We start from the raw sequence: 71,553 nt of genomic DNA, 5'->3' as shown, positions 1-71,553 counted from the left end.
GCGCACGAAGGGACAGCTGGTGTTCTCTGGCGCATCACAAAGGGTTCCGTTCCAACCCCAGAGTACCGGTGCGGGAACTGGTTCTACCTCGAAACATCGGGTAGGTATAACAGGCCTACCCTGGCGGGTCAGGTAGGAAGGGTGGGCGTAAAGCGGCGCGCCCGTAGGGTCAGCAGGTGTACCCCGGCGCACCAGTAAGGGTTCCGGTATAATCCAGGAGTACCGGTGGGTATAGCAAAACTACCGCGGAGTACCGGTGGGTGTACCGGTACTACCCCAGATTGTCGGGTAGGGGGCCAGGCCTACCGCAGAGCATCAGGTAGGGATACCGGGCCTAGCCTGGAGGGTCAGGTAGGAATGTCTGGTCTACACAGCACGCCCGTAAGGTCAGCAGGTGTACCCCAGCGAACCAGTAAGGGTTCAGGTACTACCCTGGAGTACCGGTGGGTGTACCAATACTACCGCAGAGTACCGGTGGGGGTACCTGTACTACCCCAGCATGTCGGGTAGGGGTGCCAGGCCAACAACGGAGCATCAGGTAGGGGTACCGGGCCTAAAACGGAGGGTCAGGTAGGAATGTCTGGTCTACACCGCGCGCCAGTAACGTCAGCAGGTGTACCCCAGTGAACCAGTAAGGGTTCACGTACTACCCCGGAGTACCGGTGGGTGTACCGATACTACCGCAGAGTAACGGTGGGGGTACCGCTACTACCCCAGAACATCGGGTATGGGTGCCAAGCCTAATGCGGAGCATCAGGTACGGATAGCGGGTCTAACCTGTGGGTTCCATTAGGGAGGCCGGGTCTAGTCCAGCGCGCACGAAGGGACAGCTGGTGTTCTCTGGCGCATCACAAAGGGTTCCGTTCCAACCCCAGAGTACCGGTGCGGGAACTGGTTCTACCTCGAAACATCGGGTAGGTATAACAGGCCTACCCTGGCGGGTCAGGTAGGAAGGGTGGGCGTAAAGCGGCGCGCCCGTAGGGTCAGCAGGTGTAGCCCGGCGCACCAGTAAGGGTTCCAGTACAATCCAGGAGTACCGGTGGGTATAGCAAAAGTACCGCGGAGTACCGGCGGGTGTACCGGTACTACCCCAGATTGTCGGGTAGGGGGCCAGGCCTACCGCAGAGCATCAGGTAGGGATACCGGGCCTAGCCTGGAGGGTCAGGTAGGAATGTCTGGTCTACACAGCACGCCCGTAAGGTCAGCAGGTGTACCCCAGCGAACCAGTAAGGGTTCAGGTACTACCCTGGAGTACCGGTGGGTGTACCAATACTACCGCAGAGTACCGGTGGGGGTACCTGTACTACCCCAGCATGTCGGGTAGGGGTGCCAGGCCAACAACGGAGCATCAGGTAGGGGTACCGGGCCTAAAACGGAGGGTCAGGTAGGAATGTCTGGTCTACACCGCGCGCCAGTAACGTCAGCAGGTGTACCCCAGTGAACCAGTAAGGGTTCACGTACTACCCCGGAGTACCGGTGGGTGTACCGATACTACCGCAGAGTAACGGTGGGGGTACCGCTACTACCCCAGAACATCGGGTATGGGTGCCAAGCCTAATGCGGAGAATCAGGTAGGGATAGCGGGTCTAACCTGTGGGGTCCGGTAGGGAGGCCATGTCTAGTCCATCGCGCACGATGGGACAGCTGGTGTTCTCTGGCGCATCACAAAGGGTTCCGTTCCAACCCCAGAGTACCGGTGGGGCAACCGGTTCTACCTTGAAACATCGGGTAGGTATAGCAGGCCTACCCGGAGGGTCAGTTAGGAAGGGTGGGCGTAAATTGGCGCGCCCGTAGGGTCAGCAGGTGTACCCCGGCGCACCAGTAAGGGTTCCGGTACAATCCAGGAGTACCGGTGGGTATAGCAAATGTACCGCGGAGTACCGGTGGGTGTACCGGTACTACCCCAGATTGTCGGGTAGGGGGCCAGGCGTAGCGCAGAGCATCAGGTAGGGATACCGGGCCTAGCCTGGAGGGTCAGGTAGGAATGTCTGGTCTACACAGCACGCCCGTAAGGTCAGCAGGTGTACCCCAGCGAACCTGTAAGGGTTCAGGTACTGCCCTGGAGTACCGGTGGGTGTACCAATACTACCGCAGAGTACCGGTGGGGGTAGCGGTACTACCCCAGCATATCGGGTAGGGTTGCCAGGCCAACAACGGAGCATCAGGTAGGGATACCAGGCCTAAAATGGAGGGTCAGGTAGGAATGTCTGGTCTACGCCGCGCGCCAGTAACGTCAGCAGGTGTACCCCAGTGAACCAGTAAGGGTTCACGTACTACCCCGGAGTACCGGTGGGTGTACCGATACTACCGCAGAGTAACGGTGGGGGTACCGCTACTACCCCAGAACATCGGGTATGGGTGCCAAGCCTAATGCGGAGCATCAGGTACGGATAGCGGGTCTAACCTGTGGGTTCCATTAGGGAGGCCGGGTCTAGTCCAGCGCGCACGAAGGGACAGCTGGTGTTCTCTGGCGCATCACAAAGGGTTCCGTTCCAACCCCAGAGTACCGGTGCGGGAACCGGTTCTACCTCGAAACATCGGGTAGGTATACCAGGCCTACCCCGGCGGGTCAGGTAGGAAGGGTGGGTCCAAAGCAGTGTGCCCGTAGGGTCAGCAGGTGTACCCCGGCGCACCAGTAAGGGTTCCGGTACAATCCAGGAGTACCGGTGGGTATAGCAAAAGTACCGCGGTAGTACCGGTACTACCCCAGATTGTCGGGTAGGGGGCCAGGCCTACCGCAGAGCATCAGGTAGGGATACCGGGCCTAGCCTGGAGGGTCAGGTAGGAATGTCTGGTCTACAGAGCACGCCCGTAATGGCAGCAGGTGTACCCCAGCGAACCAGTAAGTGTTCAGGTACTGCCCTGGAGTACCGGTGGGTGTACCAATACTACCGCAGAGTACCGGTGGGGGTACCGGTACTACCCCAGCATATCGGGTAGGGGTGCCAGGCCAACAACGGAGCATCAGGTAGGGATACCGGGCCTAAAACGGAGGGTCAGGTAGGAATGTCTGGTCTACACCGCGCGCCAGTAACGTCAGCAGGTGTACCCCAGTAAACCAGTAAGGGTTCACGTACTACCCCGGAGTACCGGTGGGTGTACCGATACTACCGCAGAGTAACGGTGGGGGTACCGCTACTACCCCAGAACATCGGGTATGGGTGCCAAGCCTAATGCGGAGCATCAGGTAGGGATAGCGGGTCTAACCTGTGGGGTCCGGTAGGGAGGTCAGGTCTAGTCCAGCGCGCACGAAGGGACAGCTGGTGTTCTCTGGCGCATCACAAAGGGTTCCGTTCCAACCCCAGAGTACCGGTGGGGGAACCGGTTCTACCTCGAAACATCGGGTAGGTATACCAGGCCTACCCTGGCGGGTCAGGTAGGAAGGGTGGGCGTAAAGCGGTGCGCCCGTAGTGTCAGCTGGTGTACCCCGGCGCACCAGTAAGGGTTCCGGTACAATCCAGGAGTACCGGTGGGTATAGCAAAAGTACCGCGGAGTACCGGTGGGTTTACCGGTACTACCCCAGATTGTCGGGTAGGGGGCCAGGCCTACCGCAGAGCATCAGGTAGGGATACCGGGCCTAGCCTGGAGGGTCAGGTAGGAATTTCTGGTCTACACAGCACGCCCGTAAGGTCAGCAGGTGTACCCCAGCGAACCAGTAAGGGTTCAGGTACTACCCTGGAGTACCAGTGGGTGTACCAATACTACCGCAGAGTACCGGTGGGGGTACCGGTACTACCCCAGCATATCGGGTAGGGGTGCCAGGCCAACAACGGAGCATCAGGTAGGGATACCAGGCCTAACACGGAGGGTCAGGTAGGAATGTCTGGTCTACACCGCGCGCCAGTAACGTCATCAGGTGTACCCCAGTGAACCAGTAAGGGTTCACGTACTACCCCGGAGTACCGGTGGGTGTACCGATACTACCGCAGAGTAACGGTGGGGGTACCGCTACTACCCCAGAACATCGGGTATGGGTGCCAAGCCTAATGCGGAGCATCAGGTAGGGATAGCGGGTCTAACCTGTGGGGTCCGGAAGGGAGGCCGGGTCTAGTCCAGCGCGCACGAAGGGACAGCTGGTGTTCTCTGGCGCATCACAAAGGGTTCCGTTCCAACCCCAGAGTACCGGTGGGGGAACCGGTTCTACCTCGAAACATCGGGTAGGTATACCAGGCCTACCCCGGCGGGTCAGGTAGGAAGGGTGGGCGTAAATCGGCGCGCCCGTAGTGTCAGCTGGTGTACCCCGGCGCACCAGTAAGGGTTCCGGTACAATCCAGGAGTACCGGTGGGTATAGCAAAAGTACCGCGGAGTACCGGTGGGTTTACCGGTACTACCCCAGATTGTCAGGTAGGGGGCCAGGCCTACCGCAGAGCATCAGGTAGGGATACCGGGCCTAGCCTGGAGGGTCAGGTAGGAATGTCTGGTCTACACAGCACGCCCGTAAGGTCAGCAGGTGTACCCCAGCGAACCAGTAAGTGTTCAGGTACTACCCTGGAGTACCGGTGGGTGTACCAATACTACCGCAGAGTACCGGTGGGGGTACCGGTACTACCCCAGCATATCGGGTAGGGGTGCCAGGCCAACAACGGAGCATCAGGTAGGGATACCGGGCCTAGCCTGGCGGGTCAGGTAGGAATGTCTGGTCTACACAGCACGCCCGTAAGGTCAGCAGGTGTACCCCAGCGAACCAGTAAGGGTTCAGGGACTACCCTGGAGTACCTGTGGGTGTACCAATACTACCGCAGAGTACCGGTGGGGGTACCGGTACTACCCCAGCATATCGGGTAGGGGTGCCAGGCCAACAACGGAGCATCAGGTAGGGATACCGGGCCTAGCCTGGAGGGTCAGGTAGGAATGTCTGGTCTACACAGCATGCCCGTAAGGTCAGCAGGTGTACCCCAGCGAACCAGTAAGGGTTCAGGTACTAACCTGGAGTACCGGTGGGTGTACCAATACTACCGCAGAGTACCGGTGGGGGTACCGGTACTACCCCAGCATATCGGGTAGGGGTGCCAGGCCAACAACGGAGCATCAGGTAGGGATACCGGGACTAACACGGAGGGTCAGGTAGGAATGTCTGGTCTACACCGCGCGCCAGTAACATCAGCAGGTGTACCCCAGTGAACCTGTAAGGGTTCACGTACTACCTTGGAGTACCGGTGGGTGTACCGATACTACCGCAGAGTAACGGTGGGGGTACCGCTACTACCCCAGAACATCGGGTATGGGTGCCAAGCCTAATGCGGAGCATCAGGTAGGGATAGCGGGTCTAACCTGTGGTGTCCGGAAGGGAGGCCGGGTCTAGTCCAGCGCGCATGAAGGGACAGCTGGTGTTCTCTGACGCATCACAAAGGTTTCCGTTCCAACCCCAGAGTACCGGTGGGGGAACCGGTTCTACCTTGAAACATCGGGTAGGTATACCAGGCCTACCCCGGAGGGTCAGGTAGGAAGGGTGCGCGTAAAGCGGCGAGCCCATAGGGTCAGCAGGTGTACCCCGGCGCACCAGTAAGGGTTCCGGTACAATCCAGGAGTACCGGTGGGTATAGCAAAAGTACCGCGGAGTACCGGTGGGTGTACCGGTCCTACCCCAGATTGTCGGATAGGGGGCCAGGCCTACCGTAGATCATCAGGTAGGGATACCGGGCCTAGCCTGGAGGGTCAGGTAGGAATGTCTGGTCTACACAGCACGCCCGTAATGTCAGCAGGTGTACCCCAGCGAACCAGTAAGTGTTCAGGTACTGCCCTGGAGTACCGGTGGGTGTACCAATACTACCGCAGAGTACCGGTGGGGGTACCGGTACTACCCCAGCATATCGGGTAGGGGTGCCAGGCCAACAACGGAGCATCAGGTAGGGATACCGAGCCTAAAACGGAGGGTCAGGTAGGAATGTCTGGTATAAACCGCGCGCCAGTAACGTCAGCAGGTGTACCCCAGTGAACCAGTAAGCGTTCACGTACTACCCCGGAGTACTCGTGGGTGTACCGATACTACCGCAGAGTAACGGGTGGGGGTACCGCTACTACCCCAGAACATCGGGTATGGGTGCCAAGCCTAATGCGGAGCATCAGGTACGGATAGCGGGTCTAACCTGTGGGTTCCATTAGGGAGGCCGGGTCTAGTCCAGCGCGCACGAAGGGACAGCTGGTGTTCTCTGGCGCATCACAAAGGGTTCCGTTCCAACCCCAGAGTACCGGTGCGGGAACCGGTTCTACCTCGAAACATCTGGTAGGTATACCAGGCCTACCCCGGCGGGTCAGGTAGGAAGGGTGGGTCCAAAGCAGTGTGCCCGTAGGGTCAGCAGGTGTACCCCGGCGCACCAGTAAGGGTTCCGGTACAATCCAGGAGTACCGGTGGGTATAGCAAAAGTACCGCGGTAGTACCGGTACTACCCCAGATTGTCGGGTAGGGGGCCAGGCCTACCGCAGAGCATCAGGTAGGGATACCGGGCCTAGCCTGGAGGGTCAGGTAGGAATGTCTGGTCTACAGAGCACGCCCGTAATGGCAGCAGGTGTACCCCAGCGAACCAGTAAGTGTTCAGGTACTGCCCTGGAGTACCGGTGGGTGTACCAATACTACCGCAGAGTACCGGTGGGGGTACCGGTACTACCCCAGCATATCGGGTAGGGGTGCCAGGCCAACAACGGAGCATCAGGTAGGGATACCGGGCCTAAAACGGAGGGTCAGGTAGGAATGTCTGGTCTACAGAGCACGCCCGTAAGGTCAGCAGGTGTACCCCAGCGAACCAGTAAGGGTTCAGGGACTACCCCGGAGTACCGGTGGGTGTACCGATACTACCGCAGAGTACCGGTGGGGGTACCGGTACTACCCCAGCATATCGGGTAGGGGTGCCAGGCCAAAAACGGAGCATCAGGTAGGGATACCGGGCCTAGCCTGGAGGGTCAGGTAGGAATGTCTGGTCTACACAGCATGCCCGTAAGGTCAGCAGGTGTACCCCAGCGAACCAGTAAGGGTTCAGGTACTAACCTGGAGTACCGGTGGGTGTACCAATACTACCGCAGAGTACCGGTGGGGGTACCGGTACTACCCCAGCATATCGGGTAGGGGTGCCAGGCCAACAACGGAGCATCAGGTAGGGATACCGGGACTAACACGGAGGGTCAGGTAGGAATGTCTGGTCTACACCGCGCGCCAGTAACATCAGCAGGTGTACCCCAGTGAACCTGTAAGGGTTCACGTACTACCCCGGATTACCGGTGGTTGTAACGATACTACCGCAGAGTAACGGTGGGGGTACCGCTACTACCCCAGAACATCGGGTATGGGTGCCAAGCCTAATGCGGAGCATCAGGTAGGGATAGCGGGTCTAACCTGTGGTGTCCGGAAGGGAGGCCGGGTCTAGTCCAGCGCGCATGAAGGGACAGCTGGTGTTCTCTGACGCATCACAAAGGTTTCCGTTCCAACCCCAGAGTACCGGTGGGGGAACCGGTTCTACCTTGAAACATCGGGTAGGTATACCAGGCCTACCCCGGAGGGTCAGGTAGGAAGGGTGCGCGTAAAGCGGCGAGCCCATAGGGTCAGCAGGTGTACCCCGGCGCACCAGTAAGGGTTCCGGTACAATCCAGGAGTACCGGTGGGTATAGCAAAAGTACCGCGGAGTACCGGTGGGTGTACCGGTCCTACCCCAGATTGTCGGATAGGGGGCCAGGCCTACCGTTGATCATCAGGTAGGGATACCGGGCCTAGCCTGGAGGGTCAGGTAGGAATGTCTGGTCTACACAGCACGCCCGTAATGTCAGCAGGTGTAACCCAGCGAACCAGTAAGTGTTCAGGTACTGCCCTGGAGTACCGGTGGGTGTACCAATACTACCGCAGAGTACCGGTGGGGGTACCGGTACTACCCCAGCATATCGGGTAGGGGTGCCAGGCCAACAACGGAGCATCAGGTAGGGATACCGAGCCTAAAACGGAGGGTCAGGTAGGAATGTCTGGTATAAACCGCGCGCCAGTAACGTCAGCAGGTGTACCCCAGTGAACCAGTAAGCGTTCACGTACTACCCCGGAGTACTCGTGGGTGTACCGATACTACCGCAGAGTAACGGGTGGGGGTACCGCTACTACCCCAGAACATCGGGTATGGGTGCCAAGCCTAATGCGGAGCATCAGGTAGGGATACCGGGTCTAACCTGTGGGGTCCGGTAGGGAGGCCGGGTCTAGTCCAGCACGCACGAAGGAACAGCTGGTGTTCTCTGGCGCATCAGAAAGGGTTCCGTTCCAACCCCAGAGTACCGGTGGGGGAACCGGTTCTACCTCGAAACATCGGGTAGGTATACCAGGCCTACCCCGGCGGGTAAGGTAGGAAGGGTGTGCGTAAAGCGGTGCGCCCGTAGTGTCAGCAGGTGTACCCCGGCGCACCAGTAAGGGTTCCGGTACAATCCAGGAGTACCGGTGGGTATAGCAAAACTACCGCGGAGTACCGGTGGGTGTACCGGTACTACCCCAGATTGTCGGGTAGGGGGCCAGGCCTACCGCAGAGCATCATGTAGGGATACCGGGCCTAGCCTGGAGGGTCAGGTAGGAATGTCTGGTCTACACAGCACGCCCGTAAGGTCAGCAGGTGTACCCCAGCGAACCAGTAAGGGTTCAGGTACTACCCTGGAGTACCGGTGGGTGTACCAATACTACCGCAGAGTACCGGTGGGGGAACCGGTACTACCCCAGAATATCGGGTAGGGGTGCCAGGCCAACAACGGAGCATCAGGTAGGGATACCGGGCCTAGCCTGGAGGGTCAGGTAGGAATGTCTGGTCTACACAGCACGCACGTAAGGTCAGCAGGTGTACCCCAGCAAACCAGTAAGGGTTCAGGTACTACCCTGGAGTACCGGTGGGTGTACCAATACTACCGCAGAATACCGGTGGGGGTACCGGTACTACCCCAGCATATCGGGTAGGGGTGCCAGGCCAACAACGGAGCATCAGGTAGGGATACCGGGTTAGCCTGGAGGGTCAGGTAGGAATGTCTGGTCTACACCGCGCGCCAGTAACATCAGCAGGTGTACCCCAGTGAACCAGTAAGGGTTCACGTACTACCTCGGAGTACCGGTGGGTGTACCGATACTACCGCAGAGTAACGGTGGGGGTACCGCTACTACCCCAGAACATCGGGTATGGGTGCCAAGCCTAATGCGGAGCATCAGGTAGGGATAGCGGGTCTAACCTGTGGTGTCCGGAAGGGAGGCCGGGTCTAGTCCAGCGCGCACGAAGGGACAGCTGGTGTTCTCTGGCGCATCACAAAGGGTTCCGTTCCAACCCCAGAGTACCGGTTGGGGAACCGGTTCTACCTCGAAACATCGGGTAGTTATACCAGGCCTACCCCGGAGGGTCAGGTAGGAAGGGTGGGTCCAAAGCAGTGTGCCCGTAAGGTCAGCAGGTGTACCCCGGCGCACCAGTAAGGGTTCCGGTACAATCCAGGAGTACCGGTGGGTATAGAAAAACTACCGCGGAGTACTGGTAGGTGTACCGGTACTACCCCAGATTGTCGGGTAGGGGGCCAGGCCTACCGCAGAGCATCAGGTAGGGATACCGGGCCTAGCCTGGAGGGTCAGGTAGGAATGTCTGGTCTACACAGCACGCCCGTAAGGTCAGCAGGTGTACCCCAGCGAACCGGTAAGGGTACAGGTACTACCCTGGAGTACAGGTGGGTGTACCAATACTACCGCAGAGTACCGGTGGGGGTACCGGTACTACCCCAGCATATCGGGTAGGGGTGACAAGCCAACAACGTAGCATCAGGTAGGGATACCGGGTCTAACACGGTTCGTCAGGTAGGAATGTCTGGTCTATACCGCGTGCCCGTAACTTCATCAGGTGATCCCCAGTGAATCTGTAAGTGTTCACGTACTACCCCGGAGTACCGGTGGGTGTACCGATACAACCGCAGAGTAACGGTGGGGATACCGCTAGTACCCCAGAACATCGGGTATGGGTGCCAAGCCTAATGCGAAGCATCAGGTAGGGATACCGGGTGTAACATGTGGGGATCGGTAGGGAGGCCGGGTCTAGTCCAGCGCGCATGAAGGAACAGCTGGTGTTCTCTGGCGCATCACAAAGGGTTCCGTTCCAACCCCAGAGTACCGGTGGGGGAACCGGTTCTACCTCGAAACATCGGGTAGGTATACCAGGCCTACCCCGGCGGGTCAGGTAGGATGGCTGGGTCCAAAGTAGTGTGCCCGTAGGGTCAGCAGGTGTACCCCGGCGCACCAGTAAGGGTTCCGGTACAATCCAGGAGCACCGGTGGGTATAGCAAAAGTACCGCGGAGTCCCTGTGGGTGTACCGGTACTACCCCAGATTGTCGGGTAGGGGGCCAGGCCTACCGCAGAGCATCAGGTAGGGATACCGGGCCTAGCCTGGAGGGTCAGGTAGGAATGTCTGGTCTACACAGCACGCCCGTAAGGTCAGCAGGTGTACCCCAGCGAACCAGTAAGGGTTCAGGTACTACCCTGGAGTACCGGTGGGTGTACCAATACTACCGCAGAGTACCCGTGGGGGTACCGGTACTACCCCAGCATATCAGGTAGGGGTGCCAGGCCAACAACGGAGCATCAGGTAGGGATACCGGGACTAAAACGGAGGGTCAGGGCGAATGTCTGGTCTACACCGCGTGCCCGAAACGTCATCAGGTGTACCCCAGTGAACCAGTAAGGGTTCACGTACTACCCCGGAGTACCGGTGGGTGTACCGATACTACCGCAGAGTAACGGTGGGGGTACCGCTACTACCCCAGAACATCGGGTATGGGTGCCAAGCCTAAAGCGGAGCATCAGGTAGGGATACCGGGCCTAAAACGGAGGGTCAGGTAGGAATGTCTGGTCTACACCGCGTGCCCGAAACATCATCAGGTGTAGCCCAGTGAACAAGTAAGGGTTCACGTACTACCCCGGAGTACCGGTGGGTGTACCGATACTACCGCAGAGTAACGGTGGGGGTACCGCTACTACCCCAGAACATCGGGTATGGGTGCCAAGCCTAATGTGGAGCATCAGGTAGGGATAGCGGGTCTAACCTGTGGGGTCCGGTAGGGAGGCCGGGTCTAGTCCAGCGCGCACGAAGGGACAGCTGGTGTTCTCTGGCGCATCACAAAGGGTTCCGTTCCAACCCCAGAGTACCGGTGGGGGAACCGGTTCTACCTTGAAACATCGGGTAGGTAAACCAGGCCTACCCCGGCGGGTCAGGTAGGAAGGGTGGGCGTAAAGCGGCGAGCCCATAGGGTCAGCAGGTGTACCCCGGCGCACCAGTAAGGGTTCCGGTACAATCCAGGAGTACCGGTGGGTATAGCAAAAGTACCGCGGAGTCCCTGTGGGTGTACCGGTACTACCCCAGATTGTCGGGTAGGGGGCCAGGCCTACCGTAGATCATCAGGTAGGGATACCGGGCCTAGCCTGGAGGGTCAGGTAGGAATGTCTGGTCTACAGAGCACGCCCGTAATGGCAGCAGGTGTACCCCAGCAAACCAGTAAGTGTTCAGGTACTGCCCTGGAGTACCGGTGGGTGTACCAATACTACCGCAGAGTACCGGTGGGGGTACCAGTACTACCCCAGCATATCGGGTAGGGGTGCCAGGCCAACAACGGAGCATCAGGTAGGGATACCAGGCCTAACACGGAGGGTCAGGTAGGAATGTCTGGTCTACACCGCGCGCCAGTAACGTCATCAGGTGTACCCCAGTGAACCAGTAAGGGTTCACGTACTACCCCGGAGTACCGGTGGGTGTACCGATACTACCGCAGAGTAACGGTGGGGGTACCGCTAGTACCCCAGAACATCGGGTATGGGTGCCAAGCCTAATGCGGAGCATCAGGTAGGGATAGCGGGTCTAACCTGTGGGGTCCGGTAGGGAGGCCGGGTCTAGTCCAGCGCGCACGAAGGGACAGCTGGTGTTCTCTGGCGCATCACAAAGGGTTCCGTTCCAACCCCAGAGTACCGGTGGGGGAACCGGTTCTACCTCGAAACATCGGGTAGGTATACCAGGCCTACCCCGGCGGGTCAGGTAGGAAGGGTGGGCGTAAAGCGGCGCGCCCGTAGTGTCAGCTGGTGTACCCCGGCGCACCAGTAAGGGTTCCGGTACAATCCAGGAGTACCGGTGGGTATAGCAAAAGTACCGCGGAGTACCGGTGGGTTTACCGGTACTACCCCAGATTGTCGGGTAGGGGGCCAGGCCTACCGCAGATCATCAGGTAGGGATACCGGGCCTAGCCTGGAGGGTCAGGTAGGAATGTCTGGTCTACAGAGCACGCCCGTAAGGTCAGCAGGTGTACCCCAGCGAACCAGTAAGTGTTCAGGTACTGCCCTGGAGTACCGGTGGGTGTACCAATACTACCGCAGAGTACCGGTGGGGGTACCGGTACTACCCCAGCATATCGGGTAGGGGTGCCAGGCCAACAACGGAGCATCAGGTAGGGATACCGGGTCTAACACGGAGGGTCAGGTAGGAATGTCTGGTCTATACCGCGTGCCCGTAACGTCATCAGGTGTACCCCAGTGAACCAGTAAGGGTTCAAGTACTACCCCGGAGTACCGGTGGGTGTATCGATACTACCACAGAGTAACGGTGGGGGTACCGCTACTACCGAGAACATCGGGTATGGGTGCCAAGCCTAATGCGGAGCATCAGGTAGGGATAGCGGGTCTAACCTGTGGGGTCCGGTAGGGAGGCCAGGTCTAGTCCAGCGCGCACGAAGGGACAGCTGGTGTTCTGTGGCGCATCACAAAGGGTTCCGTTCCAACCCCAGAGTACCGGTGGGGGAACCGGTTCTACCTCGAAACATCGGGTAGGTATACCAGGCCTACCCCGGCGGGTCAGCTAGAAAGAGTGGGCGTAAAGCGGTGCGCTCGTAATGTCAGCTGGTGTACCCCGGCGCACCAGTAAGGGTTCCGGTACAATCCAGGAGTACCGGTGGGTATAGCAAATGTACCGCGGAGTACCGGTGGGTGTACCGGTACTACCCCAGATTGTCGGGTAGGGGGCCAGGCCTACCGCAGAGCATCAGGTAGGGATACCGGGCCTAGCCTGGAGGGTCAGGTAGGAATGTCTGGTCTACACAGCACGCCCGTAAGGTCAGCAGGTGTACCCCAGCGAACCTGTAAGGGTTCAGGTACTACCATGGAGTACCGGTGGGTGTACCAATACTACCGCAGAATACCGGTGGGGGTACCGGTACTACCCCAGCATATCGGGTAGGGGTGCCAGGCCAACAACGGAGCATCAGGTAGGGATACCGGGTTAGCCTGGAGGGTCAGGTAGGAATGTCTGGTCTACACCGCGCGCCAGTAACATCAGCAGGTGTACCCCAGTGAACCAGTAAGGGTTCACGTACTACCTCGGAGTACCGGTGGGTGTACCGATACTACCGCAGAGTAACGGGTGGGGGTACCGCTACTACCCCAGAACATCGGGTATGGGTGACAAGCCTAATGCGGAGCATCAGGTAGGGATAGCGGGTGTAACCTGTGGGGTCCGGTAGGGAGGCCAGTTCTAGTCCAGCGCGCAGGAAGGGACAGCTGGTGTTCTCTGGCGCATCACAAAGGTTTCCGTTCCAAGCTCAGAGTACCGGTGGGGGTACCGGTTCTACCTCGAAACATCGGGTAGGTATACCAGGCCTACCCCGGCGGGTCAGGTAGGAAGGGTGGGTCCAAAGCAGTGTGCCCGTAGGGTCAGCAGGTGTACCCCGGCGCACCAGTAAGGGTTCCGGTACAATCCAGGAGTACCGGTGGGTATAGCAAAAGTACCGCGGAGTCCCTGTGGGTGTACCGGTACTACCCCAGATTGTTGGGTAGGGGGCCAGGCCTACCGCAGAGCATCAGGTAGGGATACCGGGCCTAGCCTGGAGGGTCAGGTAGGAATGTCTGGTCTACACCACGCGCCAGTAACGTCAGCAGGTGTACCCCAGTGAACCAGTAAGGGTTCACGTACTACCTTGGAGTACCGGTGGGTGTACCGATACTACCGCAGAGTAACGGTGGGGGTACCGCTACTACCCCAGAACATCGGGTATGGGTGCCAAGCCTAATGCGGAGCATCAGGTAGGGAAACCGAGTCTAACCTGCGGGGTCCGGTAGGGAGGCCGGGTCTAGTCCAGCGCGCACGAAGGGACAGCTGGTGTTCTCTGGCGCATCACAAAGGGTTCCATTCCAACCCCAGAGTACCGGTGGGGGAACCGGTTCTACCTCGAAACATCGGGTAGGTATACCAGGCCTACCCCGGTGGATAAGGTAGTAAGGGTGGGCGTAAAGCGGTGCGCCCGTAGTGTCAGCAGGTGTAACCCGGCGCACAAGTAAGTGTTCCGGTACAATCCAGGAGTACCGGTGGGTATAGCAAAACTACCGCGGAGTACCGGTGGGTGTACCGGTACTACCCCAGCATATCGGGTAGGGGTGCCAGGCCAACAACGGAGCATCAGGTAGGGATACCGGGCCTAGCCTGGCGGGTCAGGTAGGAATGTCTGGTCTACAGAGCACGCCCGTAAGGTCAGCAGGTGTACCCCAGCGAACCAGTAAGGGTTCAGGGACTACCCTGGAGTACCTGTGGGTGTACCAATACTACCGCAGAGTACCGGTGGGGGTACCGGTACTACCCCAGCATATCGGGTAGGGGTGCCAGGCCAACAACGGAGCATCAGGTAGGGATACCGGGCCTAGCCTGGAGGGTCAGGTAGGAATGTCTGGTCTACACAGCACGCCCGTAATGTCAGCAGGTGTACCCCAGCGAACCAGTAAGTGTTCAGGTACTAACCTGGAGTACCGGTGGGTGTACCAATACTACCGCAGAGTACCGGTGGGGGTACCGGTACTACCCCAGCATATCGGGTAGGGGTGCCAGGCCAACAACGGAGCATCAGGTAGGGATACCGGGCCTAAAACGGAGGGTCAGGTAGGAATGTCTGGTATAAACCGCGCGCCAGTAACGTCAGCAGGTGTACCCCAGTGAACCAGTAAGCGTTCACGTACTACCCCGGAGTACTCGTGGGTGTACCGATACTACCGCAGAGTAACGGGTGGGGGTACCGCTACTACCCCAGAACATCGGGTATGGGTGCCAAGCCTAATGCGGAGCATCAGGTAGGGATACCGGGTCTAACCTGTGGGGTCCGGTAGGGAGGCCGGGTCTAGTCCAGCGCGCACGAAGGGACAGCTGGTGTTCTCTGGCGCATCAGAAAGGGTTCCGTTCCAACCCCAGAGTACCGGTGGGGGAACCGGTTCTACCTCGAAACATCGGGTAGGTATACCAGGCCTACCCCGGCGGGTAAGGTAGGAAGGGTGTGCGTAAAGCGGTGCGCCCGTAGTGTCAGCAGGTGTACCCCGGCGCACCAGTAAGGCTTCCGGTACAATCCAGGAGTACCGGTGGGTATAGCAAAACTACCGCGGAGTACCGGTGGGTGTACCGGTACTACCCCAGATTGTCGGGTAGGGGGCCAGGCCTATCGCAGAGCATCATGTAGGGATACCGGGCCTAGCCTGGAGGGTCAGGTAGGAATGTCTGGTCTACACAGCACGCCCGTAAGGTCAGCAGGTGTACCCCAGCGAACCAGTAAGGGTTCAGGTACTACCCTGGAGTACCGGTGGGTGTACCAATACTACCGCAGAGTACCGGTGGGGGAACCGGTACTACCCCAGAATATCGGGTAGGGGTGCCAGGCCAACAACGGAGCATCAGGTAGGGATACCGGGCCTAAAACGGAGGGTCAGGTAGGAATGTCTGGTCTACACCGCGCGCCAGTAACGTCAGCAGGTGTACCCCAGCAAACCAGTAAGGGTTCAGGTACTACCCTGGAGTACCGGTGGGTGTACCAATACTACCGCAGAATACCGGTGGGGGTACCGGTACTACCCCAGCATATCGGGTAGGGGTGCCAGGCCAACAACGGAGCATCAGGTAGGGATACCGGGACTAACACGGTTGGTCAGGTAGGAATGTCTGGTCTATACCGCGTGCCCGTAACGTCATCAGGTGTACCCCAGTGAACCTGTAAGTGTTCACGTACTACCCCGGAGTACCGGTGGGTGTACCGATACTACCGCAGAGTAACGGTGGGGGTACCGCTAGTACCCCAGAACATCGGGTATGGGGGCCAAGCCTAATGCGGAGCATCAGGTAGGGATACCGGTTTTAACATGTGGGGTCCGGTAGGGAGGCCGGGTCTAGTCCAGCGCGCACGAAGTGACAGGTGGTGTTCTCTGGCGCATCACAAAGGGTTCCGTTCCAAACCCAGAGTATTGGTGGGGCAACTGGTTCTACCTCAAAATATCGGGTAGGTATACCAGGCCTACTACGGCGGGTCAGGTAGGATGGCTGGGTCCAAAGCAGTGTGCCCGTAGGGTCAGCAGGTGTACCCCGGCGCACCAATAAGGGTTCCGGTACAATCCAGGAGTACCGGTGGGTATAGCAAAAGTACCGCGGAGTACCTGTGGGTGTATCGGTACTACCCCACATTGTCGGGTAGGGGGCCAGGCCTACCGCAGAGCATCAGGTAGGGATACCGGACCTAGCCTGGAGGGTCAGGTAGGAATGTCTGGTCTACACAGCACGCCCGTAATGGCAGCAGGTGTACCCCAGCGAACCAGTAAGTGTTCAGGTACTAGCCTGGAGTACCGGTGGGTGTACCAATACTACCGCAGAGTACCGGTGGGGGTACCGGTACTACCCCAGCATATCAGGTAGGGGTGCCAGGCCAACAACGGAGCATCAGGTAGGGATACCGGGACTAAAACGGAGGGTCAGGGCGAATGTCTGGTCTACACCGCGCGCCAGTAACGTCATCAGGTGTACCCCAGTGAACCAGTAAGGGTTCACGTACTACCCCGGAGTACCGGTGGGTGTACCGATACTACCGCAGAGTAACGGTGGGGGTACCGCTACTACCCCAGAACATCGGGTATGGGTGCCAAGCCTAATGCGGAGCATCAGGTAGGGATAGCGGGTCTAACCTGTGGGGTCCGGAAGGGAGGCCGGGTCTAGTCCAGCGCGCACGAAGGGACAGCTGGTGTTCTCTGGCGCATCACAAAGGGTTCCGTTCCAACCCCAGAGTACCGGTGGGGGAACCGGTTCTACATCGAAACATCGGGTAGGTATACCAGGCCTACCCCGGCGGGTCAGGTAGGAAGGGTAGGTCCAAAGCAGTGTGCCCGTAGGGTCAGCAGGTGTACCCCGGCGCACCAGTAAGGGTTACGGTACAATCCAGGAGTACCGGTGGGTATAGCAAAAGTATCGCGGAATACCTGTGGATGTACCGGTACTACCCCAGATTGTCGGGTAGAGGGCCAGGCCTACCGTAGAGCATCAGGTAGGGATACCGGGCCTAGCCTGGAGGGTCAGGTAGGAATGTCTGGTCTACACAGCACGCCCGTAAGGTCAGCAGGTGTACCCCAGCGAACCAGTAAGTGTTCAGGTACTGCCCTGGAGTACCGGTGGGTGTACCAATACTACCGCAGAGTACCGGTGGGGGTACCGGTACTACCCCAGCATATCGGGTAGGGGTGCCAGGCCAACAACGGAGCATCAGGTAGGGATACCGGGCCTAAAACGGAGGGTCAGGTAGGAATGTCTGGTCTACACCGCGCGCCAGTAACGTCAGCAGGTGTACCCCAGTGAACCAGTAAGGGTTCACGTACTACCCCGGAGTACCGGTGGGTGTACCGATACTACCGCAGAGTAACGGTGGGGGTACCGCTACTACCCCAGAACATCGGGTATGGGTGCCAAGCCTATATGCGGAGCATCAGGTAGGGATAGCGGGTCTAACCTGTGTGGTCCGGAAGGGAGGCCGGGTCTAGTCCAGCGCGCACGAAGGGACATCTGGTGTTCTCTGGCGCATCACAAAGGGTTCCGTTCCAAACCCAGAGTACCGGTGGGGGAACCGGTTCTACCTCGAAACATCGGGTAGGTATACCAGGCCTACCCCGGCGGGTCAGGTAGGAAGGGTGGGTCCAAAGCATTGTGCCCGTAGGGTCAGCAGATGTACCCCGGCGCACCAGTAAGGGTTCCGGTACAATCCAGGAGTACCGGTGGGTATAGCAAAAGTACCGCGGAGTCCCTGTGGGTGTACCGGTACTACCCCAGATTGTCGGGTAGGGGGCCAGGCCTACCGCAGAGCATCAGGTAGGGATACCGGGCCTAGCCTAGAGGGTCAGGTAGGAATGTCTGGTCTACACAGCACGCCCGTAAGGTCAGCAGGTGTACCCCAGCGAACCAGTAAGGGTTCAGGTACTACCCTGGAGTACCGGTGGGTGTACCAATACTACCGCAGAGTACCGGTGGGGGTACCAGTACTACCCCAGCATATCGGGTAGGGGTGCCAGGCCAACAACGGAGCATCAGGTAGGGATACCGGGCCTAAAACGGAGGGTCAGGTAGGAATGTCTGGTCTACACCGCACGCCAGTAATGTCAGCAGGTGTACCCCAGTGAACCAGTAAGGGTTCACGTACTACCCCGGAGTACCGGTGGGTGTACCGATACTACCGCAGAGTAACGGTGGGGGTACCGTTACTACCCCAGAACATCGGGTATGGGTGCCAAGCCTAATGCGGAGCATCAGGTAGGGATAGCGGGTGTAACCTGTGGGGTCCGCTAGGGAGGCCAGGTCTAGTCCAGCGCGCACAACGGGACAGCTGGTGTTCTCTGGCGCATCACAAAGGTTTCAGTTCCAAGCCCAGAGTACCGGTGGGGGAACCGGTTCTACCTCGAAACATCGGGTAGGTATACCAGGCCTACCCCGGCGGGTCAGGTAGGAATGGTGGGTCCAAAGCAGTGTGCCCGTAGGGTCAGCAGGTGTACCCCGGCGCACCAGTACGGGTTCCGGTACAATCCAGGAGTACCGGTGGGTATAGCAAAATTACCGCGGAGTACCGGTGGGTGTACCGGTACTACCCCACATTGTCGGGAAGGGGGCCAGGCCTACCGCAGAGCATCAGGTAGGGATACCGGGCCTAGCCTGGAGGGTCAGGTAGGAATGTCTGGTCTACACAGCACGCCCGTAAGGTCAGCAGGTGTACCCCAGCGAACCTGTAAGGGTTCAGGTACTACCCTGGAGTACCGGTGGGTGTACCAATACTACCGCAGAGTACCGGTGGGGGTACCGGTACTACCCCAGCATATTGGGTAGGGGTGCCAGGCCAACAACGGAGCATCAGGTAGGGATACCGGGACTAACACGGAAGGTCAGGAAGAATGTCTGGTCTACACCGCGTGCCCGAAACGTCATCAGGTGTACCCCAGTGAACCAGTAAGGGTTCACGTACTACCCCGGAGTACCGGTGGGTGTACCGATACTACCGCAGAGTAACGGTGGGGGTACCGCTACTACCCCAGAACATCGGGTATGGGTGCCAAGCCTAAAGCGGAGCATCAGGTAGGGATACCGGGCCGAAGACGGAGGGTCAGGTAGGAATGTCTGGTCTAAACCGCGCGCCAGTAACGTCATCAGGTGTACCCCAGTGAACCAGTAAGGGTTCACGTACTACCCCAGAGTACCGGTGGGTGTACCGATACTACCGCAGAGTAACGGTGGGGGTACCGCTACTACCCCAGAACATCGGGTATGGGTGCCAAGCCTAATGCGGAGCATCAGGTAGGGATAGCGGGTCTAACCTGTAGGGTCCGGTAGGGAGGCCAGGTCTAGTCCACCGCGCACGATGGGACAGCTGGTGTTCTCTGGCGCATCACAAAGGGTTCCGTTCCAACCCCAGAGTACCGGTGGGGCAACCGGTTCTACCTTGAAACTTCGGGTAGGTATACCAGGCCTACCTCGGAGGGTCAGGTAGGAAGGGTGCGCGTAAATCGGCGCGCCCGTACTGTCAGCAGGTGTACCCCGGCGCACCAGTAAGGGTTCCGGTACAATCCAGGAGTACCGGTGGGTATAGCAAAATTACCGCGGAGTACCGGTGGGTGTACCGGTACTACCCCAGATTGTCAGGTAGGGGGCCAGGCCTACCGCAGAGCATCAGGTAGGGATACCGGGCCTAGCCTGGAGGGTCAGGTAGGAATGTCTGGTCTACACAGCAAGCCCGTAAGGTCAGCAGGTGTACCCCAGCGAACCTGTAAGGGTTCAGGTACTACCCTGGAATACCGGTGGGTGTACCAATACTACCGCAGAGTACCGGTGGGGGTAGCGGTACTACCCCAGCATATCGGGTGTGGGTGCCAGGCCAACAACGGAGCATCAGGTAGGGATACTGGGACTAACACGGAGGGTCAGGAAGAATATCTGTTCTATACCGCGTGCCCGAAACGTCATCAGGTGTACCCCAGTGAACCAGTAAGGGTTCACGTACTACCCCGGAGTACCGGTGGGTGTACCGATACTACCGCAGAGTAACGGTGGGTGTACCGCTACTACCCCGGAACATCGGGTATGGGTGCCAAGCCTAATGCGTAGCATCAGGTAGGGATAGCGGGTCTAACCTGTAGGGTCCGGTAGGGAGGCGAGGTCTACTCCAGCGCGCACGATGGGACTGCTGGTGTTCTCTGACGCATCACAAAGGGTTCTGTTCCAACCCCAGAGTACCGGTGGGGCAACCGGTTGTACCTTGAAACATCATGTAGATATACCAGGCCTACCCCGGCGGGTCAGGTAGGAAGGGTGGGCGTAAAGCGGCGCGCCCGTACTGTCAGCAGGTGTACCCCGGCGCACCAGTAAGGGTTCCGGTACAATCCAGGAGTACCGGTGGGTATAGCAAAAGTACCGTGGAGTACCGGTGGGTGTACCGGTACTACCCCAGATTGTCGGATAGGGGGCCAGGCCTACCGTAGAGCATCAGGTAGGGATACCGGGCCTAGCCTGGAGGGTCAGGTAGGAATGTCTCGTCTACAGAGCACGCCCATAAGGTCAGCAGGTGTACCCCAGCGAACCAGTAAGTGTACAGGTACTACCCTGGAGTACCGGTGGGTGTACCAATACTACCTCATAGTACCGGTGGGGGTACTGGTACTACCCCAGCATATCGGGTAGGGGTGCCAGGCCAACAACGGAGCATCAGGTAGGGATACCAGGCCTAAAATGGAGGGTCAGGAAGAATGTCTGGTCTATACCGAGTGCCCGAAACGTCATCAGGTGTACCCCAGTGAACCAGTAAGGGTTCACGTACTACCCCGGAGTACCGGTGGGTGTACCGATACTACCGCAGAGTAACGGTGGGGGTACCGCTACTAACCCAGAACATCGGGTATGGGTGCCAAGCCTAATGCGGAGCATCAGGTAGGGATAGCGGGTCTAACCTGTGGGTTCCGGTAGGGAGGCCGGGTCTAGTCCAGCGCGCACGAAGGGACAGCTGGTGTTCTCTGGCGCATCACAAAGGGTTCCGATCCAATCCCAGAGTACCGGTGGGGGAACCGGTTCTACCTCGAAACATCGGGTAGGTATACCAGGTCTACCCCGGCGGGTCATGTAGGAAGGGTGGGTCCAAAGCAGTGTGCCCGTAGGGTCAGCAGGTGTACCCCGGCGCACCAGTAAGGGTTCCGGTACAATCCAGGAGTACCGGTGGGTATAGCAAAAGTACCGCGGAATACCGGTGGGTGTACCGGTACTACCCCACATTGTCGGGTAGGGGGCCAGGCGTAGCGCAGAGCATCAGGTAGGGATACCGGGCCTAGCCTGGAGGGTCAGGTAGGAATGTCTGGTCTACAGAGCACGCCCGTAAGGTCAGCAGGTGTACCCCAGCGAACCAGTAAGGGTTCAGGTACTGCCCTGGAGTACCGGTGGGTGTACCAATACTACCGCAGAGTACCGGTGGGGGTACCTCTACTACACCAGCATATCGGGTAGGGGTGCCAGGCCAACAACGGAGCATCAGGTAGGGATACCGGGCCTAAAACGGAGGGTCAGGTAGGAATGTCTGGTCTACACCGCGTGCCCGAAACATCATCAGGTGTAGCCCAGTGAACCAGTAAGGGTTCACGTACTACCCCGGAGTACCGGTGGGTGTACCGATACTACCGCAGAGTAACGGTGGGGGTACCGCTACTACCCCAGAACATCGGGTATGGGTGCCAAGCCTAATGCGGAGCATCAGGTAGGGATAGCAGGTCTAACCTGTGGGGTCCGGAAGGGAGGCCGGGTCTAGTCCAGCACGCACGAAGGGACAGCTGGTGTTCTCTGGCGCATCAGAAAGGGTTCCGTTCCAAACCCAGAGTACCGGTGGGGGAACCGGTTCTACCTCGAAACTTCGGGTAGGTATACCAGGCCTACACCGGCGGGTCAGGTAGGAAGGGTGGGTCCAAAGCAGTGTGCCCGTAGGGTCAGCAGGTGTAACCCGGTGCACCAGTAAGGGTTCCGGTACAATCCAGGAGTACCGGTGGGTATAGCAAAAGTACCGCGGAGTACCGGTGGGTGTACCGGTACTACCCCACATTGTCGGGTAGGGGGCCAGGCGTAGCGCAGAGCATCAGGTAGGGATACCGGGCCTAGCCTGGAGGGTCAGGTAGGAATGTCTGGTCTACACAGCACGCCCGTAAGGTCAGCAGGTGTACCCCAGCGAACCTGTAAGGGTACAGGTACTACCCTGGAGTACCGGTGGGTGTACCAATACTACCGCAGAGTACCGGTGGGGGTACCGGTACTACCCCAGCATATCGGGTAGGGGTGCCAGCCAACAACGGAGCATCAGGTAGGGATACCGGGCCTAAAACGGAGGGTCAGGTAGGAATGTCTGGTCTACACCGCGCGCCAGTAACGTCATCAGGTGTACCCCAGTGAACCAGTAAGGGTTCACGTACTACCCCGGAGTACCGGTGGGTGTACCGATACTACCGCAGAGTAACGGTGGGGGTACCGCTACTACCCCAGAACATCGGGTATGGGTGCCAAGCCTAATGCGGAGCATCAGGTAGGCATAGCGGGTCTAACCTGTGGTGTCCGGAAGGGAGGCCGGGTCTAGTCCAGCGCGCACGAAGGGACAGCTGGTGTTCTCTGGCGCATCACAAAGGGTTCCGTTCCAACCCCAGAGTACCGGTGGGGGAACCGGTACTACCTCGAAACATCGGGTAGGTATACCAGGCCTACCCTGGCGGGTCAGGTAGGAAGGGTGGGTCCAAAGCAGTGTGCCCGTAGGGTCAGCAGGTGTACCCCGTCGCACCAGTAAGGGTTCCGGTACAATCCAGGAGTACCGGTGGGTATAGCAAAACTACCGCGGAGTACCGGTGGGTGTACAGGTACTACCCCAGATTGTCCTTTAGGGGGCCAGGCGTAGCGCAGAGCATCAGGTAGGGATACCGGGCCTAGCCTGGAGGGTCAGGTAGGAATGTCTGGTCTACACAGCACGCCCGTAAGGTCAGCAGGTGTACCCCAGCGAACCTGTAAGGGTACAAGTACTACCCTGGAGTACCGGTGGGTGTACCAATACTACCGCAGAGTACCGGTGGGGGTAGCGGTACTACCCCAGCATATCGGGTAGGGGTGCCAAGCCAACAACGGAGCATCAGGTAGGGATACCGGGTCTAACACGGAGGGTCAGGTAGGAATGTCTGGTCTATACCGCGTGCCCTAAACGTCATCATGTGTACCCCAGTGAACCAGTAAGGGCTCACGTACTACCCCGGAGTACCGGTGGGTGTACCGATACTACCGCAGAGTAACGGTTGGGGTACCGCTACTACCCCAGAACATCGGGTATGGGTGCCAAGCCTAATGTGGAGCATCAGGTAGGGATAGCGGGTCTAACCTGTGGGGTCCGGAAGGGAGGCCGGGTCTAGTCCAGCGCGCACGAAGGGACAGCTGGTGTTCTCTGGCGCATCACAAAGGGTTCTGTTACAACCCCAGAGTTCCGGTGGGGGAACCGGTTCTACCTCGAAACATCGGGTAGGTATACCAGGCCTACCCCGGCGGGTCAGGTAGGAAGGGTGGGTCCAAAGCAGTGTGCCCGCAGGGTCAGCAGGTGTACCCCGGCGCACCAGTAAGGGTTCCGGTACAATCCAGGAGTACCGGTGGGTATAGCAAAAGTACCGCGGAGTACCTGTGGGTGTACCGGTACTACCCCAGATTGTCAGGTAGGGCGCCAGGCCTACCGCAGACCATCAGGTAGGGATACAGGGCCTAGCCTGGAGGGTCAGGTAGGAATGTCTGGTCTACACAGCACGCCCGTAAGGTCAGCAGGTGTACCCCAGCGAACCTGTAAGGGTACAGGTACTACCCTGGAGTACCGGTGGGTGTACCAATACTACCGCAGAGTACCGGTGGGGGTACCGGTACTACCCCAGCATATCGGGTAGTGGTGCCAGCCAACAACGGAGCATCAGGTAGGGATACCGGGCCTAAAACGGAGGGTCAGGTAGGAATGTCTGGTCTACACCGCGCGCCAGTAACGTCATCAGGTGTACCCCAGTGAACCAGTAAGGGTTCACGTACTACCCCGGAGTACCGGTGGGTATACCGATACTACCGCAGAGTAACGGTGGGGGTACCGCTACTACCCCAGAACATCGGGTATGGGTGCCAAGCCTAATGCGGAGCATCAGGTAGGCATAGCGGGTCTAACCTGTGGTGTCCGGAAGGGAGGCCGGGTCTAGTCCAGCGCGCACGAAGGGACAGCTGGTGTTCTCTGGCGCATCACAAAGGGTTCCGTTCCAACCCCAGAGTACCGGTGGGGGAACCGGTTCTACCTCGAAACATCGGGTAGGTATACCAGGCCTACCCCGGAGGGTCAGGTAGGAAGGGTGGGTCCAAAGCAGTGTGCCCGTAAGGTCAGCAGGTGTACCCCGGCGCACCAGTAAGGGTTCCGGTACAATCCAGGAGTACCGAACGGTATAGAAAAACTACCGCGGAGTACTGGTGGGTGTACCGGTACTACCCCAGATTGTCGGGTAGGGGGCCAGGCCTACCGTAGAGCATCAGGTAGGGATACCGGGCCTAGCCTGGAGGGTCAGGTAGGAATGTCTGGTGTACAGAGCACGCCCGTAAGGTCAGCAGGTGTACCCCAGCGAACCAGTAAGTGTTCAGGTACTGCCCTGGAGTACCGGTGGGTGTACCAATACTACCGCAGAGTACCGGTGGGGGTACCGGTACTACCCCAGCATATCGGGTAGGGGTGCCAGGCCAACAACAGAGCATCAGGTAGGGATACCGGGACTAACACGGAGGGTCAGGAAGAATGTCTGGTCTATACCGCGTGCCCGAAACGTCATCAGGTGTACTCCAGTGAACCAGTAAGGGTTCACGTACTACCCCGGAGTACCGGTGGGTGTACCGATACTACCGCAGAGTAACGGTGGGGGTACCGCTACTACCCCAGAACATCGGGTATGGGTGCCAAGCCTAATGCGGAGCATCAGGTAGGGATAGCGGGTCTAACCTGTGGGGTCCGGTAGGGAGGCCAGGTCTAGTCCAGCGCGCACGAAGGGACAGCTGGTATTCTCTGGCGCATCACAAAGGGTTCCGTTACAACCCCAGAGTACCGGTGGGGGAACCGGTACTACCTCGAATCATCGGGTAGGTATAGCAGGCCTACACCGGCGGGTCAGGTAGGAAGGGTGGGTCCAAAGCTGTGTGCCCGTAGGGTCAGCAGGTGTACCCCGGCGCACCAGTAAGTGTTCAGGTACTGCCCTGGAGTACCGATGGGTGTACCAATACTACCGCAGAGTACCGGTGGGGGTACCGGTACTACCCCAGCATATCGGGTAGGGGTGCCAGGCCAACAATGGAGCATCAGGTAGGGATACCGGGCCTAAAACGGAGGGTCAGGTAGGAATGTCTGGTCTACACCGTGCGCCAGTAACGTCAGCAGGTGTACCCCAGTGAACCAGTAAGGGTTCACGTACTACCCCGGAGTACCGGTGGGTGTACCGATATTACCGCAGAGTAACGGTGGGGGTACCGTTACTACCCCAGAACATCGGGTATGGGTGCCAAGCCTAATGCGGAGCATCAGGTAGGGATAGCGGGTCTAACCTGTGGGGTCCGGTAGGGAGGCCAGGTCTAGTCCAGCGCGCACGAAGGGACAGCTGGTGTTCTCTGGCGCATCACAAAGGTTTCCGTTCCAACCCCAGAGTACCGGTGGGGGAACCGGTTCTACCTCGAAACATCGGGTCGGTATACCAGGCCTACACCGGCGGGTCAGGTAGGATGGGTGGGTCCAAAGCAGTGTGCCCGTAGGGTCAGCAGGTGTACCCCGGCGCACCAGAAAGGGTTCCGGTAAAATCCAGGAGTACCGGTGGGTATAGCAAAAGTACCGCGGAGTACCGGTGGGTGTACCGGTACTACCCCACATTGTCGGGTAGGGGGCCAGGCCTACCGCAGAGCATCAGGTAGGGATACCGGGCCTAGCCTGGAGGGTCAGGTAGGAATGTCTGGTCTACACAGCACGCCCGTAATGACAGCAGGTGTACCCCAGCGAACCAGTAAGTGTTCAGGTACTGCCCTGGAGTACCGGTGGGTGTACCAATACTACCGCAGAGTACCGGTGGGGGTACCGGTACTACCCCAGCATATCGGGTAGGGGTGCCAGGCCAACAACGGAGCATCAGGTAGGGATACCAAGACTAACACGGAGGGTCAGGAAGAATGTCTGGTCTATACCGCGTGACCGAAACGTCAGCAGGTGTAACCCAGTGAACCAGTAAGGGTTCACGTACTACCCCGGAGTACCGGTGGGTGTACCGATACTACCCCAGAACATCGGGTATGGGTGCCAAGCCTAATGCGGAGTATCAGGTAGGGATACCGGGTCTAACCTGTGGGGTCCGGTAGGGAGGCCAGGTCTAGTCCAGCGCGCACGAAGGGACAGCTGGTGTTCTCTGGCGCATCACAAAGGGTTCCGTTCCAACCCCAGAGTACCGTTGGGGGAACCGGTACTACCTCGAAACATCGGGTAGGTATACCAGGCCTACCCCGGCGGGTCAGGTAGGAAGGGTGGGTCCAAAGCAGTGTGCCCGTAGGGTCAGCAGGTGTACCCCGTCAACCCAGTAAGGGTTCCGGTACAATCCAGGAGTACTGGTGGGTATAGCAAAACTACCGCGGAGTACCGGTGGGTGTACAGGTACTACCCCAGATTGTCCTTTAGGGGGCCAGGCGTAGCGCAGAGCATCAGGTAGGGATACCGGGCCTAGCCTGGAGGGTCAGGTAGGAATGTCTGGTCTACACAGCACGCCCGTAAGGTCAGCAGGTGTACCCCAGCGAACCTGTAAGGGTACAGGTACTACCCTGGAGTACCGGTGGGTGTACCAATACTACCGCAGAGTACCGGTGGGGGTACCGGTACTACCCCAGCATATCGGGTAGGGGTGCCAAGCCAACAACGGAGCATCAGGTAGGGATACCGGGTCTAACACGGAGGGTCAGGTAGGAATGTCTGGTCTATACCGCGTGCCCTTAACGTCATCATGTGTACCCCAGTGAACCAGTAAGGGCTCACGTACTACCCCGGAGTACCGGTGGGTGTACCGATACTACCGCAGAGTAACGGTTGGGGTACCGCTACTACCCCAGAACATCGGGTATGGGTGCCAAGCCTAATGTGGAGCATCAGGTAGGGATACCGGGTCTAACCTGTGGGGTCCGGTAGGGAGGCCAGGTCTAGTCCAGCGCGCACGAAGGGACAGCTGGTGTTCTCTGGCGCATCACAAAGGGTTCCGTTCCAAACCCAGAGTACCGGTGGGGGAACCGGTTCTACCTCGAAACATTGGGTAGGTATACCAGGCCTACCCCGGCGGGTCAGGTAGGAAGGGTGGGTCCAAAGCAGTGTGCCCGTAGGGTCAGCAGGTGTACCCCGGCGCACCAGTAAGGGTTCCGGTACAATCCAGGAGTACCGGTGGGTATAGCAAAAGTACCGCGGAGTACCGGTGGGTGTACCGGTACTACCCCAGATTGTCGGGTAGGGGGCCAGGCCTACCGTAGAGCATCAGGTAGGGATACCGGGCCTAGCCTGGAGGGTCAGGTAGGAATGTCTGGTCTACACAGCACGCCCGTAAGGTCAGCAGGTGTACCCCAGCGAACCAGGAAGTGTTCAGGTACTACCCTGGAGTACCGGTGGGTGTACCAATACTACCGCAGAGTACCGGTGGGGGTACCGGTACTACCCCAGCATATCGGGTAGGGGTGCCAGGCCAACAACGGAGCATCAGGTAGGGATACCGGGACTAACACGGAGGGTCAGGAAGAATGTCTGGTCTATACCGCGTGCCCGAAACGTCAGCAGGTGTACTCCAGTGAACCAGTAACGGTTCACGTACTACCCCGGAGTACCGGTGGGTGTACCGATACTACCGCAGAGTAACGGTGGGGGTACCGCTACTACCCCAGAACATCGGGTATGGGTGCCAAGCCTAATGCGGAGCATCAGGTAGGGATAGCGGGTCTAACCTGTGGGGTCCGGTAGGGAGGCCAGGTCTAGTCCAGCGCGCACGAAGGGACAGCTGGTGTTCTCTGGCGCATCACAAAGGGTTCCGTTCCAACCCCAGAGTACCGGTGGGGGAACCGGTACTACCTCGAATCATCGGGTAGGTATACCAGGCCTACACCGGCGGGTCAGGTAGGAAGGGTGGGTCCAAAGCTGTGTGCCCGTAGGGTCAGCAGGTGTACCCCGGCGCACCAGTAAGTGTTCAGGTACTGCCCTGGAGTACCGATGGGTGTACCAATACTACCGCAGAGTACCGGTGGGGGTACCGGTACTACCCCAGCATATCGGGTAGGGGTGCCAGGCCAACAACGGAGCATCAGGTAGGGATACCGGGCCTAAAACGGAGGGTCAGGTAGGAATGTCTGGTCTACACCGCGCGCCAGTAACGTCATCAGGTGTACCCCAGTGAACCAGTAAGGGTTCACGTACTACCCCGGATTACCGGTGGTTGTACCGATACTACCGCAGAGTAACGGTGGGGGTACCGCTACTACCCCAGAACATCGGGTATGGGTGCCAAGCCTCAAGCGGAGCATCAGGTAGGGATAGCGGGTCTAACCTGTGGTGTCCGGAAGGGAGGCCGGGCCTAGTCCACCGCGCACGAAGGGACAGCTGGTGTTCTCTGGCGCATCACAAAGGGTACCGTTCCAAACCCAGAGTACCGGTGGGGGAACCGGTTCTACCTCGAAACATCGGGTAGGTATACCAGGCCTACACCGGCGGGTCAGGTAGGATGGGTGGGTCCAAAGCAGTGTGCCCGTAGGGTCAGCAGGTGTACCCCGGCGCACCAGAAAGGGTTCCGGTAAAATCCAGGAGTACCGGTGGGTATAGCAAAAGTACCGCGGAGTACCGGTGGGTGTACCGGTACTACCCCACATTGTCGGGTAGGGGGCCAGGCCTACCGCAGAGCATCAGGTAGGGATACCGGGCCTAGCCTGGAGGGTCAGGTAGGAATGTCTGGTCTACACAGCACGCCCGTAATGACAGCAGGCGTACCCCAGCGAACCAGTAAGTGTTCAGGTACTGCCCTGGAGTACCGGTGGGTGTACCAATGCTAACGCAGAGTACCGGTGGGGGTACCGGTACTACCCCAGCATATCGGGTAAAGGTGCCAGGCCAACAACGGAGCATCAGGTAGGGATACCAAGACTACCACGGAGGGTCAGGAAGAATGTCTGGTCTATACCGCGTGACCGAAACGTCAGCAGGTGTAACCCAGTGAACCAGTAAGGGTTCACGTACTACCCCGGAGTACCGGTGGGTGTACCGATACTACCCCAGAACATCGGGTATGGGTGCCAAGCCTAATGCGGAGTATCAGGTAGGGATACCGGGTCTAACCTGTGGGGTCCGGTAGGGAGGCCAGGTCTAGTCCAGCGCGCACGAAGGGACAGCTGGTGTTCTCTGGCGCATCACAAAGGGTTCCGTTCCAACCCCAGAGTACCGTTGGGGGAACCGGTACTACCTCGAAACATCGGGTAGGTATACCAGGCCTACCCCGGCGGGTCAGGTAGGAAGGGTGGGTCCAAAGCAGTGTGCCCGTAGGGTCAGCAGGTGTACCCCGTCGCACCAGTAAGGGTTCCGGTACAATCCAGGAGTACTGGTGGGTATAGCAAAACTACCGCGGAGTACCGGTGGGTGTACAGGTACTACCCCAGATTGTCCTTTAGGGGGCCAGGCGTAGCGCAGAGCATCAGGTAGGGATACCGGTCCTAGCCTGGAGGGTCAGGTAGGAATGTCTGGTCTACACAGCACGCCCGTAAGGTCAGCAGGTGTACCCCAGCGAACCTGTAAGGGTACAGGTACTACCCTGGAGTACCGGTGGGTGTACCAATACTACCGCAGAGTACCGGTGGGGGTACCGGTACTACCCCAGCATATCGGGTAGGGGTGCCAAGCCAACAACGGAGCATCAGGTAGGGATACCGGGTCTAACACGGAGGGTCAGGTAGGAATGTCTGGTCTATACCGCGTGCCCTTAACGTCATCATGTGTACCCCAGTGAACCAGTAAGGGCTCACGTACTACCCCGGAGTACCGGTGGGTGTACCGATACTACCGCAGAGTAACGGTTGGGGTACCGCTACTACCCCAGAACATCGGGTATGGGTGCCAAGCCTAATGTGGAGCATCAGGTAGGGATACCGGATCTAACCTGTGGGGTCCGGTAGGGAGGCCGGGTCTAGTGCAGCGCGCACGAAGGGACAGCTGGTGTTCTCTGGCGCATCACAAAGGGTTCCGTTCCAAACCCAGAGTACCGGTGGGGGAACCGGTTCTACCTCGAAACATCGGGTAGGTATACCAGGCCTACCCCGGCGGGTCAGGTAGGAAGGGTGGGTCCAAAGCAGTGTGCCCGTAGGGTCAGCAGGTGTACCCCGGCGCACCAGTAAGGGTTCCGGTACAATCCAGGAGTACCGGTGGGTATAGCAAAAGTACCGCGGAGTACCTGTGGGTGTACCGGTACTACCCCAGATTGTCGGGTAGGGGGCCAGGCCTACCGCAGAGCATCAGGTAGGGATACCGGGCCTAGCCTGGAGGGTCAGGTAGGAATGTCTGCTCTATACCTCGGGCCCGTAAGTTCAGCAGGTGTACCGCAGCGAACCAGTAAGGGTTCAGGTACTACCCTGGAGTACCGGTGGGTGTACCGATACTACTGCAGAGTACCGGTGGGGGTACCGGTACTACCCCAGCATATCGGGTAGGGGTGCCAGGCCAACAATGGAGCATCAGGTAGGGATACCGGGCCTAAAACGGAGGGTCAGGTAGGAATGTCTGGTCTACACCGTGCGCCAGTAACGTCAGCAGGTGTACCCCAGTGAACCAGTAAGGGTTCACGTACTACCCCGGAGTACCGGTGGGTGTACCGATAGTACCGCAGAGTAACGGTGGGGGTACCGCTACTACCCCAGAACATCGGGTATGGGTGCCAAGCCTAATGCGGAGCATCAGGTAAGGATAGCGGGTCTAACCTGTGGGGTCCGGTAGGGAGGCCAGGTCTAGTCCAGCGCGCACGAAGGGACAGCTGGTGTTCTCTGGCGCATCACAAAGGTTTCCGTTCCAACCCCAGAGTACCGGTGGGGGAACCGGTTCTACCTCGAAACATCGGGTAGGTATACCAGGCCTACACCGGCGGGTCAGGTAGGATGGGTGGGTCCAAAGCAGTGTGCCCGTAGGGTCAGCAGGTGTACCCCGGCGCATCAGAAAGGGTTCCGGTAAAATCCAGGAGTACCGGTGGGTATAGCAAAACTACCGCGGAGTACCGGTGGGTGTACCGGTACTACCCCACATTGTCGGGAAGGGGGCCAGGCCTACCGCAGAGCATCAGGTAGGGATACCGGGCCTAGCCTGGAGGGTCAGGTAGGAATGTCTGGTCTACACAGCACGCCCGTAATGACAGCAGGCGTACCCCAGCGAACCAGTAAGTGTTCAGGTACTGCCCTGGAGTACCGGTGGGTGTACCAATACTACCGCAGAGTACCGGTGGGGGTACCGGTACTACCCCAGCATATTGGGTAGGGGTGCCAGGCCAACAACGGAGCATCAGGTAGGGATACCAAGACTACCACGGAGGGTCAGGAAGAATGTCTGGTCTATACCGCGTGAACGAAACGTCAGCAGGTGTAACCCAGTGAACCAGTAAGGGTTCACGTACTACCCCGGAGTACCGGTGGGTGTACCGATACTACCCCAGAACATCGGGTATGGGTGCCAAGCCTAATGCGGAGCATCAGGTAGGGATAGCGGGTCTAACCTGTGGGGTCCGGTAGGGAGGCCAGGTCTAGTCCAGCGCGCACGAAGGGACAGCTGGTGTTCTCTGGCGCATCACAAAGGGTTCCGTTCCAAGCCCAGAGTACCGGTGGGGGAACCGGTACTACCTCGAATCATCGGGTAGGTATACCAGGCCTACACCGGCGGGTCAGGTAGGAAGGGTGGGTCCAAAGCTGTGTGCCCGTAGGGTCAGCAGGTGTACCCCGGCGCACCAGTAAGTGTTCAGGTACTGCCCTGGAGTACCGATGGGTGTACCAATACTACCGCAGAGTACCGGTGGGGGTTGCGGTACTACCCCAGCATATCGGGTAGGGGTGCCAGGCCAACAACGGAGCATCAGGTAGTGATACCGCGCCTAAAACGGAGGGTCAGGTAGGAATGTCTGGTCTACACCGCGCGCCAGTAACGTCAGCAGGTGTACCCCAGTGAACCAGTAAGGGTTCACGTACTACCCCGGAGTACCGGTGGGTGTACCGATACTACCGCAGAGTAACGGTGGGGGTACCGCTACTACCCCAGCATATCGGGTAGGGGTGCCAGGCCAACAACGGAGCATCAGGTAGGGATACCGGGCCTAAAATGGAGGGTCAGGTAGGAATGTCTGGTCTATACCGCGTGCCCGTAACGTCATCATGTGTACCCCAGTGAACCTGTAAGTGTTCACGTACTACCCCGGAGTACCGGTGGGTGTACCGATACTACCGCAGAGTAACGGTGGGGGTACTGCTACTACCACAGAACATCGGGTATGGGTGCCAAGCCTAACGCGGAGCATCAGGTAGGGATAGCGGGTCTAACCTGTGGGGTCCGGAAGGGAGGACGGGTCTAGTCCACCGCGCACGAAGGGACAGCTGGTGTTCTCTGGCGCATCACAAAGGGTTCCGTTCCAAACCCAGAGTACCGGTGGGGGAACCGGTTCTACCTCGAAACATCGGGTAGGTATACCAGGCCTACCCCGGCGGGTCAGGTAGGAAGGGTGGGTCCAAAGCAGTGTGCCCGTAGGGTCAGCAGGTGTACCCCGGCGCACCAGTAAGGGTTCCGGTACAATCCAGGAGTACCGGTGGGTATAGCAAAACTACCGCGGAATACTGGTGGGTGTACCGGTAGTACCCCAGATTGTCGGATAGGGGGCCAGGCCTACCGCAGAGCATCAGGTAGGGATACCGGGCCTAGCCTGGAGGGTCAGGTAGGAATGTCTGGTCTACAGAGCACGCCCGTAAGGTCAGCAGGTGTACCCCAGCGAACCAGTAAGGGTTCAGGTACTACCCTGGAGTACCGGTGGGTGTACCAATACTACCGCAGAGTACCGGTGGGGGTACCGGTACTACCCCAGCATATCGGGTAGGGGTGCCAGGCCAACAACGGAGCATCAGGTAGGGATACCGGGTCTAACACGGAGGGTCAGGTAGGAATGTCTGGTCTATACCGCGTGCCCTTAACGTCAGCAGGTGTACCCCAGTGAACCAGTAAGGGCTCACGTACTACCCCGGAGTACCGGTGGGTGTACCGATACTACCGCAGAGTAACAGTGGGGGTACCGCTACTACCCCAGAACATCGGGTATGGGTGCCAAGCCTAATGCGGAGCATCAGGTAGGGATAGCGGGTCTAACCTGTGGGGTCCGGTAGGGAGGCCAGGTCTAGTCCAGCGCGCACGAAGGGACAGCTGGTGTTCTCTGGCGCATCACAAAGGGTTCCGTTCCAAGCCCAGAGTACCGGTGGGGGAACCGGTACTACCTCGAATCATCGGGTAGGTATACCAGGCCTACACCGGCGGGTCAGGTAGGAAGGGTGGGTCCAAAGCTGTGTGCCCGTAGGGTCAGCAGGTGTACCCCGGCGCACCAGTAAGTGTTCAGGTACTGCCCTGGAGTACCGATGGGTGTACCAATACTACCGCAGAGTACCGGTGGGGGTTGCGGTACTACCCCAGCATATCGGGTAGGGGTGCCAGGCCAACAACGGAGCATCAGGTAGTGATACCGCGCCTAAAACGGAGGGTCAGGTAGGAATGTCTGGTCTACACCGCGCGCCAGTAACGTCATCAGGTGTAGCCCAGTGAACCAGTAAGGTTTCACGTACTACCCCGGAGTACCGGTGGGTGTACCGATACTACCGCAGAGTAACGGTGGGGGTACCGCTACTACCCCAGCATATCGGGTAGGGGTGCCAGGCCAACAACGGAGCATCAGGTAGGGATACCGGGCCTAAAACGGAGGGTCAGGTAGGAATGTCTGGTCTATACCGCGTGCCCGTAACGTCATCATGTGTACCCCAGTGAACCTGTAAGTGTTCACGTACTACCCCGGAGTACCGGTGGGTGTACCGATACTACCGCAGAGTAACGGTGGGGGTACTGCTACTACCACAGAACATCGGGTATGGGTGCCAAGCCTAACGCGGAGCATCAGGTAGGGATAGCGGGTCTAACCTGTGGGGTCCGGAAGGGAGGACGGGTCTAGTCCACCGCGCACGAAGGGACAGCTGGTGTTCTCTGGCGCATCACAAAGGGTTCCGTTCCAAACCCAGAGTACCGGTGGGGGAACCGGTTCTACCTCGAAACATCGGGTAGGTATACCAGGCCTACCCCGGCGGGTCAGGTAGGAAGGGTGGGTCCAAAGCAGTGTGCCCGTAGGGTCAGCAGGTGTACCCCGGCGCACCAGTAAGGGTTCCGGTACAATCCAGGAGTACCGGTGGGTATAGCAAAAGTACCGCGGAGTACCTGTGGGTGTACCGGTACTACCCCAGATTGTCGGGTAGGGGGCCAGGCCTACCGTAGAGCATCAGGTAGGGATACCGGGCCTAGCCTGGAGGGTCAGGTAGGAATGTCTGGTCTACAGAGCACGCCCGTAAGGTCAGCAGGTGTACCCCAGTGAACCAGTAAGGGTTCAGGTACTACCCTGGAGTACCGGTGGGTGTACCAATACTACCGCAGAGTACCGGTGGGGGTAGCGGTACTACCCCAGGATATCGGGTAGGGGTGCCAGGCCAACAACGGAGCATCAGGTAGGGATACCGGGACTAACACGGAGGGTCAGGAAGAATGTCTGGTCTATAGCGCGTGACCGAAACGTCAGCAGGTGTACTCCAGTGAACCAGTAAGGGTTCACGTACTACCCCGGAGTACCGCTGGGTGTACCGATATTACCGCAGAGTAACGGTGGGGGTACCGCTACTACCCCAGAACATCGGGTATGGGTGCCAAGCCTAATGCGGAGCATCAGGTAGGGATAGCGGGTCTAACCTGTGGGGTCCGGTAGGGAGGCCAGGTCTAGTCCAGCGCGCACGAAGGGACAGCTGGTGTTCTCTGGCGCATCACAAAGGGTTCCGTTCCAACCCCAGAGTACCGGTGGGGGAACCGGTACTACCTCGAATCATCGGGTAGGTATACCAGGCCTACCCCGGCGGGTCAGGTAGGAAGGGTGGGTCCAAAGCTGTGTGCCCGTAGGGTCAGCAGGTGTACCCCGGCGCACCAGTAAGTGTTCAGGTACTGCCCTGGAGTACCGATGGGTGTACCAATACTACCGCGGAGTACCGGTGGGGGTACCGGTACTACCCCAGCATATCGGGTAGGGGTGCCAGGCCAACAACGGAGCATCAGGTAGGGATACCGGGCCTAGCCTGGAGGGTCAGGTAGGAATGTCTGGTCTACACCGCGCGCCAGTAACGTCATCAGGTGTACCCCAGTGAACCAGTAAGGGTTCACGTACTACCCCGGATTACCGGTGGTTGTACCGATACTACCGCAGAGTAACGGTGGGGGTACCGCTAGTACCCCAGAACATCGGGTATGGGTGCCAAGCCTAATGCGGAGCATCAGGTAGGGATAGCGGGTCTAACCTGTGGGGTCCGGTAGGGATGCCGGGTCTAGTCCAGCGCGCACGAAGGGACAGCTGGTGTTCTCTGGCGCATCACAAAGGTTTCCGTTCCAAGCCCAGAGTACCGGTGGGGGAACCGGTTCTACCTCGAAACATCGGGTAGGTATACCAGGCCTACCCCGGAGGGTCAGGTAGGAAGGGTGGGTCCAAAGCAGTGTGCCCGTAGGGTCAGCAGGTGTACCCCGGCGCACCAGTAAGGGTTCCAGTACAGTTCAGGAGTACCGTTGGGTATAGCAAAAGTACCGCGGAGTACCTGTGGGTGTACCGGTACTACCCCAGATTGTCGGGTAGGGGGCCAGGCCTACCGCAGAGCATCAGGTAGGGATACCGGGCCTAGCCTGGAGGGTCAGGTAGGAATGTCTGGTCTACACAGCACACCCGTAAGGTCAGCAGGTGTACCCCAGCGAACCAGTAAGTGTTCAGGTACTGCCCTGGAGTACCGGTGGGTGTACCAATACTACCGCAGAGTACCGGTGGGGGTAGCGGTACTACCCCAGCATATCGGGTAGGGGTGCCAGGCCAACAACGGAGCATCAGGTAGGGATACCGGGCCTAAAATGGAGGGTCAGGTAGGAATGTCTGGTCTACACCGTGCGCCAGTAACGTCATCAGGTGTACCCCAGTGAACCAGTAAGCGTTCACGTACTACCCCGGAGTACCGGTGGGTGTACCGATAGTACCGCAGAGTAACGGTGGGGGTACCGTTATTACCCCAGAACATCGGGTATGGGTGCCAAGCCTAATGCGGAGCATCAGGTAGGGATAGCGGGTCTAACCTGTGGGGTCCGGTAGGGAGGCCAGGTCTAGTCCAGCGCGCACGAAGGGACAGCTGGTGTTCTCTGGCGCATCACAAAGGTTTCCGTTCCAAGCCCAGAGTACCGGTGGGGGAACCGGTTCTACCTCGAAACATCGGGTAGGTATACCAGGCCTACCCCGGCGGGTCAGGTAGGAAGGGTGGGTCCAAAGCAGTGTGCCCGTAGGGTCAGCAGGTGTACCCCGGCGCACCAGTAAGGGTTCCGGTACAATCCAGGAGTACCAGTGGGTATAGCAAAAGTACCGCGGAGTCCCTGTGGGTGTACCGGTAGTACCCCAGATTGTCGTTTAGGGGGCCAGGCCTACCGCAGAGCATCAGGTAGGGATACCGGGCCTAGCCTGGAGGGTCAGGTAGGAATGTCTGGTCTACACAGCACGCCCGTAAGGTCAGCAGGTGTACCCCAGCGAACCAGTAAGGGTTCAGGTACTACCCTGGAGTACCGGTGGGTGTACCAATACTACCGCAGAGTACCGGTGGGGGTAGCGGTACTACCCCAGCATATCGGGTAGGGGTGCCAGGCCAACAACGGAGCATCAGGTAGGGATACCGGGCCTAAAACGGAGGGTCAGGTAGGAATGTCTGGTCTACACCGCACGCCAGTAACGTCATCAGGTGTACCCCAGTGAACCAGTAAGGGTTCACGTACTACCCCGGAGTACCCGTGGGTGTACCGATACTACCGCAGAGTAACGGTGGGGGTACCGCTAGTACCCCAGAACATCGGGTATGGGTGCCAAGCCTAATGCGGAGCATCAGGTAGGGATAGCAGGTCTAACCTGTGGGGTCCGGAAGGGAGGCCGGGTCTAGTCCAGCGCGCACGAAGGGACAGCTGGTGTTCTCTGGCGCATCAGAAAGGGTTCCGTTCCAAACCCAGAGTACCGGTGGGGGAACCGGTTCTACCTCGAAACATCGGGTAGGTATACCAGGCCTACCCCGGCGGGTCAGGTAGGAAGGGTGGGTCCAAAGCAGTGTGCCCGTAGGGTCAGCAGGTGTACCCCGGCGCACCAGTAAGGGTTCCGGTACAATCCAGGAGTACCGGTGGGTATAGCAAAAGTACCGCGGAGTCCCTGTGGGTGTACCGGTACTACCCCAGATTGTCGGGTAAGGGGCCAGGCCTACCGCAGAGCATCAGGTAGGGATACCGGGCCTAGCCTGGAGGGTCAGGTAGGAATGTCTGGTCTACACAGCACGCCCGTAAGGTCAGCAGGTGTACCCCAGCGAACCAGTAAGTGTTCAGGTACTACCCTGGAGTACCGGTGGGTGTACCAATACTACCGCAGAGTACCGGTGGGGGTACCGGTACTACCCCAGCATATCGGGTAGGGGTGCCAGGCCAACAACGGAGCATCAGGTAGGGATACCGGGACTAAAATGGAGGGTCAGGTAGGAATGTCTGGTCTACACCGTGCGCCAGTAACGTCAGCAGGTGTACCCCAGTGAACCAGTAAGCGTTCACGTACTACCCCGGAGTACCGGTGGGTGTACCGATACTACCGCAGAGTAACGGTGGGGGTACCGTTATTACCCCAGAACATCGGGTATGGGTGCCAAGCCTAATGCGGAGCATCAGGTAGGGATAGCGGGTCTAACCTGTGGGGTCCGGTAGGGAGGCCAGGTCTAGTCCAGCGCGCACGAAGGGACAGCTGGTGTTCTCTGGCGCATCACAAAGGTTTCCGTTCCAAGCCCAGAGTACCGGTGGGGGAACCGGTTCTACCTCGAAACATCGGGTAGGTATAGCAGGCCTACCCCGGCGGGTCAGTTAGGAAGGGTGGGTCCAAAGCAGTGTGCCCGTAGGGTCAGCAGGTGTACCCCGGCGCACCAGTAAGGGTTCCAGTACAATCCAGGAGTACCAGTGGGTATAGCAAAAGTACCGCGGAGTCCCTGTGGGTGTACCGGTAGTACCCCAGATTGTCGGGTAGGGGGCCAGGCCTACCGCAGAGCATCAGGTAGGGATACCGGGCCTAGCCTGGAGGGTCAGGTAGGAATGTCTGGTCTACACAGCACGCCCGTAAGGTCAGCAGGTGTACCCCAGCGAACCAGTAAGGGTTCAGGTACTACCCTGGAGTACTGGTGGGTGTACCAATACTACCGCAGAGTACCGGTGGGGGTAGCGGTACTACCCCAGCATATCGGGTAGGGGTGCCAGGCCAACAACGGAGCATCAGGTAGGGATACCGGGCCTAAAACGGAGGGTCAGGTAGGAATGTCTGGTCTACACCGCACGCCAGTAACGTCAGCAGGTGTACCCCAGTGAACCAGTAAGGGTTCACGTACTACCTCGGAGTACCGGTGGGTGTACCGATACTACCGCAGAGTAACGGCGGGTGTACCGCTACTACCCCAGAACATCGGGTATGGGTGCCAAGCCTAATGCGGAGCATCAGGTAGGGATAGCGGGTCTACCCTGTGGGGTCCGGAAGGGAGGCCGGGTCTAGTCCAGCGCGCACGAAGGGACAGCTGGTGTTCTCTGGCGCATCAGAAAGGTTTCCGTTCCAACCCCAGAGTACCGGTGGGGGAACCGGTTCTACCTCGAAACATCGGGTAGGTATACCAGGCCTACCCCGGCGGGTCAGGTAGGAAGGGTGGGTCCAAAGCAGTGTGCCCGTAGGGTCAGCAGGTGTACCCCGGCGCACCAGTAAGGGTTCCGGTACAATCCAGGAGTACCGGTGGGTATAGCAAAAGTACCGCGGAGTCCCTGTGGGTGTACCGGTACTACCCCAGATTGTCGGGTAGGGGGCCAGGCCTACCGCAGAGCATCAGGTAGGGATACAGGGCCTAGCCTGGAGGGTCAGGTAGGAATGTCTGGTCTACCCAACACGCCCTTAAGGTCAGCAGGTGTACCCCAGCGAACCAGTAAGGGTTCAGGTACTACCCTGGAGTACCGGTGGGTGTACCAATACTACCGCAGAGTACCGGTGGGGGTACCGGTACTACCCCAGCATATCGGGTAGGGGTGCCAGGCCAACAATGGAGCATCAGGTAGGGATACCGGGCCTAAAACGGAGGGTCAGATAGGAATGTCTGGTCTACACCGCACGCCAGTAACGTCAGCAGGTGTACCCCAGTGAACCAGTAAGTGTTCACGTACTACCTCGGAGTACCGGTGGGTGTACCGATACTACCGCAGAGTAACGGCGGGTGTACCGCTACTACCCCAGAACATCGGGTATGGGTGCCAAGCCTAATGCGGAGCATCAGGTAGGGATAGCGGGTCTAACCTGTGGGGTCCGGAAGGGAGGCCGGGTCTAGTCCAGCGCGCACGAAGGGACAGCTGGTGTTCTCTGGCGCATCACAAAGGGTTCCGTTCCAACCCCAGAGTACCGGTGGGGGAACCGGTTCTACCTCGAAACATCGGGTAGGTATACCAGGCCTACCCCGGCGGGTCAGGTAGGAAGGGTGGGTCCAAAGCAGTGTGCCCGTAGGGTCAGCAGGTGTACCCCGGCGCACCAGTAAGGGTTCCGGTAGAATCCAGGAGTACCGGTGGGTATAGCAAAACTACCGCGGAGTACTGGTGGGTGTACCGGTACTACCCCAGATTGTCGGGTAGGGGGCCAGGCCTACCGCAGAGCATCAGGTAGGGATACCGGGCCTAGCCTGGAGGGTCAGGTAGGAATGTCTGGTCTACACAGCACGCCCGTAAGGTCAGCAGGTGTACCCCAGCGAAGCAGTAAGGGTTCAGGTATTGCCCTGGGGTACCGGTGGGTGTACCAATACTACCGCAGAGTACCGGTGGGGGTACCGTTACTACCCCAGCATATCGGGTAGGGGTGCCAGGCCAACAACGGAGCATCAGGTAGGGATACCGGGCCTAAAACGGAGGGTCAGGTAGGAATGTCTGGTCTACACCGCACGCCAGTAACGTCAGCAGGTGTACCCCAGTGAACCAGTAAGGGTTCACGTACTACCCCGGAGTACCCGTGGGTGTACCGATACTACCGCAGAGTAACGGTGGGGGTACCGCTACTACCCCAGAACATCGGGTATGGGTGCCAAGCCTAATGCGGAGCATCAGGTAGGGATAGCGGGTCTAACCTGTGGGGTCCGGAAGGGAGGCCGGGTCTAGTCCAGCGCGCACGAAGGGACAGCTGGTGTTCTCTGGCGCATCAGAAAGGTTTCCGTTCCAAGCCCAGAGTACCGGTGGGGGAACCGGTTCTACCTCGAAACATCGGGTAGGTATACCAGGCCTACCCCGGCGGGTCAGGTAGGAAGGGTGGGTCCAAAGCAGTGTGCCCGTAGGGTCAGCAGGTGTACCCCGGCGCACCAGTTAGGGTTCCGGTACAATCCAGGAGTACCGGTGGGTATAGCAAAAGTACCGCGGAGTCCCTTTGGGTGTACCGGTACTACCCCAGATTGTCGGGTAAGGGGCCAGGCCTACCGCAGAGCATCAGGTAGGGATACCGGGCCTAGCCTGGAGGGTCAGGTAGGAATGTCTGGTCTACACAGCACGCCCGTAAGGTCAGCAGGTGTACCCCAGCGAACCAGTAAGTGTTCAGGTTCTACCCTGGAGTACCGGTGGGTGTACCAATACTACCGCAGAGTACCGGTGGGGGTAGCGGTACTACCCCAGCATATCGGGTAGGGGTGCCAGGCCAACAACGGAGCATCAGGTAGGGATACCGGGCCTAAAACGGAGGGTCAGGTAGGAATGTCTGGTCTACACCGCACGCCAGTAACGTCAGCAGGTGTGCCCCAGTGAACCAGTAAGGGTTCACGTACTACCTCGGAGTACTGGTGGGTGTACCGATACTACCGCAGAGTAACGGCGGGTGTACCGCTACTACCCCAGAACATCGGGTATGGGTGCCAAGCCTAATGCGGAGCATCAGGTAGGGATAGCGGGTCTAACCTGTGGGGTCCGGAAGGGAGGCCGGGTCTAGTCCAGCGCGCACGAAGGGACAGCTGGTGTTCTCTGGCGCATCAGAAAGGTTTCCGTTCCAAGCCCAGAGTACCGGTGGGGGAACCGGTTCTACCTCGAAACATCGGGTAGGTATACCAGGCCTACCCCGGCGGGTCAGGTAGGAAGGGTGGGTCCAAAGCAGTGTGCCCGTAGGGTCAGCAGGTGTACCCCGGCGCACCAGTAAGGGTTCCGGTACAATCCAGGAGTACCGGTGGGTATAGCAAAAGTACCGCGGAGTCCCTTTGGGTGTACCGGTACTACCCCAGATTGTCGGGTAAGGGGCCAGGCCTACCGCAGAGCATCAGGTAGGGATACCGGGCCTAGCCTGGAGGGTCAGGTAGGAATGTCTGGTCTACACAGCACGCCCGTAAGGTCAGCAGGTGTACCCCAGCGAACCAGTAAGTGTTCAGGTTCTACCCTGGAGTACCGGTGGGTGTACCAATACTACCGCAGAGTACCGGTGGGGGTAGCGGTACTACCCCAGCATATCGGGTAGGGGTGCCAGGCCAACAACGGAGCATCAGGTAGGGATACCGGGCCTAAAACGGAGGGTCAGGTAGGAATGTCTGGTCTACACCGCACGCCAGTAACGTCAGCAGGTGTGCCCCAGTGAACCAGTAAGGGTTCACGTACTACCTCGGAGTACTGGTGGGTGTACCGATACTACCGCAGAGTAACGGCGGGTGTACCGCTACTACCCCAGAACATCGGGTATGGGTGCCAAGCCTAATGCGGAGCATCAGGTAGGGATAGCGGGTCTACCCTGTGGGGTCCGGAAGGGAGGCCGGGTCTAGTCCAGCGCGCACGAAGGGACAGCTGGTGTTCTCTGGCGCATCAGAAAGGTTTCCGTTCCAACCCCAGAGTACCGGTGGGGGAACCGGTTCTACCTCGAAACATCGGGTAGGTATACCAGGCCTACCCCGGCGGGTCAGGTAGGAAGGGTGGGTCCAAAGCAGTGTGCCCGTAGGGTCAGCAGGTGTAACCCAGCGCACCAGTAAGGGTTCCGGTACAATCCAGGAGTACCGGTGGGTATAGCAAAAGTACCGCGGAGTCCCTGTGGGTGTACCGGTACTACCCCAGATTGTCGGATAGGGGGCCAGGCCTACCGCAGAGCATCAGGTAGGGATACAGGGCCTAGCCTGGAGGGTCAGGTAGGAATGTCTGGTCTACCCAGCACGCCCTTAAGGTCAGCAGGTGTACCCCAGCGAACCAGTAAGGGTTCAGGTACTACCCTGGAGTACCGGTGGGTGTACCAATACTACCGCAGAGTACCGGTGGGGGTACCGGTACTACCCCAGCATATCGGGTAGGGGTGCCAGGCCAACAATGGAGCATCAGGTAGGGATACCGAGCCTAAAACGGAGGGTCAGATAGGAATGTCTGGTCTACACCGCACGCCAGTAACGTCAGCAGGTGTACCCCAGTGAACCAGTAAGTGTTCACGTACTACCTCGGAGTACCGGTGGGTGTACCGATACTACCGCAGAGTAACGGCGGGTGTACCGCTACTACCCCAGAACATCGGGTATGGGTGCCAAGCCTAATGCGGAGCATCAGGTAGGGATAGCGGGTCTATCCTGTGGGGTCCGGAAGGGAGGCCGGGTCTAGTCCAGCGCGCACGAAGGGACAGCTGGTGTTCTCTGGCGCATCACAAAGGGTTCCGTTCCAAGCCCAGAGTACCGGTGGGGGAACCGGTTCTACCTCGAAACATCGGGTAGGTATACCAGGCCTACCCCGGCGGGTCAGGTAGGAAGGGTGGGTCTAAAGCAGTGTGCCCGTAGGGTCAGCAGGTGTACCCCGGCGCACCAGTAAGGGTTCCGGTACAATCCAGGAGTACCGGTGGGTATAGCAAAAGTACCGCGGAGTCCCTGTGGGTGTACCGGTACTACCCCAGATTGTCAGATAGGGGGCCAGGCCTACCGCAGAGCATCAGGTAGGGATACCGGGCCTAGCCTGGAGGGTCAGGTAGGAATGTCTGGTCTACACAGCACGCCCTTAAGGTCAGCAGGTGTACCCCAGCGAACCAGTAAGGGTTCAGGTACTACCCTGGAGTACCGGTGGGTGTACCAATACTACCGCAGAGTACCGGTGGGGGTAGCGGTACTACCCCAGCATATCGGGTAGGGGTGCCAGGCCAACAACGGAGCATCAGGTAGGGATACCGGGCCTAAAACGGAGGGTCAGGTAGGAATGTCTGGTCTACACCGCACGCCAGTAACGTCAGCAGGTGTACCCCAGTGAACCAGTAAGGGTTCACGTACTACCCCGGAGTACCGGTGGGTGTACCGATACTACCGCAGAGTAACTGTGGGGGTACCGTTACTACCCCAGAACATCGGGTATGGGTGCCAAGCCTAATGCGGAGCATCAGGTAGGGATAGCGGGTCTAACCTGTGGGGTCCGGAAGGGAGGCCGGGTCTAGTCCAGCGCGCACGAAGGGACAGCTGGTGTTCTCTGGCGCATCACAAAGGGTTCCGTTCCAACCCCAGAGTACCGGTGGGGGAACCGGTTCTACCTCGAAACATCGGGTAGGTATACCAGGCCTACCCCGGCGGGTCAGGTAGGAAGGGTGGGTCCAAAGCAGTGTGCCCGTAGGGTCAGCAGGTGTACCCCGGCGCACCAGTAAGGGTTCCGGTACAATCCAGGAGTACCGGTGGGTATAGCAAAAGTACCGCGGAGTCCCTGTGGGTGTACCGGTACTACCCCAGATTGTCGGATAGGGGGCCAGGCCTACCGCAGAGCATCAGGTAGGGATACAGGGCCTAGCCTGGAGGGTCAGGTAGGAATGTCTGGTCTACCCAGCACGCCCTTAAGGTCAGCAGGTGTACCCCAGCGAACCAGTAAGGGTTCAGGTACTACCCTGGAGTACCGGTGGGTGTACCAATACTACCGCAGAGTACCGGTGGGGGTACCGGTACTACCCCAGCATATCGGGTAGGGGTGCCAGGCCAACAACGGAGCATCAGGTAGGGATACCGGGCCTAAAACGGAGGGTCAGATAGGAATGTCTGGTCTACACCGCACGCCACTAACGTCAGCAGGTGTACCCCAGTGAACCAGTAAGTGTTCACGTACTACCTCGGAGTACCGGTGGGTGTACCGATACTACCGCAGAGTAACGGCGGGTGTACCGCTACTACCCCAGAACATCGGGTATGGGTGCCAAGCCTAATGCGGAGCATCAGGTAGGGATAGCGGGTCTAACGTGTGGGGTCCGGTAGGGAGGCCAGGTCTAGTCCAGCGCGCACGAAGGGACAGCTGGTGTTCTCTGGCGCATCACAAAGGTTTCCGTTCCAAGCCCAGAGTACCGGTGGGGAAACGGTTCTACCTCGAAACATCGGGTAGGTATACCAGGCCTACCCCGGCGGGTCAGGTAGGAAGGGTGGGTCCAAAGCAGTGTGCCCGTAGGGTCAGCAGGTGTACCCCGGCGCACCAGTAAGGGTTCCGGTAGAATCCAGGAGTACCGGTGGGTATAGCAAGAGTACCGCGGAGTCCCTGTGGGTGTACCGGTACTACCCCAGATTGTCGGGTAGGGGGCCAGGCCTACCGCAGAGCATCAGGTAGGGATACCTGGCCTAGCCTGGAGGGTCAGGTAGGAATGTCTGGTCTACACAGCACGCCCGTAAGGTCAGCAGGTGTACCCCAGCAAACCAGTAAGGGTTCAGGTACTGCCCTGGAGTACCGGTGGGTGTACCAATACTACCGCAGAGTACCGGTGGGGGTACCGGTACTACCCCAGCATATTGGGTAGGGGTGCCAGGCCAACAACGGAGCATCAGGTAGGGATACCGGGCCTAAAACGGAGGGTCAGGTAGGAATGTCTGGTCTACACCGCACGCCAGTAACGTCAGCAGGTGTACCCCAGTGAACCAGTAAGGGTTCACGTACTACCCCGAAGTACCGGTGGGTGTACCGATACTACCGCAGAGTAACGGTGGGGGTACCGCTACTACCCCAGAACATCGGGTATGGGTGCCAAGCCTAATGCAGAGCATCAGGTAGGGATAGCGGGTCTAACCTGTGGGGTCCGGAAGGGAGGCCGGGTCTAGTCCAGCGCGCACGAAGGGACAGCTGGTGTTCTCTGGCGCATCAGAAAGGTTTCCGTTCCAACACCAGAGTACCGTTGGGGGAACCGGTTCTACCTCGAAACATCGGGTAGGTATACCAGACCTACCCCGGCGGGTCAGGTAGGAAGGGTGGGTCCAAAGCAGTGTGCCCGTAGGGTCAGCAGGTGTACCCCGGCGCACCAGTAAGGGTTCCGGTACAATCCAGGAGTACCGTTGGGTATAGCAAAAGTACCGCGGAGTACCTGTGGGTGTACCGGTACTACCCCAGATTGTCGGGTAGGGGGCCAGGCCTACCGCAGAGCATCAGGTAGGGATACCGGGCCTAGCCTGGAGGGTCAGGTAGGAATGTCTGGTCTACACAGCACACCCGTAAGGTCAGCAGGTGTACCCCAGCGAACCAGTAAGTGTTCAGGTACTGCCCTGGAGTACCGGTGGGTGTACCAATACTACCGCAGAGTACCGGTGGGGGTAGCGGTACTACCCCAGCATATCGGGTAGGGGTGCCAGGCCAACAACGGAGCATCAGGTAGGGATACCGGGCCTAAAATGGAGGGTCAGGTAGGAAGGTCTGGTCTACACCGTGCGCCAGTAACGTCATCAGGTGTACCCCAGTGAACCAGTAAGCGTTCACGTACTACCCCGGAGTACCGGTGGGTGTACCGATAGTACCGCAGAGTAACGGTGGGGGTACCGTTATTACCCCAGAACATCGGGTATGGGTGCCAAGCCTAATGCGGAGCATCAGGTAGGGATAGCGGGTCTAACCTGTGGGGTCCGGTAGGGAGGCCAGGTCTAGTCCAGCGCGCACGAAGGGACAGCTGGTGTTCTCTGGCGCATCACAAAGGTTTCCGTTCCAAGCCCAGAGTACCGGTGGGGGAACCGGTTCTACCTCGAAACATCGGGTAGGTATACCAGGCCTACCCCGGCGGGTCAGGTAGGAAGGGTGGGTCCAAAGCAGTGTGCCCGTAGGGTCAGCAGGTGTACCCCGGCGCACCAGTAAGGGTTCCGGTACAATCCAGGAGTACCAGTGGGTATAGCAAAAGTACCGCGGAGTCCCTGTGGGTGTACCGGTAGTACCCCAGATTGTCGTTTAGGGGGCCAGGCCTACCGCAGAGCATCAGGTAGGGATACCGGGCCTAGCCTGGAGGGTCAGGTAGGAATGTCTGGTCTACACAGCACGCCCGTAAGGTCAGCAGGTGTACCCCAGCGAACCAGTAAGGGTTCAGGTACTACCCTGGAGTACCGGTGGGTGTACCAATACTACCGCAGAGTACCGGTGGGGGTAGCGGTACTACCCCAGCATATCGGGTAGGGGTGCCAGGCCAACAACGGAGCATCAGGTAGGGATACCGGGCCTAAAACGGAGGGTCAGGTAGGAATGTCTGGTCTACACCGCACGCCAGTAACGTCATCAGGTGTACCCCAGTGAACCAGTAAGGGTTCACGTACTACCCCGGAGTACCCGTGGGTGTACCGATACTACCGCAGAGTAACGGTGGGGGTACCGCTAGTACCCCAGAACATCGGGTATGGGTGCCAAGCCTAATGCGGAGCATCAGGTAGGGATAGCGGGTCTAACCTGTGGGGTCCGGAAGGGAGGCCGGGTCTAGTCCAGCGCGCACGAAGGGACAGCTGGTGTTCTCTGGCGCATCAGAAAGGTTTCCGTTCCAAGCCCAGAGTACCGGTGGGGGAACCGGTTCTACCTCGAAACATCGGGTAGGTATACCAGGCCTACCCCGGAGGGTCAGGTAGGAAGGGTGGGTCCAAAGCAGTGTGCCCGTAGGGTCAGCAGGTGTACCCCGGCGCACCAGTAAGGGTTCCAGTACAGTTCAGGAGTACCGTTGGGTATAGCAAAAGTACCGCGGAGTACCTGTGGGTGTACCGGTACTACCCCAGATTGTCGGGTAGGGGGCCAGGCCTACCGCAGAGCATCAGGTAGGGATACCGGGCCTAGCCTGGAGGGTCAGGTAGGAATGTCTGGTCTACACAGCACACCCGTAAGGTCAGCAGGTGTACCCCAGCGAACCAGTAAGTGTTCAGGTACTGCCCTGGAGTACCGGTGGGTGTACCAATACTACCGCAGAGTACCGGTGGGGGTAGCGGTACTACCCCAGCATATCGGGTAGGGGTGCCAGGCCAACAACGGAGCATCAGGTAGGGATACCGGGCCTAAAATGGAGGGTCAGGTAGGAATGTCTGGTCTACACCGTGCGCCAGTAACGTCATCAGGTGTACCCCAGTGAACCAGTAAGCGTTCACGTACTACCCCGGAGTACCGGTGGGTGTACCGATACTACCGCAGAGTAACGGTGGGGGTACCGTTATTACCCCAGAACATCGGGTATGGGTGCCAAGCCTAATGCGGAGCATCAGGTAGGGATAGCGGGTCTAACCTGTGGGGTCCGGTAGGGAGGCCAGGTCTAGTCCAGCGCGCACGAAGGGACAGCTGGTGTTCTCTGGCGCATCACAAAGGTTTCCGTTCCAAGCCCAGAGTACCGGTGGGGGAACCGGTTCTACCTCGAAACATCGGGTAGGTATACCAGGCCTACCCCGGCGGGTCAGGTAGGAAGGGTGGGTCCAAAGCAGTGTGCCCGTAGGGTCAGCAGGTGTACCCCGGCGCACCAGTAAGGGTTCCGGTACAATCCAGGAGTACCAGTGGGTATAGCAAAAGTACCGCGGAGTCCCTGTGGGTGTACCGGTAGTACCCCAGATTGTCGTTTAGGGGGCCAGGCCTACCGCAGAGCATCAGGTAGGGAGACCGGGCCTAGCCTGGAGGGTCAGGTAGGAATGTCTGGTCTACACAGCACGCCCGTAAGGTCAGCAGGTGTACCCCAGCGAACCAGTAAGGGTTCAGGTACTACCCTGGAGTACCGGTGGGTGTACCAATACTACCGCAGAGTACCGGTGGGGGTAGCGGTACTACCCCAGCATATCGGGTAGGGGTGCCAGGCCAACAACGGAGCATCAGGTAGGGATACCGGGCCTAAAACGGAGGGTCAGGTAGGAATGTCTGGTCTACACCGCACGCCAGTAACGTCATCAGGTGTACCCCAGTGAACCAGTAAGGGTTCACGTACTACCCCGGAGTACCCGTGGGTGTACCGATACTACCGCAGAGTAACGGTGGGGGTACCGCTAGTACCCCAGAACATCGGGTATGGGTGCCAAGCCTAATGCGGAGCATCAGGTAGGGATAGCGGGTCTAACCTGTGGGGTCCGGAAGGGAGGCCGGGTCTAGTCCAGCGCGCACGAAGGGACAGCTGGTGTTCTCTGGCGCATCAGAAAGGTTTCCGTTCCAAGCCCAGAGTACCGGTGGGGGAACCGGTTCTACCTCGAAACATCGGGTAGGTATACCAGGCCTACCCCGGCGGGTCAGGTAGGAAGGGTGGGTCCAAAGCAGTGTGCCCGTAGGGTCAGCAGGTGTACCCCGGCGCACCAGTAAGGGTTCCGGTACAATCCAGGAGTACCGGTGGGTATAGCAAAAGTACCGCGGAGTCCCTGTGGGTGTACCGGTACTACCCCAGATTGTCGGGTAAGGGGCCAGGCCTACCGCAGAGCATCAGGTAGGGATACCGGGCCTAGCCTGGAGGGTCAGGTAGGAATGTCTGGTCTACACAGCACGCCCGTAAGGTCAGCAGGTGTACCCCAGCGAACCAGTAAGTGTTCAGGTACTACCCTGGAGTACCGGTGGGTGTACCAATACTACCGCAGAGTACCGGTGGGGGTAGCGGTACTACCCCAGCATATCGGGTAGGGGTGCCAGGCCAACAACGGAGCATCAGGTAGGGATACCGGGACTAAAATGGAGGGTCAGGTAGGAATGTCTGGTCTACACCGTGCGCCAGTAACGTCAGCAGGTGTACCCCAGTGAACCAGTAAGCGTTCACGTACTACCCCGGAGTACCGGTGGGTGTACCGATACTACCGCAGAGTAACGGTGGGGGTACCGTTATTACCCCAGAACATCGGGTATGGGTGCCAAGCCTAATGCGGAGCATCAGGTAGGGATAGCGGGTCTAACCTGTGGGGTCCGGTAGGGAGGCCAGGTCTAGTCCAGCGCGCACGAAGGGACAGCTGGTGTTCTCTGGCGCATCACAAAGGTTTCCGTTCCAAGCCCAGAGTACCGGTGGGGGAACCGGTTCTACCTCGAAACATCGGGTAGGTATACCAGGCCTACCCCGGCGGGTCAGGTAGGAAGGGTGGGTCCAAAGCAGTGTGCCCGTAGGGTCAGCAGGTGTACCCCGGCGCACCAGTAAGGGTTCCGGTACAATCCAGGAGTACCAGTGGGTATAGCAAAAGTACCGCGGAGTCCCTGTGGGTGTACCGGTAGTACCCCAGATTGTCGGGTAGGGGGCCAGGCCTACCGCAGAGCATCAGGTAGGGATACCGGGCCTAGCCTGGAGGGTCAGGTAGGAATGTCTGGTCTACACAGCACGCCCGTAAGGTCAGCAGGTGTACCCCAGCGAACCAGTAAGGGTTCAGGTACTACCCTGGAGTACTGGTGGGTGTACCAATACTACCGCAGAGTACCGGTGGGGGTAGCGGTACTACCCCAGCATATCGGGTAGGGGTGCCAGGCCAACAACGGAGCATCAGGTAGGGATACCGGGCCTAAAACGGAGGGTCAGGTAGGAATGTCTGGTCTACACCGCACGCCAGTAACGTCAGCAGGTGTACCCCAGTGAACCAGTAAGTGTTCACGTACTACCTCGGAGTACCGGTGGGTGTACCGATACTACCGCAGAGTAACGGCGGGTGTACCGCTACTACCCCAGAACATCGGGTATGGGTGCCAAGCCTAATGCGGAGCATCAGGTAGGGATAGCGGGTCTACCCTGTGGGGTCCGGAAGGGAGGCCGGGTCTAGTCCAGCGCGCACGAAGGGACAGCTGGTGTTCTCTGGCGCATCAGAAAGGTTTCCGTTCCAACCCCAGAGTACCGGTGGGGGAACCGGTTCTACCTCGAAACATCGGGTAGGTATACCAGGCCTACCCCGGCGGGTCAGGTAGGAAGGGTGGGTCCAAAGCAGTGTGCCCGTAGGGTCAGCAGGTGTACCCCGGCGCACCAGTAAGGGTTCCGGTACAATCCAGGAGTACCGGTGGGTATAGCAAAAGTACCGCGGAGTCCCTGTGGGTGTACCGGTACTACCCCAGATTGTCGGATAGGGGGCCAGGCCTACCGCAGAGCATCAGGTAGGGATACAGGGCCTAGCCTGGAGGGTCAGGTAGGAATGTCTGGTCTACCCAGCACGCCCTTAAGGTCAGCAGGTGTACCCCAGCGAACCAGTAAGGGTTCAGGTACTACCCTGGAGTACCGGTGGGTGTACCAATACTACCGCAGAGTACCGGTGGGGGTACCGGTACTACCCCAGCATATCGGGTAGGGGTGCCAGGCCAACAATGGAGCATCAGGTAGGGATACCGGGCCTAAAACGGAGGGTCAGATAGGAATGTCTGGTCTACACCGCACGCCAGTAACGTCAGCAGGTGTACCCCAGTGAACCAGTAAGTGTTCACGTACTACCTCGGAGTACCGGTGGGTGTACCGATACTACCGCAGAGTAACGGCGGGTGTACCGCTACTACCCCAGAACATCGGGTATGGGTGCCAAGCCTAATGCGGAGCATCAGGTAGGGATAGCGGGTCTAACGTGTGGGGTCCGGTAGGGAGGCCAGGTCTAGTCCAGCGCGCACGAAGGGACAGCTGGTGTTCTCTGGCGCATCACAAAGGTTTCCGTTCCAAGCCCAGAGTACCGGTGGGGAAACGGTTCTACCTCGAAACATCGGGTAGGTATACCAGGCCTACCCCGGCGGGTCAGGTAGGAAGGGTGGGTCCAAAGCAGTGTGCCCGTAGGGTCAGCAGGTGTACCCCGGCGCACCAGTAAGGGTTCCGGTAGAATCCAGGAGTACCGGTGGGTATAGCAAAAGTACCGCGGAGTCCCTGTGGGTGTACCGGTACTACCCCAGATTGTCGGGTAGGGGGCCAGGCCTACCGCAGAGCATCAGGTAGGGATACCTGGCCTAGCCTGGAGGGTCAGGTAGGAATGTCTGGTCTACACAGCACGCCCGTAAGGTCAGCAGGTGTACCCCAGCAAACCAGTAAGGGTTCAGGTACTGCCCTGGAGTACCGGTGGGTGTACCAATACTACCGCAGAGTACCGGTGGGGGTACCGGTACTACCCCAGCATATTGGGTAGGGGTGCCAGGCCAACAACGGAGCATCAGGTAGGGATACCGGGCCTAAAACGGAGGGTCAGGTAGGAATGTCTGGTCTACACCGCACGCCAGTAACGTCAGCAGGTGTACCCCAGTGAACCAGTAAGGGTTCACGTACTACCCCGAAGTACCGGTGGGTGTACCGATACTACCGCAGAGTAACGGTGGGGGTACCGCTACTACCCCAGAACATCGGGTATGGGTGCCAAGCCTAATGCGGAGCATCAGGTAGGGATAGCGGGTCTAACCTGTGGGGTCCGGAAGGGAGGCCGGGTCTAGTCCAGCGCGCACGAAGGGACAGCTGGTGTTCTCTGGCGCATCAGAAAGGTTTCCGTTCCAACACCAGAGTACCGTTGGGGGAACCGGTTCTACCTCGAAACATCGGGTAGGTATACCAGTCCTACCCCGGCGGGTCAGGTAGGAAGGGTGGGTCCAAAGCAGTGTGCCCGTAGGGTCAGCAGGTGTACCCCGGCGCACCAGTAAGGGTTCTGGTACAATCCAGGAGTACCGGTGGGTATAGCAAAAGTACCGCGGAGTACCTGTGGGTGTACCGGTACTACCCCAGATTGTCGGGTAGGGGGCCAGGCCTACCGCAGAGCATCAGGTTGGGATACCGGGCCTAGCCTGGAGGGTCAGGTAGGAATGTCTGGTCTACACAGCACGCCCGTAAGGTCAGCAGGTGTACCCCAGCGAACCAGTAAGGGTTCAGGTACTACCCTGGAGTACCGGTGGGTGTACCAATACTACCGCAGAGTACCGGTGGGGGTAGCGGTACTACCCCAGCATATCGGGTAGGGGTGCCAGGCCAACAACGGAGCATCAGGTAGGGATACCGGGCCTAAAACGGAGGGTCAGGTAGGAATGTCTGGTCTACACCGCACGCCAGTAACGTCAGCAGGTGTACCCCAGTGAACCAGTAAGGGTTCACGTACTACCCCGGAGTACCGGTGGGTGTACCGATACTACCGCAGAGTAACGGTGGGGGTACCGTTACTACCCCAGAACATCAGGTATGGGTGCCAAGCCTAATGCGGAGCATCAGGTAGGGATAGCGGGTCTAACCTGTGGGGTCCGGTAGGGAGGCCAGGTCTAGTCCAGCGCGCACGAAGGGACAGCTGGTGTTCTCTGGCGCATCACAAAGGTTTCCGTTCCAAACCCAGAGTACCGGTGGGGGAACCGGTTCTACCTCGAAACATCGGGTAGGTATACCAGGCCTACTCCGGCGGGTCAGGTAGGAAGGGTGGGTCCAAAGCAGTGTGCCCGTAGGGTCAGCAGGTGTAACCCAGCGCACCAGTAAGGGTTCCGGTAGAATCCAGGAGTACCGGTGGGTATAGCAAAAGTACCGCGGAGTCCCTGTGGGTGTACCGGTACTACCCCAGATTGTCGGGTAGGGGGCCAGGCCTACCGCAGAGCATCAGGTAGGGATACCGGGCCTAGCCTGGAGGGTCAGGTAGGAATGTCTGGTCTACACAGCACGCCCGTAAGGTCAGCAGGTGTACCCCAGGGAACCACTAAGGGTTCAGGTACTACCCTGGAGTACCGGTGGGTGTACCAATACTACCGCAGAGTACCGGTGGGGGTAGCGGTACTACCCCAGCATATCGGGTAGGTGTGCCAGGCCAACAAAGGAGCATCAGGTAGGGATACCAGGACTAACACGGAGGGTAAGGAAGAATGTCTGGTCTATACCGCGTGCCCGAAACGTCAGCAGGTGTACCCCAGTGAACCAGTAAGGGTTCACGTACTAACTCGGAGTACCGGTGGGTGTACTGATACTACCGCAGAGTAACGGTGGGGGTACCGCTACTACCCCAGAACATCGGGTATGGGTGCCAAGCCTAATGCGGAGCATCAGGTAGGGATAGCGGGTCTAACCTGTGGGGTCCGGAAGGGAGGCCGGGTCTAGTCCAGCGCGCACGAAGGGACAGCTGGTGTTCTCTGGCACATCAGAAAGGGTTCCGTTCCAAACCCAGAGTACCGGTGGGGGAACCGGTTCTACCTCGAAACATCGGGTAGGTATACCAGGCCTACCCCGGCAGGTCAGGTAGGAAGGGTGGGTCCAAAGCAGTGTGCCCGTAGGGTCAGCAGGTGTAACCCAGCGCACCAGTAAGGGTTCCGGTACAATCCAGGAGTACCGGTGGGTATAGCAAAAGTACCGCTGAGTCCCTGTGGGTGTACCGGTACTACCCCAGATTGTCGGGTAGGGGGCCAGGCCTACCGCAGAGCATCAGGTAGGGATACCGGGCCTAGCCTGGAGGGTCAGGTAGGAATGTCTGGTCTACACAGCACGCCAGTAAGGTCAGCAGGTGTACCCCAGCGAACCAGTAAGGGTTCAGGTACTACCCTGGAGTACCGGTGGGTGTACCAATACTACCGCAGAGTACCGGTGGGGGTACCGGTACTACCCCAGCATATCGGGTAGGGGTGCTAGGCCAACAACGGAGCATCAGGTAGGGATACCGGGCCTAAAACGGAGGGTCAGGTAGGAATGTCTGGTCTACACCGCGCGCCAGTAACGTCATCAGGTGTACCCCATTGAACCAGTAAGGGTTCTCGTACTACCCCGGAGTACCGGTGGGTGTACCGATACTACCGCAGAGTAACGGTGGGGGTACCGTTACTACCCCAGAACATCGGGTATGGGTGCCAAGCCTAATGCGGAGCATCAGGTAGGGATAGCGGGTCTATCCTGTGGGGTCCGGAAGGGAGGCCGGGTCTAGTGCAGCGCGCACGAAGGGACAGCTGGTGTTCTCTGGCGCATCAGAAAGGGTTCCGTTCCAAACCCAGAGTACCGGTGGGGGAACCGGTTCTACCTCGAAACATCGGGTAGGTATACCAGGCCTACCCCGGCGGGTCAGGTAGGAAGGGTGGGTCCAAAGCAGTGTGCCCGTAGGGTCAGCAGGTGTACCCCGGCGCACCAGTAAGGGTTCCGGTACAATCCAGGAGTACCGGTGGATATAGCAAAAGTACCGCGGAGTCCCTGTGGGTGTACCGGTACTACCCCAGATTGTCGGGTAGGGGGCCAGGCCTACCGCAGAGCATCAGGTAGGGATACCGGGCCTAGCCTGGAGGGTCAGGTAGGAATGTCTGGTCTACAGAGCACGCCCGTAAGGTCAGCAGGTGTACCCCAGCGAACCAGTAATGGTTCAGGTACTACCCTGGAGTACCGGTGGGTGTACCAATACCACCGCAGAGTACCGGTGGGGGTAGCGGTACTACCCCAGCATATCGGGTAGGGGTGCCAGGCCAACAACGGAGCATCAGGTAGGGATAATGGGACTAACACGGAGGGTCAGGTAGGAATGTCTGGTCTACACCGCGTGCCCGTAACGTCAGCAGGTGTACCCCAGTGAACCAGTAAGGGTTCACGTACTACCCCGGAGTACCGGTGGGTGTACCGATACTACCGCAGAGTAACAGTGGGGGTACCGCTACTACCCCAGAACATCGGGTATGGGTGCCAAGCCTAATGCGGAGCATCAGGTAGGGATACCGGGTCTAACCTGCGGGTTCCATTAGGGAGGCCGGGTCTAGTCCAGCGCGCACGAAGGGACAGCTGGTGTTCTCTGGCGCATCACAAAGGGTTCCATTCCAAACCCAGAGTACCGGTGGGGGAACCGGTTCTACCTCGAAACATCGGGTAGGTATACCAGGCCTACCCCGGTGGGTCAGGTAGGAAGGGTGGGTGTAAAGCGGCGCGCCCGTAGGGTCAGCAGGTGTACCCCGGCGCACCAGTAAGGGTTCCGGTACAATCCAGGAGTACCGGTGGGTATAGCAAAACAACCGCGGACTACCGGTGGGTGTACCGGTACTACCCCAGATTGTCGGGTAGGGGGCCAGGCCTACCGCAGAGCATCAGGTAGGGATACCGGGCCTAGCCTGGAGGGTCAGGTAGGAATGTCTGGTCTACACAGCACGCCCGTAAGGTCAGCAGGTGTACCCCAGCGAACCAGTAAGGGTTCAGGTACTACCCTGGAGTACCGGTGGGTGTACCAATACTACCGCAGAGTACCGGTGGGGGTACCGGTACTACCCCAGCTTATTGGGTAGGGGTGCCAGGCCAACAACGGAGCATCAGGTAGGGATACCGGGCCTAAAACGGAGGGTCAGGTAGGAATGTCTGGTCTACACCGCGCGCCAGTAACGTCAGCAGGTGTACCCCAGTGAACCAGTAAGGGTTCACGTACTACCCCGGAGTACCGGTGGGTGTACCGATACTACTGCAGAGTAACGGTGGGGGTACCGCTACTACCCCAGAAGATCGGGTATGGGTGCCAAGCCTAATGCGGAGCATCAGGTAGGGATAGCGGGTCTAACCTGTGGGGTCCGGAAGGGAGGCCGGGTCTAGTCCAGCGCGCACGAAGGGACAGCTGGTGTTCTCTGGCACATCAGAAAGGTTTCCGTTCCAAGCCCAGAGTACCGGTGGGGGAACCGGTTCTACCTCGAAACATCGGGTAGGTATTCCAGGCCTACCCCGGCGGGTCAGGTAGGAGGGGTGGGTCCAAAGCAGTGTGCCCGTAGGGTCAGCAGGTGTAACCCGGCGCACCAGTAAGGGTTCCGGTACAATCCAGGAGTACCGGTGGGTATAGCAAAAGTACCGCGGAGTCCCTGTGGGTGTTCCGGTACTACCCCAGATTGTCGGGTAGGGGGCCAGGCCTACCGCAGAGCATCAGGTAGGGATACCGGGCCTAGCCTGGAGGGTCAGGTAGGAATGTCTGGTCTACACAGCACGCCCGTAAGGTCAGCAGGTGTACCTCAGCGAACCAGTAAGTGTTCAGGTACTACCCTGGAGTACCGGTGGGTGTACCAATACTACCGCAGAGTACCGGTGGGGGTAGCGGTACTACCCCAGCATATCGGGTAGGGGTGCCAGGCCAACAACGGAGCATCAGGTAGGGATACCGGGCCTAAAACGGAGGGTCAGGTAGGAATGTCTGGTCTACACCGCGCGCCAGTAACGTCATCAGGTGTACCCCAGTGAACCAGTAAGGGTTCACGTACTACCCCGGAGTACCGGTGGGTGTACCGATACTAACGCAGAGTAACGGTGGGGGTACCGTTACTACCCCAGAACATCGGGTATGGGTGCCAAGCCTAATGCGGAGCATCAGGTAGGGATAGCGGGTCTATCCTGTGGGGTCCGGAAGGGAGGCCGGGTCTAGTGCAGCGCGCACGAAGGGACAGCTGGTGTTCTCTGGCGCATCAGAAAGGGTTCCGTTCCAAACCCAGAGTACCGGTGGGGGAACCGGTTCTACCTCGTAACATCGGGTAGGGATACCAGGCCTACCCCGGCGGGTCAGGTAGGAAGGGTGGGTCCAAAGCAGTGTGCCCGTAGGGTCAGCAGGTGTACCCCGGCGCACCAGTAAGGGTTCCGGTACAATCCAGGAGTACCGGTGGATATAGCAAAAGTACCGCGGAGTCCCTGTGGGTGTACCGGTACTACCCCAGATTGTCGGGTAGGGGGCCAGGCGTAGCGCAGAGCATCAGGTAGGGATACCGGGCCTAGCCTGGAGGGTCAGGTAGGAATGTCTGGTCTACAGAGCACGCCCGTAAGGTCAGCAGGTGTACCCCAGCGAACCAGTAATGGTTCAGGTACTACCCTGGAGTACCGGTGGGTGTACCAATACCACCGCAGAGTACCGGTGGGGGTAGCGGTACTACCCCAGCATATCGGGTAGGGGTGCCAGGCCAACAACGGAGCATCAGGTAGGGATAATGGGACTAACACGGAGGGTCAGGTAGGAATGTCTGGTCTACACCGCGTGCCCGTAACGTCAGCAGGTGTACCCCAGTGAACCAGTAAGGGTTCACGTACTACCCCGGAGTACCGGTGGGTGTACCGATACTACCGCAGAGTAACAGTGGGGGTACCGCTACTACCCCAGAACATCGGGTATGGGTGCCAAGCCTAATGCGGAGCATCAGGTAGGGATACCGGGTCTAACCTGCGGGTTCCATTAGGGAGGCCGGGTCTAGTGCAGCGCGCACGAAGGGACAGCTGGTGTTCTCTGGCGCATCACAAAGGGTTCCATTCCAAACCCAGAGTACCGGTGGGGGAACCGGTTCTACCTCGAAACATCGGGTAGGTATACCAGGCCTACCCCGGCGGGTCAGGTAGGAAGGGTGGGTGTAAATCGGCGCGCCCGTAGGGTCAGCAGGTGTACCCCGGCGCACCAGTAAGGGTTCCGGTACAATCCAGGAGTACCGGTGGGTATAGCAAAACAACCGCGGACTACCGGTGGGTGTACCGGTACTACCCCAGATTGTCGGGTAGGGGGCCAGGCCTACCGCAGAGCATCAGGTAGGGATACCGGGCCTAGCCTGGAGGGTCAGGTAGGAATGTCTGGTCTACACAGCACGCCCGTAAGGTCAGCAGGTGTACCCCAGCGAACCAGTAAGGGTTCAGGTACTACCCTGGAGTACCGGTGGGTGTACCAATACTACCGCAGAGTACCGGTGGGGGTACCGGTACTACCCCAGCTTATTGGGTAGGGGTGCCAGGCCAACAACGGAGCATCAGGTAGGGATACCGGGCCTAAAACGGAGGGTCAGGTAGGAATGTCTGGTCTACACCGCGCGCCAGTAACGTCAGCAGGTGTACCCCAGTGAACCAGTAAGGGTTCACGTACTACCCCGGAGTACCGGTGGGTGTACCGATACTACTGCAGAGTAACGGTGGGGGTACCGCTACTACCCCAGAAGATCGGGTATGGGTGCCAAGCCTAATGCGGAGCATCAGGTAGGGATAGCGGGTCTAACCTGTGGGGTCCAGAAGGGAGGCCGGGTCTAGTCCAGCGCGCACGAAGGGACAGCTGGTGTTCTCTGGCGCATCAGAAAGGTTTCCGTTCCAAGCCCAGAGTACCGGTGGGGGAACCGGTTCTACCTCGAAACATCGGGTAGGTATTCCAGGCCTACCCCGGCGGGTCAGGTAGGAGGGGTGGGTCCAAAGCAGTGTGCCCGTAGGGTCAGCAGGTGTAACCCGGCGCACCAGTAAGGGTTCCGGTACAATCCAGGAGTACCGGTGGGTATAGCAAAAGTACCGCGGAGTCCCTGTGGGTGTACCGGTACTACCCCAGATTGTCGGGTAGGGGGCCAGGCCTACCGCAGAGCATCAGGTAGGGATACCGGGCCTAGCCTGGAGGGTCAGGTAGGAATGTCTGGTCTACACAGCACGCCAGTAAGGTCAGCAGGTGTACCCCAGCGAACCAGTAAGGGTTCAGGTACTACCCTGGAGTACCGGTGGGTGTACCAATACTACCGCAGAGTACCGGTGGGGGTACCGGTACTACCCCAGCATATCGGGTAGGGGTGCTAGGCCAACAACGGAGCATCAGGTAGGGATACCGGGCCTAAAACGGAGGGTCAGGTAGGAATGTCTGGTCTACACCGCGCGCCAGTAACGTCATCAGGTGTACCCCATTGAACCAGTAAGGGTTCTCGTACTACCCCGGAGTACCGGTGGGTGTACCGATACTACCGCAGAGTAACGGTGGGGGTACCGTTACTACCCCAGAACATCGGGTATGGGTGCCAAGCCTAATGCGGAGCATCAGGTAGGGATAGCGGGTCTATCCTGTGGGGTCCGGAAGGGAGGCCGGGTCTAGTGCAGCGCGCACGAAGGGACAGCTGGTGTTCTCTGGCGCATCAGAAAGGGTTCCGTTCCAAACCCAGAGTACCGGTGGGGGAACCGGTTCTACCTCGAAACATCGGGTAGGTATACCAGGCCTACCCCGGCGGGTCAGGTAGGAAGGGTGGGTCCAAAGCAGTGTGCCCGTAGGGTCAGCAGGTGTACCCCGGCGCACCAGTAAGGGTTCCGGTACAATCCAGGAGTACCGGTGGATATAGCAAAAGTACCGCGGAGTCCCTGTGGGTGTACCGGTACTACCCCAGATTGTCGGGTAGGGGGCCAGGCCTACCGCAGAGCATCAGGTAGGGATACCGGGCCTAGCCTGGAGGGTCAGGTAGGAATGTCTGGTCTACAGAGCACGCCCGTAAGGTCAGCAGGTGTACCCCAGCGAACCAGTAATGGTTCAGGTACTACCCTGGAGTACCGGTGGGTGTACCAATACCACCGCAGAGTACCGGTGGGGGTAGCGGTACTACCCCAGCATATCGGGTAGGGGTGCCAGGCCAACAACGGAGCATCAGGTAGGGATAATGGGACTAACACGGAGGGTCAGGTAGGAATGTCTGGTCTACACCGCGTGCCCGTAACGTCAGCAGGTGTACCCCAGTGAACCAGTAAGGGTTCACGTACTACCCCGGAGTACCGGTGGGTGTACCGATACTACCGCAGAGTAACAGTGGGGGTACCGCTACTACCCCAGAACATCGGGTATGGGTGCCAAGCCTAATGCGGAGCATCAGGTAGGGATACCGGGTCTAACCTGCGGGTTCCATTAGGGAGGCCGGGTCTAGTGCAGCGCGCACGAAGGGACAGCTGGTGTTCTCTGGCGCATCACAAAGGGTTCCATTCCAAACCCAGAGTACCGGTGGGGGAACCGGTTCTACCTCGAAACATCGGGTAGGTATACCAGGCCTACCCCGGCGGGTCAGGTAGGAAGGGTGGGTGTAAAGCGGCGCGCCCGTAGGGTCAGCAGGTGTACCCCGGCGCACCAGTAAGGGTTCCGGTACAATCCAGGAGTACCGGTGGGTATAGCAAAACAACCGCGGACTACCGGTGGGTGTACCGGTACTACCCCAGATTGTAGGGTAGGGGGCCAGGCCTACCGCAGAGCATCAGGTAGGGATACCGGGCCTAGCCTGGAGGGTCAGGTAGGAATGTCTGGTCTACACAGCACGCCCGTAAGGTCAGCAGGTGTACCCCAGCGAACCAGTAAGGGTTCAGGTACTACCCTGGAGTACCGGTGGGTGTACCAATACTACCGCAGAGTACCGGTGGGGGTACCGGTACTACCCCAGCTTTTTGGGTAGGGGTGCCAGGCCAACAACGGAGCATCAGGTAGGGATACCGGGCCTAAAACGGAGGGTCAGGTAGGAATGTCTGGTCTACACCGCGCGCCAGTAACGTCAGCAGGTGTACCCCAGTGAACCAGTAAGGGTTCACGTACTACCCCGGAGTACCGGTGGGTGTACCGATACTACTGCAGAGTAACGGTGGGGGTACCGCTACTACCCCAGAAGATCGGGTATGGGTGCCAAGCCTAATGCGGAGCATCAGGTAGGGATAGCGGGTCTAACCTGTGGGGTCCGGAAGGGAGGCCGGGTCTAGTCCAGCGCGCACGAAGGGACAGCTGGTGTTCTCTGGCGCATCAGAAAGGTTTCCGTTCCAAGCCCAGAGTACCGGTGGGGGAACCGGTTCTACCTCGAAACATCGGGTAGGTATTCCAGGCCTACCCCGGCGGGTCAGGTAGGAGGGGTGGGTCCAAAGCAGTGTGCCCGTAGGGTCAGCAGGTGTAACCCGGCGCACCAGTAAGGGTTCCGGTACAATCCAGGAGTACCGGTGGGTATAGCAAAAGTACCGCGGAGTCCCTGTGGGTGTTCCGGTACTACCCCAGATTGTCGGGTAGGGGGCCAGGCCTACCGCAGAGCATCAGGTAGGGATACCGGGCCTAGCCTGGAGGGTCAGGTAGGAATGTCTGGTCTACACAGCACGCCCGTAAGGTCAGCAGGTGTACCTCAGCGAACCAGTAAGTGTTCAGGTACTACCCTGGAGTACCGGTGGGTGTACCAATACTACCGCAGAGTACCGGTGGGGGTAGCGGTACTACCCCAGCATATCGGGTAGGGGTGCCAGGCCAACAACGGAGCATCAGGTAGGGATACCGGGCCTAAAACGGAGGGTCAGGTAGGAATGTCTGGTCTACACCGCGCGCCAGTAACGTCATCAGGTGTACCCCAGTGAACCAGTAAGGGTTCACGTACTACCCCGGAGTACCGGTGGGTGTACCGATACTAACGCAGAGTAACGGTGGGGGTACCGTTACTACCCCAGAACATCGGGTATGGGTGCCAAGCCTAATGCGGAGCATCAGGTAGGGATAGCGGGTCTATCCTGTGGGGTCCGGAAGGGAGGCCGGGTCTAGTGCAGCGCGCACGAAGGGACAGCTGGTGTTCTCTGGCGCATCAGAAAGGGTTCCGTTCCAAACCCAGAGTACCGGTGGGGGAACCGGTTCTACCTCGAAACATCGGGTAGGTATACCAGGCCTACCCCGGCGGGTCAGGTAGGAAGGGTGGGTCCAAAGCAGTGTGCCCGTAGGGTCAGCAGGTGTACCCCGGCGCACCAGTAAGGGTTCCGGTACAATCCAGGAGTACCGGTGGATATAGCAAAAGTACCGCGGAGTCCCTGTGGGTGTACCGGTACTACCCCAGATTGTCGGGTAGGGGGCCAGGCGTAGCGCAGAGCATCAGGTAGGGATACCGGGCCTAGCCTGGAGGGTCAGGTAGGAATGTCTGGTCTACAGAGCACGCCCGTAAGGTCAGCAGGTGTACCCCAGCGAACCAGTAATGGTTCAGGTACTACCCTGGAGTACCGGTGGGTGTACCAATACCACCGCAGAGTACCGGTGGGGGTAGCGGTACTACCCCAGCATATCGGGTAGGGGTGCCAGGCCAACAACGGAGCATCAGGTAGGGATAATGGGACTAACACGGAGGGTCAGGTAGGAATGTCTGGTCTACACCGCGTGCCCGTAACGTCAGCAGGTGTACCCCAGTGAACCAGTAAGGGTTCACGTACTACCCCGGAGTACCGGTGGGTGTACCGATACTACCGCAGAGTAACAGTGGGGGTACCGCTACTACCCCAGAACATCGGGTATGGGTGCCAAGCCTAATGCGGAGCATCAGGTAGGGATACCGGGTCTAACCTGCGGGTTCCATTAGGGAGGCCGGGTCTAGTGCAGCGCGCACGAAGGGACAGCTGGTGTTCTCTGGCGCATCACAAAGGGTTCCATTCCAAACCCAGAGTACCGGTGGGGGAACCGGTTCTACCTCGAAACATCGGGTAGGTATACCAGGCCTACCCCGGCGGGTCAGGTAGGAAGGGTGGGTGTAAAGCGGGGCGCCCGTAGGGTCAGCAGGTGTACCCCGGCGCACCAGTAAGGGTTCCGGTACAATCCAGGAGTACCGGTGGGTATCGCAAAACAACCGCGGACTACCGGTGGGTGTACCGGTACTACCCCAGATTGTCGGGTAGGGGGCCAGGCCTACCGCAGAGCATCAGGTAGGGATACCGGGCCTAGCCTGGAGGGTCAGGTAGGAATGTCTGGTCTACACAGCACGCCCGTAAGGTCAGCAGGTGTACCCCAGCGAACCAGTAAGGGTTCAGGTACTACCCTGGAGTACCGGTGGGTGTACCAATACTACCGCAGAGTACCGGTGGGGGTACCGGTACTACCCCAGCTTATTGGGTAGGGGTGCCAGGCCAACAACGGAGCATCAGGTAGGGATACCGGGCCTAAAACGGAGGGTCAGGTAGGAATGTCTGGTCTACACCGCGCGCCAGTAACGTCAGCAGGTGTACCCCAGTGAACCAGTAAGGGTTCACGTACTACCCCGGAGTACCGGTGGGTGTACCGATACTACTGCAGAGTAACGGTGGGGGTACCGCTACTACCCCAGAAGATCGGGTATGGGTGCCAAGCCTAATGCGGAGCATCAGGTAGGGATAGCGGGTCTAACCTGTGGGGTCCGGAAGGGAGGCCGGGTCTAGTCCAGCGCGCACGAAGGGACAGCTGGTGTTCTCTGGCGCATCAGAAAGGTTTCCGTTCCAAGCCCAGAGTACCGGTGGGGGAACCGGTTCTACCTCGAAACATCGGGTAGGTATTCCAGGCCTACCCCGGCGGGTCAGGTAGGAGGGGTGGGTCCAAAGCAGTGTGCCCGTAGGGTCAGCAGGTGTAACCCGGCGCACCAGTAAGGGTTCCGGTACAATCCAGGAGTACCGGTGGGTATAGCAAAAGTACCGCGGAGTCCCTGTGGGTGTTCCGGTACTACCCCAGATTGTCGGGTAGGGGGCCAGGCCTACCGCAGAGCATCAGGTAGGGATACCGGGCCTAGCCTGGAGGGTCAGGTAGGAATGTCTGGTCTACACAGCACGCCCGTAAGGTCAGCAGGTGTACCTCAGCGAACCAGTAAGTGTTCAGGTACTACCCTGGAGTACCGGTGGGTGTACCAATACTACCGCAGAGTACCGGTGGGGGTACCGGTACTACCCCAGCATATCGGGTAGGGGTGCCAGGCCAACAACGGAGCATCAGGTAGGGATACCGGGCCTAAAACGGAGGGTCAGGTAGGAATGTCTGGTCTACACCGCGCGCCAGTAACGTCATCAGGTGTACCCCAGTGAACCAGTAAGGGTTCACGTACTACCCCGGAGTACCGGTGGGTGTACCGATACTAACGCAGAGTAACGGTGGGGGTACCGTTACTACCCCAGAACATCGGGTATGGGTGCCAAGCCTAATGCGGAGCATCAGGTAGGGATAGCGGGTCTAACCTGTGGGGTCCGGTAGGGAGGCCAGGTCTAGTCCAGCGCGCACAAAGGTACAGCTGGTGTTCTCTGGCGCATCACAAAGGGTTCCGTTCCAACCCCAGAGTACCGGTGGGGGAACCGGTTCTACCTCGAAACATCGGGTAGGTATACCAGGCCTACCCCGGCGGGTCAGGTAGGAAGGGTGGGTCCAAAGCAGTGTGCCCGTAGGGTCAGCAGGTGTACCCCGGCGCACCAGTAAGGGTTCCGGTACAATCCAGGAGTACCGGTGGGTATAGCAAAAGTACCGCGGAGTCCCTGTGGGTGTACCAGTAGTACCCCAGATTGTCGGATAGGGGGCCAGGCCTACCGCAGAGCATCAGGTAGGGATACCGGGCCTAGCCTGGAGGGTCAGGTAGGAATGTCTGGTCTACAGAGCAAGCCCGTAAGGTCAGCAGGTGTACCCCAGCGAACCAGTAAGGGTTCAGGTACTACCCTGGAGTACCGGTGGGTGTACCAATACTACCGCAGAGTACCGGTGGGGGTACCGGTACTACCCCAGCATATTGGGTAGGGGTGCCAGGCCAACAACGGAGCATCAGGTAGGGATACCGGGCCTAAAATGGAGGGTCAGGTAGGAATGTCTGGTCTACACCGCGCGCCAGTAACGTCAGCAGGTGTACCCCAGTGAACCAGTAAGGGTTCACGTACTACCCCGGAGTACCGGTGGGTGTACCGATTCTACCGCAGAGTAACGGTGGGGGTACCGCTACTACCCCAGAACATCGGGTATGGGTGCCAAGCCTAATGCGGAGCATCAGGTAGGGATAGCGGGTCTAACCTGTGGGGTCCGGAAGGGAGGCCGGGTCTAGTCCAGCGCGCACGAAGGGACAGCTGGTGTTCTCTGGCGCATCACAAAGGTTTCCGTTCCAAGCCCAGAGTACCGGTGGGGGAACCGGTTCTACCTCGAAACATCGGGTAGGTATACCAGGCCTACCCCGGCGGGTCAGGTAGGAAGGGTGGGTCCAAAGCAGTGTGCCCGTAGGGTCAGCAGGTGTACCCCGGCGCACCAGTAAGGGTTCCGGTACAATCCAGGAGTACCAGTGGGTATAGCAAAAGTACCGCGGAGTCCCTGTGGGTGTACCGGTACTACCCCAGATTGTCGGGTAGGGGGCCAGGCCTACCGCAGAGCATCAGGTAGGGATACCGGGCCTAGCCTGGAGGGTCAGGTAGGAATGTCTGGTCTACACAGCACGCCCGTAAGGTCAGCAGGTGTACCCCAGAGAACCAGTAAGGGTTCAGGTACTACCCTGGAGTACCGGTGGGTGTACCAATACTACCGCAGAGTACCGGTGGGGGTAGCGGTACTACCCCAGCATATCGGGTAGGTGTGCCAGGCCAACAAAGGAGCATCAGGTAGGGATACCAGGACTAACACGGAGGGTAAGGAAGAATGTCTGGTCTATACCGCGTGCCCGAAACGTCAGCAGGTGTACCCCAGTGAACCAGTAAGGGTTCACGTACTAACTCGGAGTACCGGTGGGTGTACTGATACTACCGCAGAGTAACGGTGGGGGTACCGCTACTACCCCAGAACATCGGGTATGGGTGCCAAGCCTAATGCGGAGCATCAGGTAGGGATAGCGGGTCTAACCTGTGGGGTCCGGAAGGGAGGCCGGGTCTAGTCCAGCGCGCACGAAGGGACAGCTGGTGTTCTCTGGCGCATCAGAAAGGGTTCCGTTCCAAACCCAGAGTACCGGTGGGGGAACCGGTTCTACCTCGAAACATCGGGTAGGTATACCAGGCCTACCCCGGCAGGTCAGGTAGGAAGGGTGGGTCCAAAGCAGTGTGCCCGTAGGGTCAGCAGGTGTAACCCAGCGCACCAGTAAGGGTTCCGGTACAATCCAGGAGTACCGGTGGGTATAGCAAAAGTACCGCTGAGTCCCTGTGGGTGTACCGGTACTACCCCAGATTGTCGGGTAGGGGGCCAGGCCTACCGCAGAGCATCAGGTAGGGATACCGGGCCTAGCCTGGAGGGTCAGGTAGGAATGTCTGGTCTACACCGCACGCCAGTAAGGTCAGCAGGTGTACCCCAGCGAACCAGTAAGGGTTCAGGTACTACCCTGGAGTACCGGTGGGTGTACCAATACTACCGCAGAGTACCGGTGGGGGTACCGGTACTACCCCAGCATATCGGGTAGGGGTGCTAGGCCAACAACGGAGCATCAGGTAGGGATACCGGGCCTAAAACGGAGGGTCAGGTAGGAATGTCTGGTCTACACCGCGCGCCAGTAACGTCATCAGGTGTACCCCATTGAACCAGTAAGGGTTCTCGTACTACCCCGGAGTACCGGTGGGTGTACCGATACTACCGCAGAGTAACGGTGGGGGTACCGTTACTACCCCAGAACATCGGGTATGGGTGCCAAGCCTAATGCGGAGCATCAGGTAGGGATAGCGGGTCTATCCTGTGGGGTCCGGAAGGGAGGCCGGGTCTAGTGCAGCGCGCACGAAGGGACAGCTGGTGTTCTCTGGCGCATCAGAAAGGGTTCCGTTCCAAACCCAGAGTACCGGTGGGGGAACCGGTTCTACCTCGAAACATCGGGTAGGTATACCAGGCCTACCCCGGCGGGTCAGGTAGGAAGGGTGGGTCCAAAGCAGTGTGCCCGTAGGGTCAGCAGGTGTACCCCGGCGCACCAGTAAGGGTTCCGGTACAATCCAGGAGTACCGGTGGATATAGCAAAAGTACCGCGGAGTCCCTGTGGGTGTACCGGTACTACCCCAGATTGTCGGGTAGGGGGCCAGGCCTACCGCAGAGCATCAGGTAGGGATACCGGGCCTAGCCTGGAGGGTCAGGTAGGAATGTCTGGTCTACAGAGCACGCCCGTAAGGTCAGCAGGTGTACCCCAGCGAACCAGTAATGGTTCAGGTACTACCCTGGAGTACCGGTGGGTGTACCAATACCACCGCAGAGTACCGGTGGGGGTAGCGGTACTACCCCAGCATATCGGGTAGGGGTGCCAGGCCAACAACGGAGCATCAGGTAGGGATAATGGGACTAACACGGAGGGTCAGGTAGGAATGTCTGGTCTACACCGCGTGCCCGTAACGTCAGCAGGTGTACCCCAGTGAACCAGTAAGGGTTCACGTACTACCCCGGAGTACCGGTGGGTGTACCGATACTACCGCAGAGTAACAGTGGGGGTACCGCTACTACCCCAGAACATCGGGTATGGGTGCCAAGCCTAATGCGGAGCATCAGGTAGGGATACCGGGTCTAACCTGCGGGTTCCATTAGGGAGGCCGGGTCTAGTGCAGCGCGCACGAAGGGACAGCTGGTGTTCTCTGGCGCATCACAAAGGGTTCCATTCCAAACCCAGAGTACCGGTGGGGGAACCGGTTCTACCTCGAAACATCGGGTAGGTATACCAGGCCTACCCCGGCGGGTCAGGTAGGAAGGGTGGGTGTAAAGCGGCGCGCCCGTAGGGTCAGCAGGTGTACCCCGGCGCACCAGTAAGGGTTCCGGTACAATCCAGGAGTACCGGTGGGTATAGCAAAACAACCGCGGACTACCGGTGGGTGTACCGGTACTACCCCAGATTGTCGGGTAGGGGGCCAGGCCTACCGCAGAGCATCAGGTAGGGATACCGGGCCTAGCCTGGAGGGTCAGGTAGGAATGTCTGGTCTACACAGCACGCCCGTAAGGTCAGCAGGTGTACCCCAGCGAACCAGTAAGGGTTCAGGTACTACCCTGGAGTACCGGTGGGTGTACCAATACTACCGCAGAGTACCGGTGGGGGTACCGGTACTACCCCAGCTTATTGGGTAGGGGTGCCAGGCCAACAACGGAGCATCAGGTAGGGATACCGGGCCTAACACGGAGGGTCAGGTAGGAATGTCTGGTCTACACCGCGCGCCAGTAACGTCAGCAGGTGTACCCCAGTGAACCAGTAAGGGTTCACGTACTACCCCGGAGTACCGGTGGGTGTACCGATACTACTGCAGAGTAACGGTGGGGGTACCGCTACTACCCCAGAAGATCGGGTATGGGTGCCAAGCCTAATGCGGAGCATCAGGTAGGGATAGCGGGTCTAACCTGTGGGGTCCAGAAGGGAGGCCGGGTCTAGTCCAGCGCGCACGAAGGGACAGCTGGTGTTCTCTGGCGCATCAGAAAGGTTTCCGTTCCAAGCCCAGAGTACCGGTGGGGGAACCGGTTCTACCTCGAAACATCGGGTAGGTATTCCAGGCCTACCCCGGCGGGTCAGGTAGGAGGGGTGGGTCCAAATCAGTGTGCCCGTAGGGTCAGCAGGTGTAACCCGGCGCACCAGTAAGGGTTCCGGTACAATCCAGGAGTACCGGTGGGTATAGCAAAAGTACCGCGGAGTCCCTGTGGGTGTTCCGGTACTACCCCAGATTGTCGGGTAGGGGGCCAGGCCTACCGCAGAGCATCAGGTAGGGATACCGGGCCTAGCCTGGAGGGTCAGGTAGGAATGTCTGGTCTACACAGCACGCCCGTAAGGTCAGCAGGTGTACCTCAGCGAACCAGTAAGTGTTCAGGTACTACCCTGGAGTACCGGTGGGTGTACCAATACTACCGCAGAGTACCGGTGGGGGTACCGGTACTACCCCAGCATATCGGGTAGGGGTGCCAGGCCAACAACGGAGCATCAGGTAGGGATACCGGGCCTAAAACGGAGGGTCAGGTAGGAATGTCTGGTCTACACCGCGCGCCAGTAACGTCATCAGGTGTACCCCAGTGAACCAGTAAGGGTTCACGTACTACCCCGGAGTACCGGTGGGTGTACCGATACTAACGCAGAGTAACGGTGGGGGTACCGTTACTACCCCAGAACATCGGGTATGGGTGCCAAGCCTAATGCGGAGCATCAGGTAGGGATAGCGGGTCTATCCTGTGGGGTCCGGAAGGGAGGCCGGGTCTAGTGCAGCGCGCACGAAGGGACAGCTGGTGTTCTCTGGCGCATCAGAAAGGGTTCCGTTCCAAACCCAGAGTACCGGTGGGGGAACCGGTTCTACCTCGAAACATCGGGTAGGTATACCAGGCCTACCCCGGCGGGTCAGGTAGGAAGGGTGGGTCCAAAGCAGTGTGCCCGTAGGGTCAGCAGGTGTACCCCGGCGCACCAGTAAGGGTTCCGGTACAATCCAGGAGTACCGGTGGATATAGCAAAAGTACCGCGGAGTCCCTGTGGGTGTACCGGTACTACCCCAGATTGTCGGGTAGGGGGCCAGGCGTAGCGCAGAGCATCAGGTAGGGATACCGGGCCTAGCCTGGAGGGTCAGGTAGGAATGTCTGGTCTACAGAGCACGCCCGTAAGGTCAGCAGGTGTACCCCAGCGAACCAGTAATGGTTCAGGTACTACCCTGGAGTACCGGTGGGTGTACCAATACCACCGCAGAGTACCGGTGGGGGTAGCGGTACTACCCCAGCATATCGGGTAGGGGTGCCAGGCCAACAACGGAGCATCAGGTAGGGATAATGGGACTAACACGGAGGGTCAGGTAGGAATGTCTGGTCTACACCGCGTGCCCGTAACGTCAGCAGGTGTACCCCAGTGAACCAGTAAGGGTTCACGTACTACCCCGGAGTACCGGTGGGTGTACCGATACTACCGCAGAGTAACAGTGGGGGTACCGCTACTACCCCAGAACATCGGGTATGGGTGCCAAGCCTAATGCGGAGCATCAGGTAGGGATACCGGGTCTAACCTGCGGGTTCCATTAGGGAGGCCGGGTCTAGTGCAGCGCGCACGAAGGGACAGCTGGTGTTCTCTGGCGCATCACAAAGGGTTCCATTCCAAACCCAGAGTACCGGTGGGGGAACCGGTTCTACCTCGAAACATCGGGTAGGTATACCAGGCCTACCCCGGCGGGTCAGGTAGGAAGGGTGGGTGTAAAGCGGCGCGCCCGTAGGGTCAGCAGGTGTACCCCGGCGCACCAGTAAGGGTTCCGGTACAATCCAGGAGTACCGGTGGGTATAGCAAAACAACCGCGGAGTACCGGTGGGTGTACCGGTACTACCCCAGATTGTCGGGTAGGGGGCCAGGCCTACCGCAGAGCATCAGGTAGGGATACCGGGCCTAGCCTGGAGGGTCAGGTAGGAATGTCTGGTCTACACAGCACGCCCGTAAGGTCAGCAGGTGTACCCCAGCGAACCAGTAAGGGTTCAGGTACTACCCTGGAGTACCGGTGGGTGTACCAATACTACCGCAGAGTACCGGTGGGGGTACCGGTACTACCCCAGCTTATTGGGTAGGGGTGCCAGGCCAACAACGGAGCATCAGGTAGGGATACCGGGCCTAAAACGGAGGGTCAGGTAGGAATGTCTGGTCTACACCGCGCGCCAGTAACGTCAGCAGGTGTACCCCAGTGAACCAGTAAGGGTTCACGTACTACCCCGGAGTACCGGTGGGTGTACCGATACTACTGCAGAGTAACGGTGGGGGTACCGCTACTACCCCAGAAGATCGGGTATGGGTGCCAAGCCTAATGCGGAGCATCAGGTAGGGATAGCGGGTCTAACCTGTGGGGTCCAGAAGGGAGGCCGGGTCTAGTCCAGCGCGCACGAAGGGACAGCTGGTGTTCTCTGGCGCATCAGAAAGGTTTCCGTTCCAAGCCCAGAGTACCGGTGGGGGAACCGGTTCTACCTCGAAACATCGGGTAGGTATTCCAGGCCTACCCCGGCGGGTCAGGTAGGAGGGGTGGGTCCAAAGCAGTGTGCCCGTAGGGTCAGCAGGTGTAACCCGGCGCACCAGTAAGGGTTCCGGTACAATCCAGGAGTACCGGTGGGTATAGCAAAAGTACCGCGGAGTCCCTGTGGGTGTTCCTGTACTACCCCAGATTGTCGGGTAGGGGGCCAGGCCTACCGCAGAGCATCAGGTAGGGATACCGGGCCTAGCCTGGAGGGTCAGGTAGGAATGTCTGGTCTACACAGCACGCCCGTAAGGTCAGCAGGTGTACCTCAGCGAACCAGTAAGTGTTCAGGTACTACCCTGGAGTACCGGTGGGTGTACCAATACTACCGCAGAGTACCGGTGGGGGTACCGGTACTACCCCAGCATATCGGGTAGGGGTGCCAGGCCAACAACGGAGCATCAGGTAGGGATACCGGGCCTAAAACGGAGGGTCAGGTAGGAATG

This window comes from Accipiter gentilis, unplaced genomic scaffold (assembly GCF_929443795.1).
Source record: "Accipiter gentilis unplaced genomic scaffold, bAccGen1.1, whole genome shotgun sequence".
NCBI lineage: Eukaryota > Metazoa > Chordata > Aves > Accipitriformes > Accipitridae > Astur > Astur gentilis.
This window is presented reverse-complemented; position numbering follows the sequence as displayed.